The sequence below is a fragment of the Bombus flavifrons genome, chromosome 12 (genome assembly GCF_040668555.2).
Source record: "Bombus flavifrons isolate JBK064 chromosome 12, iyBomFlav1_principal, whole genome shotgun sequence".
NCBI classification, from domain to species: Eukaryota; Metazoa; Arthropoda; class Insecta; order Hymenoptera; family Apidae; genus Bombus; species Bombus flavifrons.
This window is the reverse complement of record NC_138453.1, coordinates 511142-583230: the sequence shown is the minus strand read 5'-3', so window position 1 is coordinate 583230 and position 72089 is coordinate 511142. Positions and strand designations below refer to the sequence as shown.

General features: G+C 37.2%; 5 protein-coding genes and 1 long non-coding RNA gene across 6 annotated transcripts in view; 4 read left to right on the top strand and 2 right to left on the bottom strand.

Moving 5' to 3' along the window:
- LOC138185681 (tachykinin-like peptides receptor 86C) overlaps nucleotides 1–3266 on the top strand; it is a 6082-nt gene extending 2816 nt beyond the window's left edge. Inside the window, exon 3 of the mRNA XM_069124818.1 lies at nucleotides 2996–3266. Coding sequence (XP_068980919.1) covers nucleotides 2996–3181 — 186 coding nt within the window. The 3' untranslated portion in view covers nucleotides 3182–3266. The remainder of the gene's footprint in view (nucleotides 1–2995) is intronic.
- Nucleotides 3267–16913: 13647 nt separating this feature from the next.
- On the top strand, nucleotides 16914–25126 carry LOC138185724 (alpha-aminoadipic semialdehyde synthase, mitochondrial-like). The gene is made up of 11 exons (XM_069124885.1): nucleotides 16914–17234; nucleotides 17326–17798; nucleotides 17903–17906; nucleotides 18354–18579; nucleotides 19560–19887; nucleotides 20056–20419; nucleotides 20934–21256; nucleotides 21411–21660; nucleotides 22845–23108; nucleotides 24279–24660; nucleotides 24939–25126. Exons 1-11 carry the CDS (start codon nucleotides 17211–17213, stop codon nucleotides 25052–25054), a joined length of 2754 nt encoding a protein of 917 aa, XP_068980986.1. The 5' UTR covers nucleotides 16914–17210; the 3' UTR covers nucleotides 25055–25126.
- Nucleotides 25127–25513: 387 nt separating this feature from the next.
- Nucleotides 25514–42405, bottom strand: LOC138185723 (balbiani ring protein 3-like). Its single transcript, XM_069124884.1, has 26 exons — nucleotides 42400–42405; nucleotides 41783–41986; nucleotides 41480–41683; nucleotides 40571–40774; nucleotides 40457–40492; nucleotides 40268–40375; nucleotides 40159–40189; nucleotides 39965–40092; nucleotides 39662–39886; nucleotides 39553–39583; nucleotides 39359–39480; nucleotides 39056–39280; nucleotides 38947–38977; nucleotides 38753–38874; nucleotides 38450–38674; nucleotides 36026–36133; nucleotides 35917–35947; nucleotides 35723–35850; nucleotides 35609–35644; nucleotides 35420–35527; nucleotides 35117–35341; nucleotides 26633–26857; nucleotides 26331–26534; nucleotides 26029–26232; nucleotides 25727–25930; nucleotides 25514–25648 (listed from the first exon to the last, which is right to left on the bottom strand). The coding sequence occupies exons 1-26, from the start codon at nucleotides 42403–42405 to the stop codon at nucleotides 25514–25516; spliced, it is 3510 nt and encodes a 1169-aa protein (XP_068980985.1).
- A 3028-nt stretch (nucleotides 42406–45433) lies between these two features.
- Nucleotides 45434–47175, top strand: LOC138185705 (tetratricopeptide repeat protein 37-like). Its single transcript, XM_069124866.1, has 3 exons — nucleotides 45434–46044; nucleotides 46113–46480; nucleotides 47093–47175. The coding sequence occupies exons 1-3, from the start codon at nucleotides 45719–45721 to the stop codon at nucleotides 47173–47175; spliced, it is 777 nt and encodes a 258-aa protein (XP_068980967.1). The 5' UTR covers nucleotides 45434–45718.
- A 15382-nt stretch (nucleotides 47176–62557) lies between these two features.
- Nucleotides 62558–64017, top strand: LOC138185554 (uncharacterized). Its single transcript, XR_011174651.1, has 2 exons — nucleotides 62558–63548; nucleotides 63827–64017. It is a non-coding gene; the product is annotated as an uncharacterized LOC138185554 (long non-coding RNA).
- Nucleotides 64018–64441: 424 nt separating this feature from the next.
- Nucleotides 64442–65520, bottom strand: LOC138185722 (uncharacterized). The gene is made up of 6 exons (XM_069124882.1): nucleotides 65515–65520; nucleotides 65344–65425; nucleotides 65201–65259; nucleotides 65039–65122; nucleotides 64733–64819; nucleotides 64442–64516 (listed from the first exon to the last, which is right to left on the bottom strand). The coding sequence occupies exons 1-6, from the start codon at nucleotides 65518–65520 to the stop codon at nucleotides 64442–64444; spliced, it is 393 nt and encodes a 130-aa protein (XP_068980983.1).
- Nucleotides 65521–72089: the final 6569 nt, after the last annotated feature.

Below are 72089 nucleotides of genomic sequence, written 5' to 3'. Positions count from 1 at the left end.
ATTACGGTGGGTATGGGTATTTTTAAAAAGCGTGCATATGTAATAAATAAATAAATAAATATATATGTATGTATATATATATATATATATATATACATACATAGGAGATGAAAAGACATCGGAGCCTTTCTTTTGGAATGTTTGGGAAGGTCCCTAATACTTTAGCTTAGACATTTTATTATAGCTGTACTTAAATAACGAAACTTGGAAGTAGTTGTTTATGATTTAATCCGATTATGTTTGGCCGAGATTTATGACAGTAGGCTTGGGCTCGAAGTGACACAACTGATCGCTAAACGTAGCCATGGTCACGGGATGGACGTTTTTACCTAACAGAGGTGTGGAGTAGTCGTATAGCTCTCTTTTTCTTTGACGATGTTATCTAAATCATTGACGTCGTTGAAACTTTGTAGAGTCCTCTGCACTTTTGTTGGACTCTGCTCATAAGCTTCCGAACCGCGTACCATACTTCTCAGTAGGCACTGACCTATCTACTATAATAGCACAGACTTGACATAAAATTTATCGACTATGACAATCGAGACATAAAATCTAGATATGTCAAATTCTGATAATAGAAATGCATGAGAAACTTTGTATCGTAGAGTTAGTTCTCGATATGAATGGCGATGAGTTTAACGTGCAACGATTGCTTTAACCGACTTTCTTATACACAGTCGAAATGTATGTATCGTCGTATGTGGAAATCCATTATTGCTGTAGAAAAATCACCATCTGTTTCTACAGTAACCAGTGGCATAATACCGGGCTGAATAAGAGCGAGTCCGTTGCATTCGAATAAGAAATATCCGATAGCGTGGAATCACCTCGCGAGCGACGAGAACGTGGGAATAGCACGAAGCAAACAAAAGCCAACAGTACGCGCCAGGTGTCATTGGTTTCGAGAAACCCTTTGCAAAACTGCTCTTTATGCAACTGAAAAAAGAGTTGTAAAAGAAGTTGTAGAATTATCGGGAGGTTAGTGATAAAATTATATTGGCTCGTCCCAGAAGTATCGCAGTTACTCTGAGAGTTAAGTTGAAAACAATCGGAATTGTTACAATCAGAGTTTGAAGAAATTGGAATAGAAAAGTTGGTAGAGAAAGATGCTGAATTATGGAAGATACAAAAAAGTTTATAATTGATCAATCGTCAAGATGCTATTGTTTATTTTCATCGAGTATACGAAAACCAACGATTATATTGTTTATGGCTTATAGGAAGACCTAATGCAAAAGAGCCAAGTTATACTACAAGACCTCAATAAGCCAAATTCTCGTTACGCTTTACTTGGTGGACTTCAATTCTTTAAACAACATTTGTGCGCCAGGTCACGCCATTAAATTGTAATTTCTCATTAAATAGTAAATTTGAGTAAATATTATATTTTGTGGCTGTATGGAGAAAGGATCGACGTTCACTTTTTTTTTTTATATTATACCGCGTGAGTGAGGACACGCGGGAAGTATAACAGGATTTGACTCAGCACAGTAAAATACAAGAAAAGAAATTCATATAAATATATGATACGATCTCATTTTCGAGTAACGTCGTGTTTTTGACGGTGACGTATGTTTCGTGTTAGATTTGACTAAAATGACGTAACATTTTAGCTTTGAATAACGACGGTCGTATCGTAGAGTTTTCTCAATTAATTCTTTTGAGTGAGAATTTCATTTTAATTGAGTTTCCTGAGGGCTAATCTTTTTTCAACTGACCGTTGAGTCGAAGAACCTTCAGAATGAATGGAATTTCATTCATTAAAGGTACTTGGATAATGTAGGTCAAATTATCGTCGTACTTTTGTTCTAAAAAAAGTATGACAAGAACGCCGAATCTAATTAATTAAATGTTTCTTGGGACAACCGATCAAACTCTTTCTACTTAAAAAGGTTAAAAAAGGTTAGCTCAGAGGAAATCTACTGCAAAATATTAATCGATCCTCGTGATAATTCATTGAGAATGTTAAGTTTACATTTCCTAATCTTGATTAATCTTGATTAATCTTGATTAATCTTGATCGATTAATCCAGAGGTGGTTAAAGGTTTTCATCGGATTAATATTTAATTTGTTATCAAAGAGCTACGAAATATTTGTTAACATGGAAAATGATTTTTGTGAGAGCGTTTTTTGGAAGATGTAATATAGCTATTAGAAAATTTTTCTCAACCAACAAATAATAACTGTAATATAGAACCATAATTCAGAAGTAAGTTAAGACAATTAATAATACGACAGAAAGACTAGCCGAGTTAGCGAATTGATAATTAGGCAGTGAGAACGAAAAATAATAATGTGCCGAAAATTACCTTGAGACTATCGGACATTGCAGAACGACTTATTATGTTGAAATAAAACTAGTACCATTTTTTTCGAATTTGTCTTTTAGTGCATATTATTTGCCTCATGAAACTCATCCAGACGTATTTATAATATATATAGGAATCATTTTTTTCTGAATTGAAACCAATTATATAGTTTTTTTTTTTTTTTTTTATCATATCTTCTATTATCTCCTATTATCACATGTATCTATAATATTTCATGCATATTATGCCCCGAGAATGTACTATGCATGTATGTACGAGTACAGATTTCAGACAGAGTAAGGATTTCACAAAAATTGTAATTATTACTATACTGCAGAGATTTATGTCTTTGCAGGAAATATAAAAATGCATAGTATTCACATGATATGCAAAAATACATAAAGCATCTAAAACAAATCGCTCATTATAATTATTTGGTGGGTGGGAAAAAGTTTCTATACAAAACACATCTTTTTTTCTAGCTACATCCATAAACATCTAAAATTACATAAGAATACACAAACTAGCCGATACTTACAGTTGGATAGCAATTTACACAGTTCAGGTCGATTTTTCGTAATCGAATATTTCATTGGAATATTGCTACTTATGAATAATTTCATATAGAATATTTCATTATTTTACAATGGACAAAACAATATATAGTTTTCACATTTTCTTACAGGTTGTGAAGATGTTTATCATCGTAGTTGTGATATTCGCTATCTGTTGGCTACCTTATCAAGGGTTTTTTTTCTTCCTTTATCACCACAAGCATTTGGCGGAAAATAGCAACATCCCACACGTTTATTTAAGTTTCTATTGGCTCGCCATGTCAAATGCCATGGTAAATCCTATCATATACTACTGAATGAACAATAGGTGAGTTTCATATCTTGATAATATCTTGTTCCTAAAAAAGGTACGTTCTTAAGATGGTAAAGAAGATGAAAGCGAGGAAGTAAAAATGTTTTGTTAGTATGGTATTATACAGTATCGAAAATCGATATTCCATCGAAACATTGTTGAAACCGCCAAATGCATTGTTCGAGATGATGAGAGAGAATTAGGTAATTAAAAGTCAAAAGATGAATATCACAGCAGACATTAAACGCGTCTACAGTTGATATGAAATGTATTCGTACGCCGACCAGTTTCAAACAATTCTCCATAAAAAATCGGTTTAGTAAATAATTTTTATAAAACAATAGTATTCGCGCAAAACTTTTAGAATAGACACTATGCAGGAGATCAAATGTACTTGCAAGCATAACAAAAATCGTTCATGAGTCGACTTAATTCACAGAGTTTACGAAAGAATCTATAACGCATGCACCACTCTTTAATAATAATTAATTATAACAGAGTATTTAAGAACGTTAAGGACGCTAGCAATGCATAAAATTTCATTCAGTAAAAATTACCAATAAATAAATTTACCTAGATTTGCATTATTAATGTAAAAGTTTACTTTTTTGAGAACTGTACCTAATAGATCCACCGCATGTATAATTCATAGATATGGAATAAGGAAGACCGCAAAATATGATTCTGCAAATGAACATTCACAGAATATTCATTAACTTGGACAGACTATTTATCATTCGAATGATAAAGTAAACTCTGAAGATGCCATAGAAATTAGAAATCATCTTAAAAGTAACTTGGACGTTAATCTATGTAACATCTGTGCAGCTTTTTACAAAATCAAAGATATCATAATATGATGTACATATAGAAAATATTTTGAAAATGAAGCAAACAACAACAAAAATTTGGAATTTGCGCAAATAACAAATAACCAATGGAGTGCTGGCATAGAATCATTTTTATAGTAAATACATCTTTATAGTACAAATATGTTTTTGCAAAGTATCAAGCCACTACTCCTACTACAAGGATAGTTACAGAAGCCAGAAACGCAATTTACAGTTTAAGCTCCACTCTTTTTGTTCTACTTAATTGACACTTATGACAAAAATCAAAGGTATTCTGTACAATGGCATACATGTTTGTGATCTTTTTTCAAATTTTTTGGCTACGAACTTGATCCTTAAAAAATTCGGAGAATTTTTATAACCTGATTTTATTTTGTAATTGTCCAGTGAGCATGTTTATATCTTTAGAGTATTAGTGTCTTGTTACGATTCTTAATACGTAACTTTTTAACGCGTAAAATATTCGACGGAATTCACTGATTAATTTTTTAAATACAACTACGTACGTATATATGAATCACGTAGATTGTAAATTGATGTCTTTTGATTTTCTTACAGGTTTCGGCTCTATTTCCAACTAATAATATGCAAACGTACAAACTGCGACGATTCTCCAATGCATGACTTCGTAAAGCGAACAGATGTGATATCTTATAACTCAGGTAAGCAATTATTGGATTATATTATATTTTACACATAGTTGATTGCTTAAGATATCTGAGGGATATTTTGGTTAATTTTTAAATATCGATAGTTATCTAATAAATACGATCTCAAATGCAATATTTCAAACTTTTCATTCTGGTGATGTCGGCATTCGTTAGATTATGACTTTTGTTAGGAGACTGTTGCGCACTTGTTAGAAGGTTACGATAAATTTTTTACTATCGAACTATTTATTTTATTATCGAACATGTCATTTAATGCATCATTACATTTTTATTTTGCGTATTTAGGAAGTTATTAGTTGATAATTTACAACGAATAATAAAATTTGCGTTTAATGCTACAAGTATAAATTTGATTAATTAAACATAAATTTACTAATTTATTCTCAGGTCGTCTTAAATCCACTTCGTTACGTTGGAAGCATAACATGGCAAAGACACAGATGCAAAATATACGAATGCGATCTATATGTATAAACGATCACAAACAAGACACAACTACCGTCTGATAAATAACATGTGAATAACATAATAAACAAATTTTCTTTGTAAATAGTAAACTCTTGTGATGATTGTAAGTATCATAATAAATGTTAACTTATTATAACTCTGTCCTTGTTCTTGTACCTATCTAATACTATATAACGTAATACATTATAACGTAATTCTAAATAACGTAATACTATATAACGTGATATTGGGTTGGCAACTAAGTGATTGGAGATTTTGTCATTACCACGTAATGTATATCAGGTCTGTAAGTATGAAACCGGAATTTGCCTATAGATGGCCCTAGCTGATAATGTAATTATCATTAAACTGCGTCATTGATGCCAAAAGTCTTTGTTGATATCTCACAAACATTTTCGACTCGGAACAATACAAGTTTCATACAACAGCATAGTTTGTAATAGCGTTGAACATGTCAAATTTTGTGCCTGGAAACTACGATTTGCGGACAGCATTGATTTTCTGTTACCATTTGAAGAAAACTGCTGCAGAATCGCATGGAATGCTTGTCGAAGCTTACGGTGAGCATGCTCTTGGTAAATCACAGTGCTTTGAGTGGTTTAAAAAATTCAGAAGTGGCAATTTTGACGCGAGGAACGAAGAACGTGGAAGACCACCGAAAAAGACCATCGAGCTGTTAAAACTTGGCGAAACCGTTAATACCGAACGCTACCGACAACAAATGATCGATTTGAATCAAGCTTTGCGTGAAAAACGACCAGAATATCAAAAAAGGCAACACAAAGCAATTTTGCTTCGTGATAATGCACCATCGCATACAGCAAAAATGGTCAAGGAAACGATCGAAGCGTTCAGTTGGGAAATATTTTTGCACGCGGCTTACTCACCAGACTTGGCTCCATCCGATTACTATTTATTTGCATCTATGGGACACGCACTTTCCGACCAGCACTTCACTTCTTACGAAAATGTACGAAAATGGCTCGATGACTGGTTTGCCTCAAACCGATCCGGTTTCATATTTACATACCTGGTATAATATATATTATATAGTATTATATATATAGTGTATTAAATTTATTCGAAAGTATTCGAATAGTTTATTGGACAAAGTGATCGATCCAAACTGTGCGTAGTTCATGATGGTGACTCTGCCGTCTGACGGCCACGTTCCACTGTTGCAGAGTTTTTCAGAGTTGGTCGGGGCTGTGTACGATATTTTGTGTAACTGGAAATTTAACGCAAAGGTACGTTGATCGCACATTGTGGCATCACTGTGGCGAACGGTAATTCTAATTATCTCATATCTAGTTATAGGTTATCGTATCGGTTTGTTCTTCTTTGTATAAATTGCCCTGCGAGCATGGATGGACGGTGCATCTGGAGAAATGGACTGTGACGAATAACAACGAGCTGCAAGAGGATTAACAAGAGGATTAACAAGAGGAAGAAGGAAAAGAGCGTTTAATCGTTGATAACGAGAAAATGTATTATCTGGTTGGTTGCGTGCGAGCGTGGGAGAAAAAGTGTGAAACGAGGGGAGGACAGGGAGAAGTATCTTGTAAATGTGTAAATAAGAAGTGCAAATAAAATCGTTTGGAAATGTGAAACGTTTTGCGTAAAACAAGTAACGATAAGAGCGTAAAAATACAGGGTGAAAAGACGAGGTGTATAATAAAGATGCGTAAATAAAAATAAACGCGTTCCTAACTTGGGTGTGTGAAAGGTGGAGCAGGAAAGGTAATAGCGATGTTGATACAGCATGGGAATTTGTCAAAACATGGGTTAGTTTTGCTAGAAAATTGTAAAATATGTAAAAGGATTGTAGACGTTAGATGCGTGAAAGTTGAAAGAAGTAAGAAAAGAAGGAAAAGAGAGTATAAAATGATAATAGGTAATACGCAAGGCAATATAATTTTCTGGATGGCAAAAGAATGGATTTATTTGGATTCTAGGAGACTAAAGAATAAATAAAGATACATTTAGGAGATACGTGCGCGTTGTTTATTCGACTATTGACCATAAATTGTGAAAGTAAGCTTTAAAAAAATAAATGACAGATAGAATAGCTTTTAAAGGTTAAGAATATGGTTGCGATAAGAAAGGTGTAATTGTAAAATGTATGGGTAATGGAATAAAATACCATTACGAAAGGTAGTAATTATATCTGGAAATATATTAATAAGGAAGAACACGAAAGGTATTAGAAATAAAATGGAACGGTATTATTAAATGTAGTGATTATATAGAATTATAGGAAATATGGTGGTAATTATATCCTCAGTGTAAGTTTCGGTGAGAATTATAGTGCCTTACGGAGTCGGACAGGAAATAAGAACGTTGGAAGAAGGTTTAGCGGAAGGGAATAGAGAGAAAGGAAATTGTTGAAAGGCGTAATGTTGTTCGAGAAAGGAAAGTTGGCACAGAAAGAAGAGAGAAATTTATAGGATTTGGTAAATTTAATAACTGGTAAATGGGTGGCGAATGGAAGAAAGGGTAGAGAATAATAGGATGTATGTAAAATATTTTTATGATGAAAAGATAGAAGATAAAAGAATGGTGATTGTGGAAAAAATGGATTAAACATAAATGTAGGTTTAAGCAAGCAATACGTAAAGAGCCCGGTTAGCTCCGGAGTTGACCGTAAACCTCCGAACAGGACGGACCTCACAGCCCAGAAAGGGACACCAGGCTTAGGTCCTAACAGTGCGCGCGTCAAAGCAAAAAAAAAAAAAAAAACACTCTCAAATAAGTAAAGGAAAAAGTGATAACAAGTGAAAAAGTGTCAAACAGTGAAAAACATTGCAGTGACATCATCGCCATAAAACAATAATAAAAAAAAAAACAAAATTAAGGTATATAAAAAAATAGGAGCCACCGAGAATGAAGCAAAAAGCAAGAAAACGGAATCCGCCCTAGACTTATCAAAAAAACAAACGCTAAAAAGAAAAATAAACGCACAGAAAGCAATTATAGAAATCAACAATAGCTTAGGACTTTCCGCGCAAAAGACGCGGAAACTCAATCCACAACCAAACCTGATTGCCAGGACAAAAAGACTCGTAAACGCAAACGAGGAAATTCTCCGCACACAGGAAGAAAAAGCTGCGGAATTCGCAACCATGAGGCCCATAAGAGCAACCCCACCTCTAGCAATTACAACCAGCAATAGATTCGAAATATTACAAACCGAACCAGAATCTCATCCCCAACAGGATGCAACAAACTACTCAACGCCGTGCTCAACCTTAGAGCAAATAAAAAAAAAAACGACTCATTAAGAGGCAAAATGGGTAAACACAGACCCACCACATCGCCAAGACTTCCATCACCGGAGAGGCGACAGGCCTCAGCGAACAACCCTGGAGGCCTAGCGCCAACATCATCGCCAAAGGGGAGCCGGACACCGAACGGACACCCCAGCAGACACACCGCAGATGAACGTACGAACGCCCCTATCGCTACAAGGGAAATCAAACCTCCACCCATCGTTATCACAACCCAAGACCCAAAAGACACAATAGCCCTCATGGAAAAAGTGTCAAATATTAAAAATTTCCACATTAAAAGGATACACACAGGTAAACATGCGCTATACCTACGAAACATACCCGACTTCCACAAAGCCAAAGAAACACTCAGAGCAGCAAACACAACCTACTACACCTACACACCCAAAACAGAAAAACACCACACATACTTACTAAAAGGACTAGACAACAGCTACACCGAAACAGAAATACTCGCAGACCTACAATCACTACAAATAGACGACGTACAATTTACGAAAGTCTCACGGTTCACGACAAAAAGATCAAGGGAGAACAACATACTGCTCCCAATTTATATAATTCAACTATCCCCTCACAGCAATATAAGCAATCTAATAAAAATAAACCATTTTAACTATTTTAAGATAAAATGGGAAAAAATAATAAAAAGAAAGGATGACATAATTCAATGTCATAAATGCCAGCGACTAGGGCACACTGCACAAAACTGCAACCTAAACTATCGCTGTGTAAAATGCACAGAGCCCCATGGCCCAGGCGACTGCAAAATAAAAAAAGAAGACGCAGTCACTAAGGACAAAATATTCTGCGTAATCTGCAAAAACTACGGACACCCAGCGTCATACAAGGGGTGCCCCAAACTCGTAGAAATACGCAAAAACTTATCAAAAAAGATAAAAAAAGACAAAGAAACAAAAGCAGAACGAATTGCCCAAATCAGCCGTAAATACGTCCCAGAACTAAAGTTCTCGGACATAGTGAAACGGCAAATAATAAAAAATAAAACAACCGAAGACACACCACAAAAAACAAACTTAGATCCGCGCCCAGGCCAAAGCCCATCTACAATCGACAACACCCCCCAACTAAACATAACAAACATCATTGAAGACTTCAAAAAAAGCATACTCCAAGCGCTAAAAGAACAGCAAATGCAATTAAACGACATAAAAACAACACTATCAACGCATGAAGAAAGGATCGACGCCATCTTCAACACTTTCAATAGCATATATGACAAATAACCAAAAACCTCAAAACCAACAAGTACAGCAAAAAACAAATAAATTAAACTTAAAAGATCTGAAAATAATTGCAATAAATGCCAACTCCCTAATTTCAAATCAAAAAAGATACAGTATGCTAACCCTAATAAATAAAGAAACCCCCGACATCGTACTCATCTCAGAAACAAAACTAAATAAAAGACACAAAGTACACTTCAAAAACTACTCCATGATAAGACAAGACAGACCGAACGCCAGCCAAGGAGGAGGAACAGCAATCGTCATAAAAAACCCTATAAAACACAAAACAATTCTAAATGACAAAATAACAAGTTTCAAAATCCTAGAAACAACGATCATAAAAATAAAAATAAGCGATAAGGAAAACCTATTTGTCACTGCAGCCTACGCAACCTATGGAAATCGGAAGGAATTTAGCGAAGAATTCAATAAACTCTTCGAACTCCTACAGCTCAACAAACCGGAAAACTACTATATAATAGCAGGCGACCTTAACGCAAAACACACCAGCTGGAAAAACGAAATAAACAACACGAGAGGCAACTTCATTAGAAACTGGCTAGACAATAAAAGCATTCACTTCAAAACAATCTTATACAGCTCCGAACTACCCTCTTACCCAAAAGGAGGCTCATACCTGGACATATGCTTAGCAGATGCGCGACTAACATTTCAAAACCTACGCCCAAACAACACCCTAAAAACCTTAGCCTATAACAGTGACCATAGCGCCCTAGTATTTCACATAAAAAAGAATACATCGGACCTCCTAACACTCGAAACACAGACCGAGGCACCCAGGTACAAAAAGACCGATTGGAAAAAATTCCAAAACATACTCGAACAGAACTGCGACCTAAAGATCTACAACAACGCCAATCTAACTAACAGTCAAATCGACTCATTCCTAGACGAAATAGAAAAACATACACAAATCGCTCCCCAAAAATCCGTGCCAATCATAAAACAAGAAAATTCATGCGAGCCCTATATCAACAATAAAATAAAAGAACTACAACGAGACAAAAGCTACATACTCTCCAAAGTAAACAATATAAAATTCAACTATTCTTATGACAAAAGAGAAGAATTAGAATTTCTAAAGTACCTTCTATACGAAATAAAAACACAACTGAAACAAGAATTCGCAAGCTCCATAAACCATCACTGGACAAACAAAATAAAAAACATCTCCAAAAACGACACAGCCGACATGTTCCCACAAATAAATCAAATCTTCAGGCCAAAAGGACAAAACCCCATCTCACCCCTCAAATTGCCCCCAGAAAAAGCTTCCCTCATCCAAGAAGCAGGTATAACGACACGCAACACCATCAAAGACACTGAGGGTAACTTCATAATAGCCAAATCAACAGAAAAACTAGACATTATCGGCACCCACTTTTCCAAGACACACACACAAAACGAACACATGGGCCGTGAACAACTAAACAGAATTATCACCGCCGAAACAAACAAACTCAAAAATGAAATGGAACAAGACATAACGCTAAACAAAACAGTCAGCACATTCTCAAACGAAAACACCGCAGACAATCCCAAACAACCGGAACCAGAAATAAACTACTTCACAAACTACAATCAACTGAACAAAATCTTCTCCAAACTAAACAACAAAAAATCCTCCGGCTTCGACGGCATCCCAAACATCCTACTCAAGCGCCTACAGAACAAAATAAAATGGTACTACACAGTACTCTTCAGCAATGCACTAAACAACACATATTTCCCCAAAAAATGGAAAAAAGCCAAACTGATAGCTATAACAAAAAGAGATAAAGACGGCTCATCACCCGCAAACCTACGACCCATAAGTCTCCTCCCCAACATAAGCAAAGTATTTGAAATAATCATAAACAACCTCCTCACCTCCTTCTGCTCAAAAAATGACATAATCCCAGAAAATGAATTTGGCTTGCGACACAAACACTCCACAATTCACGATATAAACAAACTTACGTCGGACATCTGCTGGGCGCTAAACGCAAAACAACGAGTAGCCGCCTGCCTAATAGACCTCGAAAAAGCTTTCGACACAGTCTGGATCCCAGGTCTCATATACAAATTAATCAAGAAAAACTTTCCCAAATACCTAATTAAAATAGTTTGGGACATGATCACAAGCAGAACATTCGTAATGACTGAAGGATCACACACATCCAGCAAAGAATTCTCCATAAAAAACGGTCTGCAACAAGGCACAGTAAACTCCCCGCTACTTTTCAATATTTACAATAGTGACTTACTAAACCTCTTTAATCTCAATACATCCACCCATAAACGCTCCATAGCCTTCGCAGATGACCTAATCATCTACGTAACAGGCCACAAAACCAAAACAATAAAAACAGAACTACAAGAACTCTTTGAAAAAATTAACGATTATTGCAACACATGGAAGCTAAAAACAAACACAAGCAAATGCGAAACCATATTGTTTAGACCCAAGTCAAGCAAAATCGGTCCAATAGAAAGGGAACACTGCAGAAAATTTCAACTAAGGGAAAAAGCAAACGAAGGGGAGCTCATACCACATAAAAACTGCGTTAAATACCTAGGTATAAACATAGACGATAAACTAAGCTACAAGCAGCACATTCAAATCCAACTCTCCAAAGCCAGTAAAGCATTCTGGAGAATAAAAAGATTATTTTACTCTAAACATCTCAACAGTCACGTAAAAATCCTGTGCTATCAAGCACTAATCAGACCAATTATAACATACGGCTGCCCAATCTGGTACAACATATCAGCCTCCCAAATGGAAAAAATTCGCAAATCCGAAAGAAAATGCACTGATTAATTTTTGGAAAACGATGCCAATTACCAGGTCTCACCACGAGGAGGTGACTACGCACGAGACCCGCCCATGGGTTATTTAACACTACACATCGATCTCGACATTCAACCTATTGGCAGAATGTCGAGTTTTGACTCTACTTGACCATGGGCCTGCGTAAAGAGATAGTCATTTCGTAGCCTAACCGCGAAACACCTATCTCCTACGCAGCAGTTACACGAATCTTTACAAACGTAGAACAAAGCATACGTAACGCAACATCTATCTCCCACACAACGCAACATTCATCTCCCATACAACGATTACATCGATTAGTACAAACATCGTACAATAATTCGCAACCCTATCGGCAACATTCCGTATCAAAGACACATTTGTCGAACTTGGAACGAAAGAAAAAAAATGAGGCTACTATGGAAAAGGAGCCCCAACAATCAGACGATGAAAGAAAAACCGCGGCGCGCCCGGAACAAAAGAAATCACGATCTCTCGAAAGAACTAGCAAACCTACGCGACGTACTCCCGTGTACCAGATAACCCTAAGGTTCGGCGGAAAGCCCAAGCATTGACCTTCGCTCGATTCCTGTCACGTCGTCTGGATCTTATCACGGTTGATGGCACCGACCGATGATACTAGTGACCTAGCAAACAGGCCTGCAATTTAACACACTCCAACTGACGAAGTGAGAACCCGGGGAGGGACCGCTGAACAGGATTACGAAGGCAAGAGGCCTCAACTTAACAGTGGGGTCCACTCACGAGGATGGACCGCTGAACAGGATTACGAAGGCATTACCCTAACTGAACAGTGGGTCCCCCCGCCCGCGAGTTTTTCACTTAAACAGGATTACGGAGGACGTGAAATGCGGGTTTCTGTCCGAGTACCGAAGTACCAATCGGACAGTATTGCGGATCGCAGGTATCACCAGTGCGATGACAACTCCCGTGATTCGAGGCAAACGACGGGCAGTTGTCGAGTAATTACTAACCACAGAGGTGCGCTTGGGGCGACTTACGAATCCAAAGAGTTGTCCAGTGCACGTTGACCCGCACGTACCCGGACGTACGCGCGAGCGAGTACGTCACGCTACGGTTTGAAAGAACTGAGCGACCGTGAACCGATATATCGTGGGAACAATTTTTCCAGTGTGGTAAGCGAGGGGATCAAGAGAGACGAGATCTTTATTTTTCGTTCCAAGATAGATAAGTGTCTTTGTACAGAATGAGCTTACAATGCACATAACATAGGTATCTACCTTATGATTAATTAAGGCTAAAACGCTCGCATCCCACGGTGTCCTGCGATGTCCCACGATGTCCCACGATGTCCCACGGTGTCCCCGCGGGGGTATTAGTCCAGTCTAGATCACCAAAACTATTTTGGATGATCAAGACCAGACTATATTCAAGTAGTTTTTAGCTTGATATCGTTTTCAAATAATAATACTAATATTCAAAATAGTACTTGATGTATTATTATTTGGAAAACGATACCAATTACCAGGACCCACCACGAGGAGGTAACTACGCTCGGGTCCCATTTACATAAAGAGTTTCTAAGCATTGGAAGCAGAGATGTAAAATTATTTTATAATAAAGAAGTGGCGTGTATTGAAATTTATTAATTAGAATAGCTGTAGTACGTGGATCCGCATAATCATACTTGAATATTGAATTTATCATCGAAGAAACGAAACTATGCGAGGTACCAATTGTAGCGCGTATGGACAAATGATAAGATGTCGTTGCCTTCGGTTAAATTGCACTTGCTTCCTTGATTCCATGAATATGGTGCTGTGTCCTTGGTTTTGAGCAGAAATGGAAAATTACATCTTAAAATTACACTCTGTGTTACCACAGGTTTTATACGAAATAATGAAATAAGAGATTAATTACTGTATTTATAATTAAAAAATAATGCTATATAGAAATAAAATAGCACTTCAAAGACTTGATGGATTCCGTTAATAAAATAAAACAAAATAAATCATTAATTCACTCACTACGAATTGATGGTATTGATTTAAATCAATGGATGTAGAGTTACAAATTAAAGGCTTAAATGTTATAAATTAATAGCTTAAATGTTATAAATTAATGGCTTAAATGTTAGAAATTAATAGTTTAAATGTTATAAATTAATGGCTTAAATGTATAAAATAATAGTTTAAATGTTCTAAATTAATGGCTTACATGTTATAAATTAATAGTTTAAATGTTAGAAATTAATAGCTTAAATGTTATTAATTAATGGCTTAAATGTTATAAATTAATGGCTCAAATGTTATAAATTAATAGCTTAAGTGTTGTAAATTAATGGTTTAGACATTATGAATTACTAGTTACAATGTTGTTATTGATTTTTTTTTTTTTATTTACCTTATATTTAATTCTTCTTCGATGTTTACTCTCCGGAATTTCAGGCACAAAAGAGCTCGCGCGCGACTTCCGTGTTCCTTATATAACTTGACAAGGCGTCAGTTTGTTAATCAAACGGTAACGATTTTTTGACATAGCAGGAAACGGTTTTTCCATTATAACAAAATCAAATCGAACGATTTCTTAATATGATATACAATAACAAGCAAAAGTATAAATACGTACCACAAGTTTGATAAAAAAAAGGACGATAATACTACCAATTCGATTCCAGTTCGATTGATCGATAAGGGTTAAGGTAATTATAAGATAAATATAGTAGTAGCGGTTTTTGGTATTTTATGACATATAGACCGAATACGACGTACAATTTTATGCACCTCTCTGTCGGAAATAATCTGCGGCTTACCATTTCTTGTAAAATTTAGCACACCACCATAGTTTCGTTTTTTTCTTTTTATTTTCGAAATTATCACTCATACTCGTACCATATTTCTCTGCGATTTACCGCAGAGATAAGCCATTATCACATAAAGGAATGATACTGTTTCATTTTGTGCATCCCAGACTGTATAGTGTGGGAAGAAGGTAAGAGAGAGAAATTGAAAACAAGATTAACATAAAGACCACTAAATTATGAGAGGAGAAAATATTAAGGGTAAGAGAGGAAGGGTTGCAGAAGTAAAGATGATGTAGTAAGATACAAAGATCCAGATTGCACACGGATTATGCCAAAGTTAAATAGGTACATATGGTCTAGTGAAAAACCTAAGCTAGAGCAAGATGCGGTAGCACGGAAAACACGAATAGATTTTGCTAAGACACGTTAAGACATTGATTGGAGAAATGTGAAGAGGTGAAGACGGCAGGGATTAGTATGAAAGAAACAGCAGAAAAAGGCAGAGAAAACAGTGAAGTGGTTAGGGAAGGTAAAAAGGGTAAAAGGATAAAAGGATAGAAGGAAAGGAAGATAGAAGATGCAGATGGGGTCAGAAATGAGCAGGGGGAAGAGAGGAGGAAAATCAAAGAAGAGAAGTACCTAATTACAGGAAACTATTGAGTTGGTAACTAAGTGATCACGGATTTTGTCATTACCACCTAATGATAAAATCCACAATCACTTAGTTGCCAACCGAATAAAAGGAAACAAGAAGTAAAGACGGATGCGGAAATTGGAAAAACTGTTGTTGATAATAACCGTAGATATTTGTAATGGTAAATTACGTGGGATATTGAAAACATTATAAAATTTGTAAATCAACTCCTATTCAAGGCTTCCAGATTGAAATTATTTATCTATTTGTTTACTGTTCCGTTTCCTACCGTTTATTCACTGTTTAGTCCGTTTCTGACGAAATGTGCAAAACTGTAAACGTGGTTTCAAGTCTTTATTCTTATAAAATATTCCGTATATTGTTGATACAAATGAAACTAAACTATTATATTTTGTTTGACAGATTCACCTCGTATTAGTTATTCCTTAGCAATTAGCTAATCCTTACCGATCAATCGAATAATTGGTAGTATTATCGCGTTTTTCATAAGACTAGCGGTCTGTTTATACACTTTTGCACACCATTGTAATTTTTCGTTTCAAGAAAAACATGTCGGGATTCAAAATTTGGAAAAATCGTTGGCTATATTTTAAAAAACCCGTACCAAACCATGATTCAAGTTCTCGGAATACTCGGGAATTACAATATTCTTGAGAATGCTAACATTCTGGGGGATTCCAATATTTTTGAGCTACGAAATACTTTCAAATGATTCAAGCCGATTCAACATTTTCGAATATATTATATTTCCTAATAATCTATCGTAGTACTTAATATAGAGAAACGATATGTCATTAGCGAATGCAAGATACATTGGACTAAAGAAAAATTTCATTTATTATTACGTCACATTGAAAGAAATAAAAAAAAGATTGCATCTTCAATATGAAGTAATTGTGAAGTGATGGAAATCATGTTGTGGAAGAAAGTCAAATCGTTTCGATAAACACGTGGCTTGGTGTTTATCAGTGATGTAGTAAGAATAACATATTCTGAGTTTGACCTCACTGACCCATGTAATATCATGGCAGTAATACAACTTTATTTCCAAATAGACGTAGTTATGCTGTATTGCGGTATGCATTCTTCTCTTGCCACTTTATTATTGTAGACTCAATGAAGTGAACACACGTTACATTGATAGGAAGTCTTTTTGTATTTTTTACGCGATTATATGGTGTCATATTAAAGGCTTTTCAATTACGCAATTGCGAACTTAATGTGAATTTATTAATAGTATACTTCATCATGTCTTCAGCACGTTGTATGAATGTAAGTAGTGCGCGCTATAAAATAAGAACAGATACGAATATATATTTTCTTGTATGTGTTAAGAATAGATATCACAAAATATTTTTCACAGAATTTAAAAGGCAAAATAATAGCAATCAGAAGAGAAGATCAATCAGTATGGGAAAGAAGAGCTCCTTTGGCACCTGCGAATGTTCGCCAATTAATTAGGGCAGGAGTGAAAGTAATTGTACAGCCTAGTAATAGAAGAGCTTATCCTGCACATGCCTACCAAGCTGCAGGCGCTATACTACAAGAGGATATTAGTCCTGCTTCCGTCATTTTTGGAGTTAAACAAGTTCCTGTGGATCAACTTATATCGAATAGAACTTACTGTTTCTTTTCTCATACTATTAAGGCGCAAGAAAGTAATATGCCTCTTCTGGATGCTATTCTGGAAAAGAATATACGTTTGTTAGATTATGAAAAGTTAACAGATGATAATGTACAAAGAGTGGTTGCCTTCGGGAAATATGCTGGTGTAGCTGGTATGGTGAATATATTACATGGACTTGGATTAAGATTACTTGCGTTAGGACATTCATGGTAAGATCACATTAAGTTAAGAAATTTACTATAACAATGATAATTATGTTGGAAAGTATTTTATGCAATTAAATTTACTATTATTTTATCATAGATACATATAGGATGGTAAAAAAGTTTCCCTTTTGAAACACATGTAAAAAATTTAATAAAACAAATAAAATTTCTCAAAGAATCTTCTATTTTTATTTAATATATAGCTGTTGGTTTAAAAATACGTTCAAATAACTCGTAAATTATTCGCCATACGAAAAAAAAGGGTTTCAGACATTAACTTTGCTTTTTTTTTTATCGGAATATCACGGATATTAGTTTTTCGATGGAATGTCTAACATTTTATCTCGAATTTGGATAAAGCATTAAATTTTACGTAAAAAAATATTGTAGGAAGTAGCGTTCAAAATTATTAATCATTTTTAGTAATTAGAAAAATGGTAGCGTGCACACATTTAAATCGGACGCGTATACTACAATTAGTAAATAAATTAATAAATATGTATTTATTTTTATATACTTATTGTTTGTCTATAAATAACGGTTATTATTGTTTACTAGCATATTGGTCCAGCACACAATTATAGAGATTCCGCTATGGCAAGGCAAGCTATACGAGATGCAGGGTACGAAATAGCATTAGGTACTATGCCTAAATCAATTGGACCATTGACTTTTATATTCACTGGCAGTGACAATGTAAGTCAAGGCGGTCAAGAAGTTTTTCAAGAGCTTCCTCACGAATACGTTCCACCCGAAATGTTGAAAAAGGTTGCCGAACATGGCGGTAAGCGTTGCATATTTATATATTTTACTATTATAATTTATTTCATAATAAATCTGTAAATATTAGAGATTTGTACTTTCCTCCGGTTCATAATTCAACAACAAAGTGGAACAATTCATTTGAATGTCAAATTAAATTAATATCTATTTCATAATTATCGATTGAAGAAAGAAATTGAATTTGGAGTACTTGGTACTATATATTGAAGTTTAATTGGATTACCATTGATTGAATATGAGATTTAAAAAGAAAGGAAAAAGAGACTTATTTAAAAATATGTTCCATTTATGTTCATCATGTTGTTTTCATTAGTGGTAAACGTTTGAATCACGAATCCAAAGCACGTTTCACTTTTAAATTTTCTATAAACGCATAAAAATCCGCAGTCTAGACATAATTATATGATTCTTAGCACGTAGGAATTATGACAATCTTGAAGAATCATACTCTTCTCGTTTATACTACAAACTTTGTATATATTGTTTAATCGAAAGATAAAAATTCAGTGAATTTTTCTGGGCCATTATACGTGGTTCATCTTGCGTATAGTTAGTGACAAAAGCCCGTAGATAAGATAGATATGTAGTAAAAGCCTGTAGAAAGATATGTAGATCTCTTAAGTATGAAATATTATAGTAAAAAACATGAACTCTATGAGTTTGTTGGAAGTCGTGATTTAAGACACATATTCATTTACTTTCGTTTCTATCAGGAAGAAAGAAGTAAAAAGGAAATAGAAAATACAGTGTTACAAAAATGACATACACCTGTTATCTCTGATTCCTTTGATTCCTTTATCCCTATATTTTTTAGAAATACACCGACAATAATTATATCGTAGGTAGAAATAATATTGTGACAAATTGCGACAGGTAAATCATATACAAAGAAAATTCCGCAGGTATATGTAGACTTTTGTGACTGGCTGTATTTTATTGTAAATATCATTGCATTTTAAACAAGAGGCAACATTGTTTTAGATACAACGAAGATATACGGATGCGAGGTAAGACGAAGACATCATCTAGAAAGAAAAGATGGAGGTGGTTTTGATTCTGATGAATGTGACAAGCATCCTGAGAGATATATTTCCACTTTCAGCAAAAAGATTGCACCATACGCATCGGTGATAATTAATGGAATATATTGGGCTGTTGACTCGCCTAAATTGTTAACAATACCAGATGCAAAATACTTGCTAAGACCAGCTTATACTCCCTGGTTACCATCAAGTGTTGGTGCTCCTTCTTTACCCCACCGAATGTTAGCTATCTGTGATATATCTGCAGACCCTGGCGGCAGTATCGAGTAAGTTTAAATTTATTCAATATTAATATAACACGCATATCGTTTACTCAAGTGATTTTTTTATACATTAACATTACAGATTTAGACATTCACACCGATCTTTTTATATACTATATATAAAAGCCAATTCTTAAGCTCTCCTTATACTTATTTTTAAAATGTTCATAGGTTCATGAACGAATGTACAACGATTGACACTCCATTTTGTTTATACGATGCTGATCGTAACAAAGATACAAAGTCTTTTAAAGGACCCGGAGTGTTAGTCTGTTCGATTGACAATATGCCAACTCAGCTGCCAAAAGAATCTACGGATTTCTTTGGAAATCTTTTATATCCTTACGCGTTGGATATTATTCAGTCGGATGCAAAAGCACCATTAGAAGAACATAACTTTAGTCCAGCAGTACATGATGCAATAATAGCATCCAACGGACGATTAACACCTAATTTTGAATATATCCAAGAATTAAGGTTACTAAATCACCGTTGTAGACATAAGGCAGACAATAGAGAAGCACAAAGCAAAAAGGTACAGAAAAATTATACTTTTCGAGTCAATTTTTACCATACTAATTTCATTCATCGAGTACCAATACATTATCTATTTTTATATCATCCAAATGTATATGTAATATCTGAATATTATTTATTATTAAAAATGTTCATCGAATTATTGAAATAACATAATCGATATTGATAAACGTATTCCGAAGTCTCACAGTCACATCTCGTTGTTACGTACTCGAACTTGAAAGTTATAGACACTATCTTTTCTCGATTAAAACAATTTTGTAGAATAAGGCGAAAGATCATTTTCATAAAAGTTTCCAATTGACTGTGACTACATATTTGTACATATATGGACATATGAATTTTTGATCATATTAATAAGACGCTTCCTTGTTACTTCACGTGACATCTAATTTCATTGTGCAAAACAGCACGATCACGAAGTAACTATAAATAATTCAAATAAGATATTATATTAGTCAAAGGTAATTAAATATCAAGTAATATATTAACAAGCATTGTTTTGTAAATAGGTGGTCGTTCTTGGCGCTGGACACGTCTCGGCCCCGTTGGTTGAATATTTACATAGAGATAATAACATACATTTAACTGTTGCATCTCAATTGAAAGAGGAGGCAGACGTATTAGCAAATAATTTCCCCGGGGTAGAACCGGTTCTGCTAAATGTAATTGAACGTCCTGATACTTTAAACGACATTGTAAAATCGGCAGATGTAGTGGTTTCATTGTTACCGTATTCTCTACATCATGTTATTGCGAATGTATGCATACATGCTAAAACTCACCTAGTGACTGCGAGTTACACGAATGAAGATGTTAAAGCTTTACATACAGAGTAAGTGGCAATTAAATAGATATTAACAAATATACAAACAAATATAACAAAATGATATTTATAAATCGTAAACAGCAATATTTATTAATATCAAAGCAATATTTAGAAATTATGACAATTTAAAATGAATATACATTAACGTGTTAATTACTAGGGCTGTTGCATCAGAAGTGACTATACTTAACGAAGTAGGGCTTGATCCTGGTATTGATCATTTATTGGCTCTAGAATGTTTTGACAATGTTAAACAAGCTGGTGGAAAAATCGAATCTTTTGTATCTTGGTGTGGCGGTTTACCCGCTCCAGAATGTTCCTCTAATCCTTTACGATATAAATTTAGTTGGTCGCCACGTGGAGTGTTGCTGAATACATTATCATCGGCTAAATTCTATTCCAATAAGCAAGTAAGTCCATCTATTATATATCTAACTATACATAAGTAGACAGTCAAATGAAACATCTGTAAAAGAACAATGCATAAGAAGCATTCATGAAAATGCTTTATTCTTTTGGAGAAATGAAATCAAAGTATTTGTAAATTGGTCGAATTTGCGTTAATGATTGATCGATGCATATTTGAAGCCATCTGCTTGGAATTAAATGTTTGAAGCATTCTAGAATCGAATTCGACTGATCGCGACTAGATTACGGGTAAATAATAAAGTCAATTCAAAAAGTCGCATCTGTATCTTAACGATGATTTTGCCTAAAATAGGCAAGTGTTCGCAGCCCATTTTTTACTGCTTTCTTCTGACACGACAAACAATTTGGGATAGTAGCTTAAAAGTGGAAATAAGGAACAACTTGCCATTAATGCCGATTATCCTGAAATGATATTAATTCGTTGATATGTCATTGGGACATTTCCTTTGGCAGAAGAAAACTTAGAAACATGTTAGCTTCAGCGTATCTACGATAAATCACGAACCTATCTTGTACAAAGATCTCAGAAAGCATTGATTGAAACGTTAATAGAATCATGGAACGAAGAATGAAGAAATGAAACATCTACCAAGCTACACAAAGTCAGATCAAGTAACACTAACTCGATTAAGAATAGCTCATACAAACTGGACACATTGCTACTTTATCACCGAAACTGAACCGAATATTTGTGACACTTGTGGCATACTAAACTCTTTTCAACATATCCTAATCACCTATTTTAAATACGTTATTAAATGGGTATAGCATGGGCTAACTAATTCGCTCAACATGCTACAAAAGGAAGACTTCGGCAAAAGAGCTCTACATTTTCTGCAAGATATTGATTTATACATTGGTTTATACATTGGTTTATACGATTTATTACAGATACGTTTTGTTCCATAAATCATTCTCACTGTGTTCAATAATGGCTTTAAGAAGTACATGTAACCTTAAACACATACTAAAAAAAGGAAATGTATATATTTCCTAGATACAGCAAGGATCAATGCTTTCTTTGTCACTGCAATAAATAAAATGTACATACATATAAAGTACATTAATTAAAATACATATTAATTTGATCTTGATCGAAGGATTGGGAAAAATATACAATTAAGTATTATGTTATGTATTAATAAATTTTATTTTTCTATTGAAGATTGTAGAAATAGAATCAGGAGGAGACCTTATGTCCGCCGTTCAAGATTTGGACTTTTTGCCCGGTTTCGCGTTGGAAGGTTTTCCCAATCGTGATAGTACAATTTACAAGGATTTATATGGACTTAATAATGTACAAACAATGCAGCGAGGTACATTAAGATATAAAGGTTTCTGTAACACAATACGAGCCTTACAGTTTCTTGGACTAACGGATCTTAACCCACACCCAAGTTTGCATCCAAATGGTCCAGATATTACATGGGTATGTAAAAGTGACATTTATATGTAAATTCAATAATGACAACTCAATAGCAAATTGCCTTTTGCTATTTAAAGTATAATTTAGGTAAAGCAAAAAACATATTCGCAATTTTAAAACATTTTAGAATAATAATGAACTAAACATTAATAAACGAAATGGACAGACTTAATTATTCCACTCGTAACTTGCAAGTAAACAGTTGCGGACTATTGAAACACAAAAATGGCTGTAACTGTGAAATAAGATCCGATAGGACACACGTGGATTTTTTCATTGCTTTTGCGCCTTCTGTCCGTTTTTTGAAGAAGAAGGTCAAAATATTTTTGTACGCTAGCAAACCTCTTCACACGAACGAAAGCTTTTATGATCGTAACGTGAATGCTCTCAGAAAACTCTGCTATTTGTATTATTATATACCCTGTATATGTATATACACGCGCTACTCGTTGTTATCGTATATCAAGTTATCACTTTTATCATCAAAATGATCTTGACCTCTCGTTGTTTAGACCGTCTAGGCTTGCTTTGTTAGATTACTATATATATATATATTCTAATCAATATCTTCATTTTGTCTTAGCTCGAAGAAGTATTCCTTAAATTTTCTGACATCTCTTGCTAAGAATCTTGCACAGAGTAGGAAACACTCTATCATTTTATCTCTGATTATTTTGGTAGAGTAATGCATAATGTAATGAATTTTTCATACCTTAATAGCTCCCTTTTCGAATATCCTATGTATATCAACGGAATGATGAAGTAGAATCATAAAATGATTCCACATGATCTTTCCTGCTTTAAACGAAATGTATCAAATTTTGTATTTAACATTTTCAATATTTCAATTACTAAACTACACATCCGAATTTAATTCAGAACGTGGGCATATGATTATGGTTAAGGTAAAGAGAACATAAAGAGAAATGGTTAAGTACGTCTGCTTTTTCTGCAAGAATAATTTGGAACATACCAGTAATATACACGTATGTATTATACGCGTTACAACCTTTTTTAAAATCTCGATGCGATACAGTAAAGTTATGATATTTGGCAGATAAAACTTTTTAAATTACTCATATTGTTCCGTGGTAGTGTTGTTTCTTTTGTATCTATTTTAATTTTCCATCGATCTTACATAGATTACCTAAGTTTAACTTTTTATTGTTCCAGAGAGTATTAATTTGCAATTTGCTTGGTTTGGCGAATGATAATATCTTCTATGAAAATTTGAAAAGGAAGTTGGCAGAAATGCTAAACTCGGAAGAGAGCGTAAAAGCAATTGAAGACTTGGGACTTCTTGAAGAAGATTTAGTATTGAAGTTGAATACGCCTCTCGATACTTTGACACATTATTTGTCAAAAAAGTTGTGCTATGATCAAAATGAACGAGATCTAGTAATTCTAAGATACGACGTTGGAATACTCTGGCCAGACAACAGAAGAGAAAACAGAGGAATTAATTTGGTGTTGTATGGCGAACCACAAGGATACTCTGCTATGGCGCGCAGTGTTGGATATCTGACGGCAATAGCAGTTAAAATGATCCTTGACGGTATAGTTCTTCTTTTTCCCGTTTATTCTAAAAGATGTTTCTTCGTTCAGTATTACATATCGAATAATAAAAATTACGATTGACATTTGTTATCCCTTTTAACATAAAGGCGTTCAAAATTATGTTTACACAGAACGTAATACATATTATTGCAATTTTATATATCAACGCATATGTATATTTCTGATACTTTCATTGCATGTCATCCTTCTAAACAAATTTTACCATATAATTTAATAATAATTTCAAAGTACATTATTTTTCTTTTTCGTTAATAGGTGAAATTCAACAACGAGGAGTAGTCTTTCCGTTTACCCCAGATATTTATAGACCAATACTCAATCGATTGAAAGCTGAAGGAATAGAATTCTTTGAGACATCCAAGTGGATTTAACATCTTTATAATATTAATAACAAGTAATTATAAATATAATGTATAAATAAATATAATTATTAACTTATATAAGCTAACTTTCCATTGCCACTCTTGTAACACAAAGCATACGAAAACAACAGCGACAGAATTGTTATTGTGTAGGCCGTGTAGAACATACTGCTTTGCATTTGTTGAGGTTATTCGATGTATAATCAGAGAAAACTAGTGGATAAATTGTAAGGCAGAAAATATATTTAAATATAAGTGTAATTATAAGTAAGAATACAATTTGAGCTGGTCCAGATCCGCACGCAAGCTGTGTTACCCAATAACTGAAAACCCCGAAGCCAACGTCGCTTGTCTACTGTTTATGGTCTGACTTCGTCGCAGTCTTTTGTCAAACGCGCTGTCGATGGCTTCAGTGCTTGAGAAACTAAAAAGACCAGATGTAGAGTTTTCTTATAAGTGGTGACCACTTCAAGAGCATTTACAATCATGCGAAGATTTCTTTGTATCTAAATCTGCCACACTCTCATCTTGTGAACGGTTTTGTGACGATTCATCCGTAGTTTTTGCCGCACTGCTCTGTTGCTGCGAATTTGTTGTTTTTACCTAAAAAGATTAATATCCAAACTTGCGTTAGGTTGGTCGTGAATTAGAAAGAGGAGTCGAAGAAGGTGATTCGTGTACCTGATTATCACATCCATAATATTTGCATTCGCACTGTTGCCCACATAGAATGTTAGATGCTACGCAGCCACATCGCCGTGTAGAACATCCTGTTTTGCATTCACAAACATGCGAAGATTTCTTTGTATCTAAATCTGCCACACTCTCATCTTGTGAACGGCTTTGTGACGATTCATCCGTAGTTTTCCCCGCACTGCTCTGTTGCTGCGAATTTGTTGTTTTTACCAAAAAAATTAATATCCAAATTTGCGTTAGGGCGGTCGTGAATTAGAAAGAGGAGTCGAAGAAGGTGATTCGTGTACCTGATTATCACATCCATAATGTTTGCATTCGCACCGTTGTCCACATAGAGTGCCAGCTGTTACGCAGCCACATCGCCGTGTAGAACATCCGTTTTTGCATTCACAAGCATGCGAAGATTTCTTTGTATCTAAATCTGCCACACTCTCATCTTGTGAACGGCTTTGTGACGATTCATCCGTAGTTTTCCCCGCACTGCTCTGTTGCTGCGAATTTGTTGTTTTTACCAAAAAAATTAATATCCAAATTTGCGTTAGGGCGGTCGTGAATTAGAAAGAGGAGTCGAAGAAGGTGATTCGTGTACCTGATTATCACATCCATAATGTTTGCACTCGCACCGTTGTCCACATAGAGTGCCAGCTGTTACGCAGCCACATCGCCGTGTAGAACATCCGTTTTTGCATTCACAAGCATGCGAAGATTTCTTTGTATCTAAATCTGCCACACTCTCATCTTGTGAACGGCTTTGTGACGATTCATCCGTAGTTTTCCCCGCACTGCTCTGTTGCTGCGAATTTGTTGTTTTTACCAAAAAAATTAATATCCAAATTTGCGTTAGGGCGGTCGTGAATTAGAAAGAGGAGTCGAAGAAGGTGATTCGTGTACCTGATTATCACATCCATAATGTTTGCATTCGCACCGTTGTCCACATAGAGTGCCAGCTGATACGCAGCCACATCGCCGTGTAGAACATCCGTTTTTGCATTCACAAGCATGCGAAGATTTCTTTGTATCTAAATCTGCCACACTCTCATCTTGTGAACGGCTTTGTGACGATTCATCCGTAGTTTCTGCCGCACTGCTCTGTTGCTGCGAATTTGTTGTTTCTACCTAAAAAGATTAATATCGAAGTTAACGTTAGGGGTGTCATGAATTACAAAGAGGAGACGAAGAAGGAGATTCGTGTACCTGATTATCACATCCATAATGTTTGCATTCGCACCGTTGTCCACATGGAATACTAGCTTTTACGCAGCCACATCGCTGTGTAGAACATCCTGCTTTGCATTTACAAGCATGCGAAGATTTCTTTGTATCTAAATCTGCCACACTCTCATCTTGTGAACGGCTTTGTGACGATTCATCCGTAGTTTCTGCCGCACTGCTCTGTTGCTGCGAATTTGTTGTTTCTACCTAAAAAGATTAATATCCAAGTTAACGTTAGGGGTGTCATGAGTTACAAAGAGGAGACGAAGAAGGAGATTCGTGTACCTGATTATCACATCCATAATGTTTGCATTCGCACCGTTGTCCACATGGAATACTAGCTTTTACACAGCCACATCGCTGTGTAGAACATCCTGCTTTGCATTTACAAGCATGCGAAGATTTCTTTGTATCTAAATCTGCCACACTCTCATCTTGTGAACGGCTTTGTAACGATTCATCCGTAGTTTCTGCCGCACTGCTCTGTTGCTGCGAATTTGTTGTTTCTACCTAAAAAGATTAATATCCAAGTTAACGTTAGGGGTGTCATGAGTTACAAAGAGGAGACGAAGAAGGAGATTCGTGTACCTGATTATCACATCCATAATGTTTGCATTCGCACCGTTGTCCACATGGAATACTAGCTTTTACGCAGCCACATCGCTGTGTAGAACATCCTGCTTTGCATTTACAAGCCTGCGAAGATTTCTTTGTATCTAAATCTGCCACACTCTCATCTTGTGAACGGCTTTGTGACGATTCATCCGTAGTTTCTGCCGCACTGCTCTGTTGCTGCGAATTTGTTGTTTCTACCTAAAAAGATTAATATCGAAGTTAACGTTAGGGGTGTCATGAGTTACAAAGAGGAGACGAAGAAGGAGATTCGTGTACCTGATTATCACATCCATAATGTTTGCATTCGCACCGTTGTCTACATGGAATACTAGCTTTTACACAGCCACATCGCTGTGTAGAACATCCTGCTTTGCATTTACAAGCATGCGAAGATTTCTTTGTATCTAAATCTGCCACACTCTCATCTTGTGAACGGCTTTGTGACGATTCATTCGTAGTTTCTGCCGCACTGCTCTGTTGCTGCGAATTTGTTGTTTCTACCTAAAAAGATTAATATCGAAGTTAACGTTAGGGGTGTCATGAGTTACAAAGAGGAGACGAAGAAGGAGATTCGTGTACCTGATTATCACATCCATAATGTTTGCATTCGCACCGTTGTCCACATGGAATACTAGCTTTTACGCAGCCACATCGCTGTGTAGAACATCCTGCTTTGCATTTACAAGCCTGCGAAGATTTCTTTGTATCTAAATCTGCCACACTCTCATCTTGTGAACGGCTTTGTGACGATTCATCCGTAGTTTCTGCCGCACTGCTCTGTTGCTGCGAATTTGTTGTTTCTACCTAAAAAGATTAATATCGAAGTTAACGTTAGTGGTGTCATGAGTTACAAAGAGGAGACGAAGAAGGAGATTCGTGTACCTGATTATCACATCCATAATGTTTGCATTCGCACCGTTGTCCACATGGAATACTAGCTTTTACGCAGCCACATCGCTGTGTAGAACATCCTGCTTTGCATTTACAAGCCTGCGAAGATTTCTTTGTATCTAAATCTGCCACACTCTCATCTTGTGAACGGCTTTGTGACGATTCATCCGTAGTTTCTGCCGCACTGCTCTGTTGCTGCGAATTTGTTGTTTCTACCTAAAAAGATTAATATCGAAGTTAACGTTAGGGGTGTCATGAGTTACAAAGAGGAGACGAAGAAGGAGATTCGTGTACCTGATTATCACATCCATAATGTTTGCATTCGCACCGTTGTCCACATGGAATACTAGCTTTTACACAGCCACATCGCTGTGTAAAACATCCTGCTTTGCATTTACAAGCATGCGAAGATTTCTTTGTATCTAAATCTGCCACACTCTCATCTTGTGAACGGCTTTGTAACGATTCATCCGTAGTTTCTGCCGCACTGCTCTGTTGCTGCGAATTTGTTGTTTCTACCTAAAAAGATTAATATCGAAGTTAACGTTAGGGGTGTCATGAGTTACAAAGAGGAGACGAAGAAGGAGATTCGTGTACCTGATTATCACATCCATAATGTTTGCATTCGCACCGTTGTCCACATGGAATACTAGCTTTTACGCAGCCACATCGCTGTGTAGAACATCCTGCTTTGCATTTACAAGCATGCGAAGATTTCTTTGTATCTAAATCTGCCACACTCTCATCTTGTGAACGGCTTTGTGACGATTCATTCGTAGTTTCTGCCGCACTGCTCTGTTGCTGCGAATTTGTTGTTTCTACCTAAAAAGATTAATATCGAAGTTAACGTTAGGGGTGTCATGAGTTACAAAGAGGAGACGAAGAAGGAGATTCGTGTACCTGATTATCACATCCATAATGTTTGCATTCGCACCGTTGTCCACATGGAATACTAGCTTTTACGCAGCCACATCGCTGTGTAGAACATCCTGCTTTGCATTTACAAGCCTGCGAAGATTTCTTTGTATCTAAATCTGCCACACTCTCATCTTGTGAACGGCTTTGTGACGATTCATCCGTAGTTTCTGCCGCACTGCTCTGTTGCTGCGAATTTGTTGTTTCTACCTAAAAAGATTAATATCGAAGTTAACGTTAGTGGTGTCATGAGTTACAAAGAGGAGACGAAGAAGGAGATTCGTGTACCTGATTATCACATCCATAATGTTTGCATTCGCACCGTTGTCCACATGGAATACTAGCTTTTACGCAGCCACATCGCTGTGTAGAACATCCTGCTTTGCATTTACAAGCCTGCGAAGATTTCTTTGTATCTAAATCTGCCACACTCTCATCTTGTGAACGGCTTTGTGACGATTCATCCGTAGTTTCTGCCGCACTGCTCTGTTGCTGCGAATTTGTTGTTTCTACCTAAAAAGATTAATATCGAAGTTAACGTTAGGGGTGTCATGAGTTACAAAGAGGAGACGAAGAAGGAGATTCGTGTACCTGATTATCACATCCATAATGTTTGCATTCGCACCGTTGTCCACATGGAATACTAGCTTTTACACAGCCACATCGCTGTGTAAAACATCCTGCTTTGCATTTACAAGCATGCGAAGATTTCTTTGTATCTAAATCTGCCACACTCTCATCTTGTGAACGGCTTTGTAACGATTCATCCGTAGTTTCTGCCGCACTGCTCTGTTGCTGCGAATTTGTTGTTTCTACCTAAAAAGATTAATATCGAAGTTAACGTTAGGGGTGTCATGAGTTACAAAGAGGAGACGAAGAAGGAGATTCGTGTACCTGATTATCACATCCATAATGTTTGCATTCGCACCGTTGTCCACATGGAATACTAGCTTTTACGCAGCCACATCGCTGTGTAGAACATCCTGCTTTGCATTTACAAGCCTGCGAAGATTTCTTTGTATCTAAATCTGCCACACTCTCATCTTGTGAACGGCTTTGTGACGATTCATCCGTAGTTTCTGCCGCACTGCTCTGTTGCTGCGAATTTGTAGTTTCTACCTAAAAAGATTAATATCGAAGTTAACGTTAGGGGTGTCATGAGTTACAAAGAGGAGACGAAGAAGGAGATTCGTGTACCTGATTATCACATCCATAATGTTTGCATTCGCACCGTTGTCCACATGGAATACTAGCTTTTACGCAGCCACATCGCAGTGTAGAACATCCTGCTTTGCATTTACAAGCCTGCGAAGATTTCTTTGTATCTAAATCTGCCACACTCTCATCTTGTGAACGGCTTTGTGACGATTCATCCGTAGTTTCTGCCGCACTGCTCTGTTGCTGCGAATTTGTTGTTTCTACCTAAAAAGATTAATATCGAAGTTAACGTTAGGGGTGTCATGAGTTACAAAGAGGAGACGAAGAAGGAGATTCGTGTACCTGATTATCACATCCATAATGTTTGCATTCGCACCGTTGTCCACATGGAATACTAGCTTTTACACAGCCACATCGCTGTGTAGAACATCCTGCTTTGCATTTACAAGCATGCGAAGATTTCTTTGTATCTAAATCTGCCACACTCTCATCTTGTGAACGGCTTTGTGACGATTCATCCGTAGTTTCTGCCGCACTGCTCTGTTGCTGCGAATTTGTTGTTTCTACCTAAAAAGATTAATATCCAAGTTAACGTTAGGGGTGTCATGAGTTACAAAGAGGAGACGAAGAAGGAGATTCGTGTACCTGATTATCACATCCATAATGTTTGCATTCGCACCGTTGTCCACATGGAATACTAGCTTTTACGCAGCCACATCGCTGTGTAGAACATCCTGCTTTGCATTTACAAGCCTGCGAAGATTTCTTTGTATCTAAATCTGCCACACTCTCATCTTGTGAACGGCTTTGTGACGATTCATCCGTAGTTTCTGCCGCACTGCTCTGTTGCTGCGAATTTGTTGTTTCTACCTAAAAAGATTAATATCGAAGTTAACGTTAGGGGTGTCATGAGTTACAAAGAGGAGACGAAGAAGGAGATTCGTGTACCTGATTATCACATCCATAATGTTTGCATTCGCACCGTTGTCTACATGGAATACTAGCTTTTACACAGCCACATCGCTGTGTAGAACATCCTGCTTTGCATTTACAAGCATGCGAAGATTTCTTTGTATCTAAATCTGCCACACTCTCATCTTGTGAACGGCTTTGTGACGATTCATTCGTAGTTTCTGCCGCACTGCTCTGTTGCTGCGAATTTGTTGTTTCTACCTAAAAAGATTAATATCGAAGTTAACGTTAGGGGTGTCATGAGTTACAAAGAGGAGACGAAGAAGGAGATTCGTGTACCTGATTATCACATCCATAATGTTTGCATTCGCACCGTTGTCCACATGGAATACTAGCTTTTACGCAGCCACATCGCTGTGTAGAACATCCTGCTTTGCATTTACAAGCATGCGAAGATTTCTTTGTATCTAAATCTGCCACACTCTCATCTTGTGAACGGCTTTGTGACGATTCATCCGTAGTTTCTGCCGCACTGCTCTGTCGCTGCGAATTTGTTGTTTCTACCTAAAAAGATTAATATCGAAGTTAACGTTAGTGGTGTCATGAGTTACAAAGAGGAGACGAAGAAGGAGATTCGTGTACCTGATTATCACATCCATAATGTTTGCATTCGCACCGTTGTCCACATGGAATACTAGCTTTTACGCAGCCACATCGCTGTGTAGAACATCCTGCTTTGCATTTACAAGCCTGCGAAGATTTCTTTGTATCTAAATCTGCCACACTCTCATCTTGTGAACGGCTTTGTGACGATTCATCCGTAGTTTCTGCCGCACTGCTCTGTTGCTGCGAATTTGTTGTTTCTACCTAAAAAGATTAATATCGAAGTTAACGTTAGGGGTGTCATGAGTTACAAAGAGGAGACGAAGAAGGAGATTCGTGTACCTGATTATCACATCCATAATGTTTGCATTCGCACCGTTGTCCACATGGAATACTAGCTTTTACACAGCCACATCGCTGTGTAAAACATCCTGCTTTGCATTTACAAGCATGCGAAGATTTCTTTGTATCTAAATCTGCCACACTCTCATCTTGTGAACGGCTTTGTAACGATTCATCCGTAGTTTCAGCCGCACTGCTCTGCTGCTGCGAATTTGTTGTTTCTACCTAAAAAGATTAATATCGAAGTTAACGTTAGGGGTGTCATGAGTTACAAAGAGGAGACGAAGAAGGAGATTCGTGTACCTGATTATCACATCCATAATGTTTGCATTCGCACCGTTGTCCACATGGAATACTAGCTTTTACGCAGCCACATCGCTGTGTAGAACATCCTGCTTTGCATTTACAAGCCTGCGAAGATTTCTTTGTATCTAAATCTGCCACACTCTCATCTTGTGAACGGCTTTGTGACGATTCATCCGTAGTTTCTGCCGCACTGCTCTGTTGCTGCGAATTTGTTGTTTCTACCTAAAAAGATTAATATCGAAGTTAACGTTAGTGGTGTCATGTGTTACAAAGAGGAGACGAAGAAGGAGATTCGTGTACCTGATTATCACATCCATAATGTTTGCATTCGCACCGTTGTCCACATGGAATACTAGCTTTTACGCAGCCACATCGCTGTGTAGAACATCCTGCTTTGCATTTACAAGCCTGCGAAGATTTCTTTGTATCTAAATCTGCCACACTCTCATCTTGTGAACGGCTTTGTGACGATTCATCCGTAGTTTCTGCCGCACTGCTCTGTTGCTGCGAATTTGTTGTTTCTACCTAAAAAGATTAATATCGAAGTTAACGTTAGGGGTGTCATGAGTTACAAAGAGGAGACGAAGAAGGAGATTCGTGTACCTGATTATCACATCCATAATGTTTGCATTCGCACCGTTGTCCACATGGAATACTAGCTTTTACGCAGCCACATCGCTGTGTAGAACATCCTGCTTTGCATTTACAAGCCTGCGAAGATTTCTTTGTATCTAAATCTGCCACACTCTCATCTTGTGAACGGCTTTGTGACGATTCATCCGTAGTTTCTGCCGCACTGCTCTGTTGCTGCGAATTTGTAGTTTCTACCTAAAAAGATTAATATCGAAGTTAACGTTAGGGGTGTCATGAGTTACAAAGAGGAGACGAAGAAGGAGATTCGTGTACCTGATTATCACATCCATAATGTTTGCATTCGCACCGTTGTCCACATGGAATACTAGCTTTCACGCAGCCACATCGCAGTGTAGAACATCCTGCTTTGCATTTACAAGCCTGCGAAGATTTCTTTGTATCTAAATCTGCCACACTCTCATCTTGTGAACGGCTTTGTGACGATTCATCCGTAGTTTCTGCCGCACTGCTCTGTTGCTGCGAATTTGTTGTTTCTACCTAAAAAGATTAATATCGAAGTTAACGTTAGGGGTGTCATGAGTTACAAAGAGGAGACGAAGAAGGAGATTCGTGTACCTGATTATCACATCCATAATGTTTGCATTCGCACCGTTGTCCACATGGAATACTAGCTTTTACACAGCCACATCGCTGTGTAGAACATCCTGCTTTGCATTTACAAGCATGCGAAGATTTCTTTGTATCTAAATCTGCCACACTCTCATCTTGTGAACGGCTTTGTGACGATTCATCCGTAGTTTCTGCCGCACTGCTCTGTTGCTGCGAATTTGTTGTTTCTACCTAAAAAGATTAATATCGAAGTTAACGTTAGGGGTGTCATGAGTTACAAAGAGGAGACGAAGAAGGAGATTCGTGTACCTGATTATCACATCCATAATGTTTGCATTCGCACCGTTGTCCACATGGAATACTAGCTTTTACGCAGCCACATCGCTGTGTAGAACATCCTGCTTTGCATTTACAAGCCTGCGAAGATTTCTTTGTATCTAAATCTGCCACACTCTCATCTTGTGAACGGCTTTGTGACGATTCATCCGTAGTTTCTGCCGCACTGCTCTGTTGCTGCGAATTTGTTGTTTCTACCTAAAAAGATTAATATCGAAGTTAACGTTAGGGGTGTCATGAGTTACAAAGAGGAGACGAAGAAGGAGATTCGTGTACCTGATTATCACATCCATAATGTTTGCATTCGCACCGTTGTCCACATGGAATACTAGCTTTTACGCAGCCACATCGCTGTGTAGAACATCCTGCTTTGCATTTACAAGCCTGCGAAGATTTCTTTGTATCTAAATCTGCCACACTCTCATCTTGTGAACGGCTTTGTGACGATTCATCCGTAGTTTCTGCCGCACTGCTCTGTTGCTGCGAATTTGTTGTTTCTACCTAAAAAGATTAATATCGAAGTTAACGTTAGGGGTGTCATGAGTTACAAAGAGGAGACGAAGAAGGAGATTCGTGTACCTGATTATCACATCCATAATGTTTGCATTCGCACCGTTGTCCACATGGAATACTAGCTTTTACACAGCCACATCGCTGTGTAGAACATCCTGCTTTGCATTTACAAGCATGCGAAGATTTCTTTGTATCTAAATCTGCCACACTCTCATCTTGTGAACGGCTTTGTGACGATTCATTCGTAGTTTCTGCCGCACTGCTCTGTTGCTGCGAATTTGTTGTTTCTACCTAAAAAGATTAATATCGAAGTTAACGTTAGGGGTGTCATGAGTTACAAAGAGGAGACGAAGAAGGAGATTCGTGTACCTGAATATCACATCCATAATGTTTGCATTCGCACCGTTGTCCACATGGAATACTAGCTTTTACGCAGCCACATCGCTGTGTAGAACATCCTGCTTTGCATTTGCAAGCCTGCGAAGATTTCTTTGTATCTAAATCTGCCACACTCTCATCTTGTGAACGGCTTTGTGACGATTCATCCGTAGTTTCTGCCGCACTGCTCTGTTGCTGCGAATTTGTTGTTTCTACCTAAAAAGATTAATATCGAAGTTAACGTTAGGGGTGTCATGAGTTACAAAGAGGAGACGAAGAAGGAGATTCGTGTACCTGATTATCACATCCATAATGTTTGCATTCGCACCGTTGCCCACATGGAATGCTAGCTTTTACACAGCCACATCGCTGTGTAGAACATCCTGCTTTGCATTTACAAGCCTGCGAAGATTTCTTTGTATCTAAATCTGCCACACTCTCATCTTGTGAACGGCTTTGTGACGATTCATCCGTAGTTTCTGCCGCACTGCTCTGTTGCTGCGAATTTGTTGTTTCTACCTAAAAAGATTAATATCGAAGTTAACGTTAGGGGTGTCATGAGTTACAAAGAGGAGACGAAGAAGGAGATTCGTGTACCTGATTATCACATCCATAATGTTTGCATTCGCACCGTTGTCCACATGGAATACTAGCTTTTACGCAGCCACATCGCTGTGTAGAACATCCTGCTTTGCATTTACAAGCCTGCGAAGATTTCTCTGTATCTAAATCTGCCACACTCTCATATTGTGAACGGCTTTGTGACGATTCATCCGTAGTTTCTGCCGCACTGCGTTGTTGCTGCGAATTTGTTGTTTCTACCTAAAAAGATTAATATCGAAATTAACGTTAGGGGTGTCATGAGTTACAAAGAGGAGACGAAGAAGGAGATTCGTGTACCTGATTATCACATCCATAATGTTTGCATTCGCACCGTTGTCCACATGGAATACTAGCTTTTACGCAGCCACATCGCTGTGTAGAACATCCTGCTTTGCATTTACAAGCCTGCGAAGATTTCTTTGTATCTAAATCTGCCACACTCTCATCTTGTGAACGGCTTTGTGACGATTCATCCGTAGTTTCTGCCGCACTGCTCTGTTGCTGCGAATTTGTTGTTTCTACCTAAAAAGATTAATATCGAAGTTAACGTTAGGGGTGTCATGAGTTACAAAGAGGAGACGAAGAAGGAGATTCGTGTACCTGATTATCACATCCATAATGTTTGCATTCGCACCGTTGTCCACATGGAATACTAGCTTTTACACAGCCACATCGCTGTGTAGAACATCCTGCTTTGCATTTACAAGCCTGCGAAGATTTCTTTGTATCTAAATCTGCCACACTCTCATCTTGTGAACGGCTTTGTGACGATTCATCCGTAGTTTCTGCCGCACTGCTCTGTTGCTGCGAATTTGTTGTTTCTACCTAAAAAGATTAATATCCAAGTTAACGTTAGGGGTGTCATGAGTTACAAAGAGGAGACGAAGATGGAGATTCGTGTACCTGATTATCACATCCATAATGTTTGCATTCGCACCGTTGTCTACATGGAATACTAGCTTTTACGCAGCCACATCGCTGTGTAGAACATCCTGCTTTGCATTTACAAGCATGCGAAGATTTCTTTGTATCTAAATCTGCCACACTCTCATCTTGTGAACGGCTTTGTGACGATTCATTCGTAGTTTCTGCCGCACTGCTCTGTTGCTGCGAATTTGTTGTATCTACCTAAAAAGATTAATATCGAAGTTAACGTTAGGGGTGTCATGAGTTACAAAGAGGAGACGAAGAAGGAGATTCGTGTACCTGATTATCACATCCATAATGTTTGCATTCGCACCCTTGTCCACATGGAATACTAGCTTTTACGCAGCCACATCGCTGTGTAGAACATCCTGCTTTGCATTTACAAGCCTGCGAAGATTTCTTTGTATCTAAATCTGCCACACTCTCATCTTGTGAACGGCTTTGTGACGATTCATCCGTAGTTTCTGCCGCACTGCTCTGTTGCTGCGAATTTGTTGTTTCTACCTAAAAAGATTAATATCGAAGTTAACGTTAGGGGTGTCATGAGTTACAAAGAGGAGACGAAGAAGGAGATTCGTGTACCTGATTATCACATCCATAATGTTTGCATTCGCACCGTTGTCCACATGGAATACTAGCTTTTACACAGCCACATCGCTGTGTAGAACATCCTGCTTTGCATTTACAAGCCTGCGAAGATTTCTTTGTATCTAAATCTGCCACACTCTCATCTTGTGAACGGCTTTGTGACGATTCATCCGTAGTTTCTGCCGCACTGCTCTGTTGCTGCGAATTTGTTGTTCCTACCTAAAAAGATTAATATCGAAGTTAGCGTTAGGGGTGTCATGAATTACAAAGAGGAGACGAAGAAGGAGATTCGTGTACCTGATTATCACATCCATAATGTTTGCATTCGCACCGTTGTCCACATGGAATACTAGCTTTTACGCAGGCACATCGCTGTGTAGAACATCTTTTTTTGCATTTACAAGCCTGCGAAGATTTCTTTGTATCTAAATCTGCCACACCCTCATCTTGTGAACGGCTTTGTGACGATTCATCCGTAGTTTCTGCCGCATTGCTCTGTTGCTGCGATTTTGTTGTTTCTACCTAAAAAGATTAATATCGAAGTTAACGTTAGGGGTGTCATGAGTTACAAAGAGGAGACGAAGAAGGAGATTCGTGTACCTGATTATCACATCCATAATGTTTGCATTCGCACCGTTGTCCACATGGAATACTAGCTTTTACACAGCCACATCGCTGTGTAGAACATCCTGCTTTGCATTTACAAGCCTGCGAAGATTTCTTTGTATCTAAATCTGCCACACTCTCATCTTGTGAACGGCTTTGTGACGATTCATCCGTAGTTTCTGCCGCACTGCTCTGTTGCTGCGAATTTGTTGTTCCTACCTAAAAAGATTAATATCGAAGTTAGCGTTAGGGGTGTCATGAATTACAGAGAGGAGACGAAGAAGGAGATTCGTGTACCTGATTATCACATCCATAATGTTTGCATTCGCACCGTTGTCCACATGGAATACTAGCTTTTACGCAGCCACATCGCTGTGTAGAACATCTTTTTTTGCATTTACAAGCCTGCGAAGATTTCTTTGTATCTAAATCTGCCACACCCTCATCTTGTGAACGGCTTTGTGACGATTCATCCGTAGTTTCTGCCGCACTGCTCTGTTGCTGCGATTTTGTTGTTTCTACCTAAAAATATTAATATCCAAGTTAACGTTAGGGGTGTCATGAATTACAAAGAGAAGACGAAGAAGGAGATTCGTGTACCTGATTATCACATCCATAATGTCTGCATTCGCACCGTTGTCCACATGGAATACCAGCTTCTACGCAGCTACATCGCCGTGTAGTACAATCTTTTTTGCATTTACAAGCATGCGATGATTTCTTTGTATCCAGATCTGCCACACTCCCATCTTGTGAACGGCTTTGTGGCGATTCATTCGTAGTTTCTGCCGCACTGCTCTGTTGCTGCGAATTTGTTGTTTCTACCTAAAAAGATTAATATCGAAGTTAACGTTAGGGGTGTCATGAGTTACAAAGAGGAGACGAAGAAGGAGATTCGTGTACCTGATTATCACATCCATAATGTTTGCATTCGCACCGTTGTCCACATGGAATACTAGCTTTTACGCAGCCACATCGCTGTGTAGAACATCCTGCTTTGCATTTACAAGCCTGCGAAGATTTCTCTGTATCTAAATCTGCCACACTCTCATCTTGTGAACGGCTTTGTGACGATTCATCCGTAGTTTCTGCCGCACTGCGTTGTTGCTGCGAATTTGTTGTTTCTACCTAAAAAGATTAATATCGAAGTTAACGTTAGGGGTGTCATGAGTTACAAAGAGGAGACGAAGAAGGAGATTCGTGTACCTGATTATCACATCCATAATGTTTGCATTCGCACCGTTGTCCACATGGAATACTAGCTTTTACGCAGCAACATCGCTGTGTAGAACATCCTGCTTTGCATTTACAATCCTTCGAAGATTTCTTTGTATCTAAATCTGCCACACTCTCATCTTGTGAACGGCTTTGTGACGATTCATCCGTAGTTTCTGCCGCACTGCTCTGTTGCTGCGAATTTGTTGTTTCTACCTAAAAAGATTAATATCGAAGTTAACGTTAGGGGTGTCATGAGTTACAAAGAGGAGACGAAGAAGGAGATTCGTGTACCTGATTATCACATCCATAATGTTTGCATTCGCACCGTTGTCCACATGGAATACTAGCTTTTACGCAGCCACATCGCTGTGTAGAACATCCTGCTTTGCATTTACAAGCCTGCGAAGATTTCTCTGTATCTAAATCTGCCACACTCTCATCTTGTGAACGGCTTTGTGACGATTCATCCGTAGTTTCTGCCGCACTGCGTTGTTGCTGCGAATTTGTTGTTTCTACCTAAAAAGATTAATATCGAAGTTAACGTTAGGGGTGTCATGAGTTACAAAGAGGAGACGAAGAAGGAGATTCGTGTACCTGATTATCACATCCATAATGTTTGCATTCGCACCGTTGTCCACATGGAATACTAGCTTTTACGCAGCCACATCGCCGTGTAGAACATCCGTCTTTGCATTCACAAGCATGCGAAGATTTTTTTGTATCTAAATCTGCCACACTCTCATCTTGTGAACGGCTTTGTGACGATTCATCCGTAGTTTTTGCCGCACTGCTCTGTTGCTGCGAATTTGTTTTTTGTACCTAAAAAGATTAATATCGAAGTTAACGTTAGGGGTGTCATGAGTTACAAAGAGGAGACGAAGAAGGAGATTCGTGTACCTGATTATCACATCCATAATGTTTGCATTCGCACCGTTGTCCACATGGAATACTAGCTTTTACGCAGCCACATCGCTGTGTAGAACATCCTGCTTTGCATTTACAAGCATGCGAAGATTTCTTTGTATCTAAATATGCCACACTCTCATCTTGTGAACGGCTTTGTGACGATTCATTCGTAGTTTCTGCCGCACTGCTCTGTTGCTGCGAATTTGTTGTTTCTACCTAAAAAGATTAATATCGAAGTTAACGTTAGGGGTGTCATGAGTTACAAAGAGGAGACGAAGAAGGAGATTCGTGTACCTGATTATCACATCCATAATGTTTGCATTCGCACCGTTGTCCACATGGAATACTGGCTTTTACACAGCCACATCGCTGTGTAGAACATCCTGCTTTGCATTTACAAGCCTGCGAAGATTTCTTTGTATCTAAATCTGCCACACTCTCATCTTGTGAACGGCTTTGTGACGATTCATCCGTAGTTTCTGCCGCACTGCTCTGTTGCTGCAAATTTGTTGTTTCTACCTAAAAAGATTAATATCGAAGTTAACGTTAGGGGTGTCATGAGTTACAAAGAGGAGACGAAGAAGGATATTCGTGTACCTGATTATCACATCCATAATGTTTGCATTCGCACCGTTGTCCACATGGAATACTAGCTTTTGCGCAGCCACATCGCTGTGTAGAACATCCGTCTTTGCATTCACAAGCATGCGAAGATTTTTTTGTATCTAAATCTGCCACACTCTCATCTTGTGAACGGCTTTGTGACGATTCATCCGTAGTTTTTGCCGCACTGCTCTGTTGCTGCGAATTTGTTATTTTTACCAAAAAAGATTAATATCCAAATTTGTGTTAGGTTGTTCGTGAATTAGAAAGAGGAGTCGAAGAAGGTGATTCGTGTACCTGATCATGACATCCATAATGTTTGCATTCGCACCGTTGTCCACATGGAATGCCAGCTGCTACGCAGCCACATCGCCGTGTAGAACATCCGTCTTTGCATTCACAAGCATGCGAAGATTTTTTTGTATCTAAATCTGCCACACTCTCATCTTGTGAACGGCTTTGTGACGATTCATCCGTAGTTTCTGCCGCACTGCTCTGTTGCTGCGATTTTGTTGTCTCTACCTAAAAAGATTAATATCCAAATTAGCGTTAGGGGTGTCATGAATTACAAAGAGGAGACGAAGAAGGAGATTCGTGTACCTGATTATCACATCCATACTGTCTGCATTTGCACCGTTGTCCACATGGAATGCCAACTGCTACGCAGCCACATCGCCGTGTAGTACAATGTTTTTTGCATTTACAAGCATGCGAAGATTTCTTTGTATCTAAATCTGCCACACTCTCATCTTGTGAACGGCTTTGTGACGATTCATCCGTAGTTTTTGCCGCACTGCTCTGTTGCTGCGAAATTGTTATTTTTACCAAAAAAGATTAATATCCAAATTTGTGTTAGGTTGTTCGTGAATTAGAAAGAGGAGTCGAAGAAGGTGATTCGTGTACCTGATTATGACGTCCATAATGTTTGCATTCGCACCGTTGTCCACATAGAATGCCAGCTGCTACGCAGCCACATCGCCGTGTAGAACATCCGTCTTTGCATTCACAAGCATGCGAAGATTTTTTTGTATCTAAATCTGCCACACTCTCATCTTGTGAACGGCTTTGTGACGATTCATCCGTAGTTTTTGCCGCACTGCTCTGTTGCTGCGAATTTGTTATTTTTACCAAAAAAGATTTATATCCAAATTTGTGTCAGGTTGTTCGTGAATTAGAAAGAGGAGTCGAAGAAGGTGATTCGTGTACCTGATTATGACATCCATAATGTTTGCATTCGCACCGTTGTCCACATGGAATGCCAGCTGCTACGCAGCCACATCGCCGTGTAGAACATCCGTCTTTGCATTCACAAGCATGCGAAGATTTTTTTGTATCTAAATCTGCCACACTCTCATCTTGTGAATGGCTTTGTGACGATTCATCCGTAGTTTTTGCCGCACTGCTCTGTTGCTGCGAATTTGTTATTTTTACCAAAAAAGATTTATATCCAAATGTGTGTTAGGTTGTTCGTGAATTAGAAAGAGGAGTCGAAGAAGGTGATTCGTGTACCTGATTATGACATCCATAATGTTTGCATTCGCACCGTTGTCCACATGGAATGCCAGCTGCTACGCAGCCACATCGCTGTGTAGTACAATCTTTTTTGCATTTACAAGCATGCGAAGATTTCTTTGTATCTAAATCTGCCACACTCTCATCTTGTGAACGGCTTTGTGACGATTCATCCGTAGTTTCTGCCGCACTGCTCTGTTGCTGCGATTTTGTTGTCTCTACCTAAAAAGATTAATATCCAAATTAGCGTTAGGGGTGTCATGAATTACAAAGAGGAGACGAAGAAGGAGATTCGTGTACCTGATTATCACATCCATAATGTCTGCATTCGCACCGTTGTCCACATGGAATGCCAGCTGCTACGCAGCCACATCGCCGTGTAGTACAATCTTTTTTGCATTTACAAGCATGCGAAGATTTCTTTGTATCTAAATCTGCCACACTCTCATCTTGTGAACGGCTTTGTGACGATTCATCCGTAGTTTCTGCCGCACTGCTCTGTTGCTGCGATTTTGTTGTCTCTACCTAAAAAGATTAATATGAAAATTAGCGTTAGGGGTGTCATGAATTACAAAGAGGAGACGAAGAAGGAGATTCGTGTACCTGATTATCACATCCATAATGTCTGCATTTGCACCGTTGTCCACATGGAATGCCAACTGCTACGCAGCCACATCGCCGTGTAGTACAATGTTTTTTGCATTTACAAGCATGCGAAGATTTCTTTGTATCTAAATCTGCCACACTCTCATCTTGTGAACGGCTTTGTGACGATTCATCCGTAGTTTCTGCCGCACTGCTCTGTTGCTGCGATTTTGTTGTCTCTACCTAAAAAGATTAATATGAAAATTAGCGTTAGGGGTGTCATGAATTACAAAGAGGAGACGAAGAAGGAGATTCGTGTACCTGATTATCACATCCATAATGTCTGCATTTGCACCGTTGTCCACATGGAATGCCAACTGCTACGCAGCCACATCGCCGTGTAGTACAATGTTTTTTGCATTTACAAGCATGCGAAGATTTCTTTGTATCTAAATCTGCCACACTCTCATCTTGTGAACGGCTTTGTGACGATTCATCCGTAGTTTTTGCCGCACTGCTCTGTTGCTGCGAATTTGTTGTTTCTACCTAAAAAGATTAATATCTAAGTTAACGTTGGGGGTGTCATGAATTACAAAGAGGAGACGAAGAAGGAGATTCGTGTACCTGATTATCACATCCATAATGTCTGCATTGACACCGTTGTCCACATGGAATGCCAGCTGCTACGCAGCCACATCGCCGTGTAGTACAATGTTTTTTGCATTTACAAGCATGCGAAGATATGTCTGTATCCATATCCGGTACACTCTGATTTTGTAAGAGGCTTTGTGGTGATTCGTCCGTAGTTTTGCCGCACTGCTTTGTTGCTGCGAATTTGTTGTTTCTGCCGTAACAATTGTTTTTGTGTTTTGTATTCTAGCGTTCTGCGTTTCTGTATGAGGAACCAATGCTCCTTCACCTAAGTTCTATATAAGACAGGGAAAATGATAAGGACTCTTTGACTTGCTTGGACATTCTATAATATTTTGAACATTTTCTTTACGTATAGGTAAAGAGATTGTTAAGGTTTTGATATCTGTTCGAATGTACGATTTAGGAATGTCCATGTCAGTAACACGTGGGGGGACTCTACTGCAAGGTGCCTCGAGAAGTGATCAAACATGGTCATCCCTATTTGTCGATAAAATGAATTAATTAATTACTTAATAATTAATAACGAGTCGATAAAATTCCTATAAATCGCCATTATAATAAGTTTCAGTACAAACTCATCGGTGTGACCATCTGAATGCACGAGTCATATAAGATATCTCTCTCTCTTCTCATTCAATAGTGTTCTAGCGCTTCCGAACACACCTTTCTCCTCGATTCCTCGTTGGATTCTAACGGGTATCAGGATTACATCTATGTAAATATTTCAGTTTCGATAAAAAAAATAACGAAATATTGTTAATGCGCGATTGTTAAATTCACCCCAAATTTATATTTCAAATATTCATATAATAGAGGTAGAAATAACGAAATTGCTTACCGTTTGACTTTTGTTGTTGGTGATTTTGTATGAACTAAAGGATTTACAGATGAAACTTTATACCGATCAGTTATTACTGATATGTAATCATTTATTACTCATGTTATGATAATTTATCTTATGATGAGTCTCTACTGAGATTAGAATGTACCTCTTTTAGTTGGACAAAAGAAAAACCTTTTTTTAGTTGCGTTTTTTGTCAACAGTTGTTACATTATGTAAAAAAATAGAAAAAAGTTTGGGGTCCTCAAATACATAATCTTAGTTCAGCTATTTATTAGTTTCCAAGATATTAATAAAAAAATTTTCGGTAATATATATTGCATTCAGTCATTACTGTTGAGGTTGACTGATAGAAGAACGAGTGGACGAATTTGCAATATTAGGTTGTCCGAAAAGGTTCTTTCGTTTCATAAGGTGATAATATATGAACAATAATTTAATAAAGACTAAAGTATATCGACTAAAATGAATTTTCAACATTCGGTAATGTTTGATAATTTGAGAAGCATCATGGAAAATAAGAAATTCAAAATATTTGTCTCTAGCCACTAGCCAGCGACCCTGACTCAAGTGATTCTTTAGGAACTGACGAATTTATAACATCTTACAACAGATGTCGATCATCTTAAATAACTTAAATGACCTCATATGCAAAGTTGTTAAATTCGTCTCAACAAACGCCATCGTACGTACTACAGAAGAAAGTGCAGGTCCATGCGAAATGAAAAAATGTTCATGCTAGTACAAATGACATGCCGAATGCTAAAAGTTAATGTTAAATCTAAATGATGTATGGAAAATTTATTAGAATTATTGCATCGTTCCATTAATCCATAATCGTTTGAAAGGGAATATTCCCTTTTCTCCCCTAAAAAGAATATATAATAAACGATTAATTTCTGTTTCTTAGGCAACTTGTAATCAGTTTCAGTATTGCACGATTCTGTCATTCTTATATTTGTCTATCTCGGATAGAATAGTAGATATGAACTTTTTCATAGAACCGTACACTTAAATAGGTTCTTGTAGCTTGAAACTCAATAGGTTCTCGCCTATGCTATTGTGTTACCAAGCGGGGCAGATTCCTAACTTTAAGCTTAAATACATAGGTTCTTGTATATGCTAAGTTCCAACCAAACAGGACAGATCCCTAATTTTATAGGTTCTTGAAATGCTATTTTCAATTAAACTCAGTATTTGGCCGCACGGAGCAGCACCAGTCCGGACATAACTAGATCCATAAGCGGGAGCGTTCTCATATATATATATATATATATATCAAAGTTATAATATCTGAGTATATGTAAAGTAAATATTTTGAAGATATAAAAGAAAACGTTTATGATTTAAAGATAGAGGATTTTTGAATAATGTGTATTACAAGTTATAGTATTGTATTTGATCACGAATAAACCTAACGACATACATATTAATATACTTAAGAAAATATTTAATTGAATGTATCGATATAAAGCCTGTATTATAGTCGAATTGTATATATTCGATTTAAGTTCTGGGCGTATTTTATTTTGTCAAAGTTTTATGTGAAAATGTCAAATGAAATAAAAGTAGCTCTTAAAGCGGCTCGTGATACATTTAGAGAAAAGAAGTATATAGATGTGATTAAGAAATGTAACAAGATATTAATGAGAGTTCAAAATAATTATAACGCACTTATGTTATTGGCGGCTGCAATGAAAGAAATTGATGAGTATAAACCACAAGTACCATTAATTCTCCAAAAAGGTACAAAAATCCAAGCAGACAATCCATTAGCTTGGTACGGTTTAGTATCTTACTATGAAAGAAACTTGGACAATAATGAACGTTATAACCAACTATTATTAGCTTACTGTAAGCTTTTGGAAATAGAAAGGTATACAATTGCTATATACTTCATAAATGTTATATGTTTGTAAAACTTATTCAGTAATTTATTTTCAGTGACTCTAAGTTTACAAATATTATGAGTAGAATCTCAAAACTTTTTACACAACTTAAGGATGTTACGACTATAACTCAATGTATTGAACATTTAATTGAATTACGGAAGAATTTGGATGATAACAAAATTAAGGTCATTGATAAAACGCTTGGATGGCTGCTATTAGATAATTTTTACAATCTAGATAAATATCAAAATTTATTAGAAAGTGTTTTTAAATCTACAATTAATGATCTTGATGCAACTGACCAACAAAAATTTTATACAGAATACTTAAAAATTTTATATGACAAAGATGAATTAATCGATTTGGTAAAAGAAGCTATCAATATGCATCAGCGATTCCCTCAAGATACATTACCGTTAGGTAAGTATTAAAAATAATATATTAGCTATTTTAACATTCTGTTTATGAAAGTAACAAAGGAATCTTATAATATCGCTTATTAATTTTAATGGGATTTTTTATCAAGCAAACAGAAGAATTTAAAGATTTATTTTTAATATTTATGAGGTAACAGAATTTAATAATAATGCAATCTATATCTATCTATATCATGAAACATGTGGAGTGCAATTGTTTAGTAAACAGTAAATGGTAAATATAATTAATAAATGGCAATGATGTAAATAGTATTAATAGAAATGAGTTCAGTTAGATGTAAATATTAGCATATACGTACTATAAAGAAACAAAAAGAATTCAAAAGTACTGTACGACAAAATTTAAACTTTTTTACATATACATATATTATTATATATATATATATATATATATATATATATATATATATATATATATATATATATATCGTCTATGTATGTATTTTTTAGTTACAATAATAGGCTTTTCCCACAATAGCAACAATTGTTGTGATAAATGCTTCAATTTTGTATAGTTTCTCCATAATTGTTTTATCAGTATTGTTTTATCAGTAGATACATTTCCTGGTATTGGATGCATCTTTATCATTTCCAGATACTATTGAGGAAGCAAGCGTTTATGTTATCTCTTATTCACCATTGCCGATATTCTGGTTAGTAATGAATTATCAAATTTAGCGAAACAAAATTTTTATATTTTTTATTTTATAATTATGGGATTATTATAAACAAATTTCTAACGGTTTGCCAATGAAAATAATGCCAAATACGATTATATTTCAATGAATTTGATCTATGTGGAAAATGTACAATTGCATGATACATTAACTCTGCTATGTTTCTTTGTCATTATCGACCCAATTTTTCAACATTTCAAAAATAAAATAGGGTAAAATAATATTGAACAAGATATGGAAATTCTTATTAATATACATAATTTCTTGTTTCAGTTGCATATTAAACAGCTTCTTAAGACATTACAAATTTTTATTTGTTTACTAAAATGAGAGCAGGATTGAAATATACAAAATTCCATAATGATAGTAGGATTAAGATAATAGCTAGCATTTTCCAGAAACTTTTATATTCTTTGTTAGTAGATATGGCATGATCTCGAACATGCCTGTCAGAGATTTAAAATATATAGTATACAAAGTATAAAAGTATACAAGAACAGTACACATAAAGTATACATAACTTTAGTTGTAATTTATACTTTTAATGATATGACAAAGAGAATAGAGGAGTGCCAGGGTAAATAAATCAAGAAAGAAATTAATGACTAAGTGGTACAAAGAAGCAAAATTGTATAATAAGGTTGCACAATTTAAAGGAATTAAATATTAAAACTAACATTATATACACTGCTACTGGCTGCAGTCTATACCATAGGTATAATATAAATGATATCTACCGTTTCACTTCTGAATTAAAATCGCCACTAACAATAAGTGTTTAAAGCAGATTGAAAAATAACTTTCCTGAATTGTACCGAAGAATATTAGAGAATAGCAGTCTTAACTCAAGAGTTTCCATAAGTATGTTTTGTAGTAGTATATTTTAATAGATTAAACAGCTTCTATTAAACAAGTATTAATTTCCGAAAAAATTGCCACTATTAATATATAAAGCTTACATCTCACTACTGCATTGTATAGTAATTGCAAGCAATAAGTGCTTGAAATTTGCATATTAATTAAAATTAGAAACTATGTACACTTATAATCATTCAATTGTTATTTTCAGCATTTAAAATATTATTTATCAAGATATGAATATATTATTTGAGAAATTTTTCTTATGTTATGCATACATATATATATATATTCTAAACTACCGAGCATATTTCAAGTTGTTTTCATATATTGTTAGTTAAGGGATGAAATTTAGCAAAAATAGCATTTAATCACTATTTGTCGATTTTCCATATTTATGTTTTAATCACTCAGTTATGAAAATTATTTTAAAAGATCGTAATAGATCGATATTTGTTAAAAACGAAAAATAATAAAAATAATTAGTAATAAAGATTTAAATGTCGTGAAAGTCATTGGAAGAAACATAATACAACACGTTATAACGCAGTACTTGTCTTAAATTATTTATTAACTATTATCGAACTGATACTGATCAAAAACCATTATTTAAAGAGATAGTAAATTAGCGACAGCCATTGAAATATTCGTGATTCGAACTTACCTGGCTCTTATTTTTCAACTCTCGTCGCTGTCCGTGAAACAATTATTCAAAAAGTTGTTAATAAATGAAAATAAAATTTAAAATAAAATTTACTGCTATTGCTTTCATGTGATTACATATTTAGACAATAGTAGAAAATGATTTGGAGATTTATGTAAATCGAAAACTTGTTGCACAGAATACAGTAAGGTTTTATAGAAAATCTAGCTTGAAATTCTTCGTATAATGCAATTTCCTATTTCAAATACTGCAAAAACGAAGTCTCGAAGATATCACACAGAAGTAGATTACGCACGTATGGTATACGGAAAACTGAATTCCCCGCAATTCTACACATACTTTTATACCAAGATTTTTTATCTTGCAGCGCTCTGCAGAGTGACATAAGTTCAAATCCGTTTGAAATCATAAAATTGCGGATTTTTATTAGAAGTGCGCGATCCCCGCACTTCTGGATTCTTGGGATCCCCGTTAGTTTCGGTATTCGTAATCGAGTATTGAAATATAGTACCAACGAAAATTATGTAATGCCGCGAAGTGCAACGACAGAGGCACAAGTCGCCCCAAATTGTTATCTTACACCAAGAAAATAACAATTAACGTGTGTCACGTTTTAAGGTGTGTACATGCGACGTACGTACGATGATGTACGTAGACGTTGTAGCGAGTCTGTTGTGAGCCGATCATAAAAACTCTCGATATCAAGATATGCAAAGTTTCTGAATACAGCAAGAGCAGGGTCGTAGAAGAGAGACACCGTGACGACAGAAGTGACAAAACAGAACCGTAGTACGAAACGTATCGCGTAACCCGATAGTACTAGCACGTCAAGTCTACGATGAACTTCCGCCGAAGATTTCGGCAATTCAATTGATATTCAAGAAATCGTGCGAGAGTGCCAGCATTGAATCATCGCTCACAGCGTTGGATCACGTACGAATATGAAATTATATTATATATTATATAATTATATGCGGAAGAGTGGAGTCGCATGTTAGTCACTGATGAATCACGATACTGTCTATACGATCAACAGGTCATCAACAGGTTTGTTATCAATACGGTCCCCATTTTGGAATATGGACAATGGAAATGTGTGTCTCAAGTAAGAGTTTTCAACGCCGGTGGTTATTGGTGATGACGTGAATCGGAGTTTAGTTTTTCTATTGCACAGACTGGACGGTAGTGTCATTACCAGCACTAAATGTAACTTGTCATGTAGACGAAGTGGGAAATATTTAAGGAAAGAATTCAGTACCTAACACCGGTAAAAGAAGTTCTTATCAACATATGTCCTGTTTGACTTTCTTCAGGAGATACAGCGTCTTGTGTTCTGCGATTTCATATTTCATAGAATATACTTAAAATGACTTGCATTTGAATGCATGCACGAAGATCTTTTGTTATCGATCTAATGACTCTGTCAATACTGTCCAATAATAATAAATAATAAATAATAATAATAATAAATAATAATACTGCGTCCGATAATTTGAGCAGTGTGTGCGGGTGCCTGTTATCTGCAAATAGCGCGCCTCTACATCAGATTCAACTGGTGAGAGAGAGAGAGAAAGAGAGAGAGAGAGGGTGAGAGAGAGAGGGAGAGAGAGAGAGGATACAAGTCAATCTCATAACACTACAACGCTACAATCCAGACCTATCATTGGATTAATGCATCCAGCAATAAATACGAACCTGTTCAATGAGAGAAACGACAGCTACACCCAATATTAATATCCGGAAAGGAAAAGATGCAGACCAATCTGATACAAGTAGATACACTTACATTCGCCATACGCAAATAGTACAGATATCCTTCTTGCGTCAGTGGGGAAACACGCAATCGCAACTTCCCAACTTTTTAATTTACAGAAGGTTAACGCAACACACACCTATAATAACTAATATAACTGGCTCACAGAAACCGATAATGTAGACAACACGTCAGAATCTGACATGAGAACTGAATTGCAAATTCAACGACAAAAAGACAATCCAACGAAGTTCATTGAAGGGCAGAAGCCAACAGAAATAAAAGCGTAACCAACACAGCAGAAAGAAGATCACCTATCAATGCGATGAATATTTATCGACAATAGTATCACTTTCTCAATCAACTCACCCCAACAGTTGTTTGTCATAAATACCTGTTGGATAAACGTATCATGCAGAACAACCTAAGGAAATATTTCATTGTAAAAAGTGTCAGAGGATTGGCCATTTCAGTAGTAGTTGTACACTCGAATACAGATGCGATGTGTGCTAATAATCATAATCATTCAGGAAATTGCACAATCAAACATAAAAGTGATAAAACCAATGTCGAGTGCAGTCGGCACTAACTGCGGACAAACAAGGCATCCAGCATTGTTCAAGAAGTGCTCAACGAGGTAGCCCTTATTTTTTGACCTCCGATTTGCTTTCGATCTTACCGTTCCAAACTGCGATACTTGAGGACAAAATAATAAAATTTATTACGCGAAATTGCAGAGTGATTGGACAACTGGAATCCGTGCCACATTTAAGTTATTATGACTCCTGCAGTTACATACAGTGGTTTAAAGTCTTAAACGCTGCTTCATATACTAATTTCAGAAATAAAACTCAAATATTTTATATATATTTGTAGTTGCATCATATAAATATTATCATTACACGTCTAAGACATTGTATTTTTATGTAAAAATATTCACTAATATTTTTCAAATAGCGGATTATGCTCGAAATTGACGCGAAATCATTAAAATTTGAAAACTAACTTAAACACGGCACAGGTTCTCGTTGAGGAATCACTTTGAAATTTTTGCACATTTTCTCCCCAAATGTCAGAGTTTCGGACGGTGAGATAATGGTAATAGATTTTCTCCAAGAAATTACAAATAATTCAAATAATTGCAACAAAAGTTACAAAATTATTTTTGTGGATGAATTTGAAAATTGGTTTATGGGATCCTTAGAATGACTTTATGGAAGTTGAGATAGGAAACTGCCTATGACGAATGTAATCTTTTTACCACCTAGATTGAGTTTCATCTCACTGTGCGTTCGAATGCCACGTATGTGATGTTAATGTCTTTAAGTCACATGTAACACATGTAAATCCTCAGGTGGTAGGCTCACGTTCTCCGCTTTGGTATAGGATCTCCAATAACCATAGTACAAACATGCGCCACTGACGGCAATAATAACATCTTAATCTCATATAATATTAAATTCCCGATCACTTTTTATTCGGAATTGTTACTAGTTGCTTGCTTATACTGCCTACTCGGTACCAAGGTTGGACGCACACGAGGTTGGAACATGGGCTGCTTCGCTCTACTTGTTCATCGCTTGTCTCTCTACACATGAGCGTTACTACGCTTGCTGTATGCATGTATAGATATGTATTATTATTAGGTATATAGCTTATGCATTATTATTAAGTATTGTATTTATTTGTGTATTGTCGTATGTTATTTTGTATACATATTATTATATGTATTATGTAGCAAATGTTTTTATCATATATCTTTAAAATGAAGCTTTCAAACTATTTGAATATTATTCATTACGTCTAATGATACTGCTTCAAAAATATGTAATAAGAGAATTTGCTCCGTTTAGTTCATTTTAATTCATTATATTACATACACACACATACATATATGTATCTTAATGTATTTATCAATTATTTCTCTGAAGTAATCGGTCTTCTCCAATTTATGTTTCTATCCATAATCGCAGATACTGAAAAAACTTGTCTGGAAAATTTCCTAATTGGTGGTGCGAAAATGTTGACATTCGCCTTAGAACGAACGCATCTCATTAATTGGATAAACATTATACTTACCAATTTTCAGATAAAAGCGTATATCGTAGCGAACGTAGCAACGACGTGTTACGTACTCAAAAATAACAACTGCTGCATAATTTTACCGTTCTTCTGTATGTTCATATCCCACGGCGCTTAATGTTGGCGTCCCAAATATCGATGCTCTGGCTTACCGCTCTCTGTATGGTCAGGCCCGCTGCAGACGAACTTTTGTCGTTGCGATCCCGTTGCGATCACATATCTATCTTCGTTGTTTTTAATTAAGAAAACAAAGGAAGACACAAGATCGCAACGATGAAAGTCGCTCGCCTGCACCGGTCGTTAATTAGGTCGTAAATATACGGCGTAGTGAGCGATAGGTGGCAAGTGGCAAAACAAGTGATTTCACAGACAATGCCAAATGCCAATGTCCTAAATATCAATTTTGTCGCTTACTGTTTGCCACTTCTCTGTATGTACACGGCTTTAGGATTACAAGTGGAGAAGCGTCCGGAGAAATGTGAACTATAGAATTACTTCATACCTTTGTTAGGCAAAGCGTTCATCCCTTGACCGCGGCTACGTTCGGCGACTGGCTATCGCCTCGAGCCCAAGCTCATTATCACAAATCTTGAACAAATACAATCGGATCGAAAGACGACAATTGTTTAATTACGCCTATGATAGAATCTAGATTACGGTGTTAAGGGATTTTCCCGGGGTTCCAAAGGGAAGGCTCCGATGTCCTTTCATCTCCGACATATATATATAGTGTTAGGGACAGTAGAACAAGAATTTTCGCGTTAATGGATTGGTTAGGATTTTGAATTTTCTTTGTTTAATACAAATTTTATCCCTACGTTTCCTTCTTCTTCTCTCTTAATTTCGCCAGTGCATAACGAAATTATTAGAGAAGAAGAAATTTTTATAAAGTCAAATTTCTTACCTTGAGGAGTAAGTGCCGTCGGGGGCCATCACCTCGCCTGCGGTAATGATCATCGGTGTGTTTATTATTGGATTTTATTATTCAACTCGGGTATAATTATTATTAAAACCGTTAGTTTTATTTATTTATTTTGATTAAAAAAAAATACACACTGAATAAAGCTTGCAGTTTATTATTCGGACTAATGTCGCGGATACAAATATATTTATTTATAAAGATATTTTGATCTCGCCAACGAAATGAACACTTAGAAGATTTCTAATTTAATTGTGACTTAGACTGAGCAATTAATGAGAGACCGTCGAAACGCAATGCACGATAGACGACAAAATAATCACGTAACGTACAATTGACGACAAAATAATCACGTAACGTACAATTGACGACAAAATAATCACGTAACGTACAATTGACGACAAAATAATGGGCCATAGGTTTTCAAATCGCGAGTCGGCTATTGGTAGTAGCGCGTGTTCATTTGTGTATTCGAAACCTTACTCGCGCGATTTGCATATAGTAGTTTTCGTTTCCTCGTTACGGCACGCGCTGAGCGCGGGACGTGACACCCCCGCCCTTGGAGTTCAAATTTCCAAAGGAAATTTGACTGATAATGTCCCTGAGTTCGCTCAGGGCGGATGTAGGTGCTGTTGGTTGTTGAGCAACTGTTGATGTTATTAATATTCCTTGAGGTTGTGCCGTTTGATTGTCGACATTTCGTCCTCTTTAGAAGTATAATAGCAGGTGGGTGACTGTGCCGCATATTGCTCCTAGTAGGGCGATTCCACATCCGTAAGTCTCGCGTAACTGTTATCCGTGTATTGCTATATCTACTATCGTCTTCATTAGTTTAAATATTACAAGTATTCCAAATATTGCTGCTCTGACCGTTCCAAATTCCATAGGACCAGTCCATAATTTCGATGTGGTGCGATTTCCTTGCCAAACCGGTAGTTCCGAATAACTGTTAGAATTTAATCTTGAAATTAAGATTAATAAACTGTGTGGAAGACACAATGTGTGTATTGAAACAATACTTTATGATTTTTATTAAACAAAGTTACAAGTAAAATACAAGTAAGCGTTATGAATGTTGACAGTTGGCTAGTTGTTCACAGACTGACTTGCTTAGTGACCCATGGCCCTTAAAAAGGTTTAGAACTCCACTCTGTATGCAGCAATGAGTGTGACCTGTGTGAGTGTCTGTGTGGCGTCACATGTGCTACAGAACCTTCTAGTAGCTTCTCGACGTGCCCATCGAGAATGTTCCATCCGTATCCTTAAGCTTCTTCCGCCAAATTCTCGAAAGAGCATGCACGTGCTAGCCGCCATGGTACATCTCACGAACGCGCACTAGTGGGGATAGCGTTGGACAACGAAAGGAAGAATCCATACGATCAACCACCTTATCTGCATGCGATTGATATCGTTGTATTCCAACACCCTTCCTCAACGATATTAATCGCTGATTATTGATTCTGTAAATTGCACTTCTGTAATAGAAAAAACAATTTAGTTGCACATAAAGGTTTAGCTAGTGAGTCAGCTATCATTTGATCAGTAAGACAATATTTTAACTCAATACTTTTCTTCCGTCGTAATTGTCTTACAAAATGATATCTGGTTTCTATATGCCATGTTCTGTTGCTAAACTTATTATTTGTGGCTATTTGGATGCAGCTTTGATTATCATCGTAGAGAATTAATTTTCTTCTATCTTCTCATTTGTTTTCGCCGCAATGAGGATGTCGTCTACGTACACAATGAGGTAAATTGTGTCTTCGCCTACCATTAAAATGTACAGACACGGATCCACCTCGCTTTGATTAAAACCACGTTCGACTAATGTCTCGTGTAGCTGCTCATTCCACACTCGAGCAGCTTGTTTGAGGCCATATATACTTTTGTTCAGTTTACATGCATACCTGCGGTCTTCGATCTCGTATCCTTCAGGTTGACCCATGTAAACTGTTTCCACTGGCGCGAACACCTCGTCGTAATCTTTACCGAATTTTTGTGAAAAACCCTTTGCGACGAGTCTTGCCTTATATTTCACAATTTTGCCCTCGGTGTTTCTCTTTATCCTGTAGACCCATTTACATCCGATAACTTTTCGCTCTTTAGGCGGAATCACAAGATCCCAAGTCTTGTTATTTTTAAGTGAATCCATTTCCTCGTCCATTGCCTTTATCCACAGTTCTGCATCTGGTCTTGATAATGCATCCTTTCGATCCTTTGGCTCTTCTAGGCTAACTGCCATGTTTAGTGCTCCCATGTACCTGTCGGGAGGAATTCCTTTATTTAATCTTTTTGATCGCCTCGGCTCTGAACCTTGAATATCTTCACTCGTTGTTTTGTTTTCCTTGTCTTTGCCTTCAGATTCATCTTTAGGTCCTTTTTCTTCAACAATTTCCTTATTGTTACTTCCTGTTTTATCCACTGTACCTTCAGTAACAGTCTGTTCTTCAATGATAATTTCTTCAGTCCCGGGTTCCTTATGAGTCTCAAGAAAGATCACATTACGACTTATCTTCACTTTATCTGTGGCTGTATCAAGTAGTCTATATGCCTTTGACTCTTCCGAATATCCGACAAACCTTAACTTTTCTGCTTTTTCGTCTGATTTTCTTCGACACTCTTGAGGTATATGTGCATATGCCATAGTACCAAACGAACGAAGATTTTTGACGTCAGGTAGTTTAGAATACCATAATTCGTACGGCGTCTTACCTGTGTGTTTTGTGGGTAGGACATTTTGCAGGTAGTTGGCTGTGTGTATTGCTTCACCCCAATACTTCTTGTCCATGTCGGCGTCGATAAGCATACATTTAGCCATTTCTATTAGTGAGCGATTCTTTCTTTCAGCGACTCCATTTTGCTGCGGTGAGTATCCTGCTGTATATTGAATCCTTATACCTTCACTTTGCAAATAATTCCTCAGGTCGTTGTTGACGTATTCCCTTCCTCGATCCGATCTTATTGCTTTAGGTGTCTTATTTAATTGATTTTTCATCGATTGCACAAATTCTTTAATATATCTCGTGGTTTCGTGTTTTGTTTCCATCAGATATATTTTTGTGAATCTACTGAAATCATCGATTACAGTTAAAGCATATCTTTTCTTACCTGGAGTTGCAGTCTGCATTGGGCCACAAACATCTGTATGTATGAGATCCAGTATACTACTCGTCCTTGTCGTTGATTCTTTAGGGAAAGGTTTTTTCGTCATTTTTCCTTTTATACAGCACTCGCAAATTTCTCTTATTCCCCAGTCCTTTATCTTTATCCCGGTTGCAAGGCCGTTTTCTAATTGCTTTATCGCATCTATGCTTCTATGCCCAAAACGCTTATGCCAGGTATGTTGACAGTTTGCATTGTGTTCTTTTTCTTTAATTGCACATGCGCTTTCGATGGTCGGCAGTAGGTATAAGTTGCTTGAGGCTTTGGCGAATACTTCTACTACTCCATCTTTTACAATACGACAACCGTCATTCTCGAAACTTACTTTATAGCCGTCACTCGTTAGTTTTTTCACCGAGAGTAAGTTCGAGCTTAGTCCAGGTATGTACAACACATTGTCAACATGCATGTCTATTACCTTACCGTTACTTGGGTGCCTTATGATACCTGATCCTTTGCCTTTTATTTGAACTGCCTTATCTTCGTCTGCTAGAAGTACAAGACCCTTTTCATCTGGATTGAAACTGCTGAAAAAATTTCTATCTGCCGTCATGTGGCTCGTAGCCCCTGAGTCAATAATCCATACATCTGTACGCTTTCTATCTTTATTACTCATTCCGAGGCAAAGTTCCTGGGAAATTTTCTCAGATGCCTTATGTTCTGTACTCACGAAAGCTTGCTGGTCTTCATCAGATGTATATTCCATCACCTTATTCGCTTTATTTTTCTTTGCTTTCCATGCGGCGTATTTACGACAATCCTTCTTCATGTGCCCGGGTTTCTTGCAAAAGAAACATTTCGTCTTACTGTTACTACCATCACTTACTTTCATTACCGTTTCGTTCCGGTCTGTTGTCCATCCTGAACCTCTGCGCCGTTTATATTCGTCGATGAGCTTTCCTTTGACGAATTCCATGGTGAGATCTGATTCCGGTCTACTTTCCAGACTGCTAATTAGAGGATTGTATGACTCTGGTAGACTACGTAGAATCATTGCTACCGATATGTCCTCATCCAAAGGTTTTCCTAATGTTGTTAGCCGATCGAACATGTTCAACATTTCCGTTAAGTGTTCTTCCAAATTTCCGCCTTCAGCTAAGTTCATTCGACATATATCCTTGAGCAGAAATACTTTATTTGATAATGATGCTTTCTGATGATAGTTCTTTAGGGCCTCCCATGCTTGTTTCGCCGATTTTGCTCCCCGAATGTGAATAAGCTGACTATCCTCGACAAGTAACCCTATTGTCGCGCGAGCCTGATCGTCCTTATCTAGCCAATTTTGATCCATCTTTTCGGGCGCTGGAGTTGGATCTCTGATCACTGTCCAAACTTTATCTTTAATTAATAACAATTCGAGTTTATCTCTCCACGTCTCGTAATTGCTGCCGTTAAGTCTTTGTATTTCGAAACGTGCACTACCCGTCATTGTTAATTTGCTATAGCCCGCACTTATACGCTTATACTTTACACTTATACTTTACTTTAAGACTGTATGTTAATTGTTTAATATTTACTTTAATCAGGAACTTATTTCAACACTAGCACATTGGGTCTGGGCCCATAACCTGTTAGAATTTAATCTTGAAATTAAGATTAATAAACTGTGTGGAAGACACAATGTGTGTATTGAAACAATACTTTATGATTTTTATTAAACAAAGTTACAAGTAAAATACAAGTAAGCGTTATGAATGTTGACAGTTGGCTAGTTGTTCACAGACTGACTTGCTTAGTGACCCATGGCCCTTAAAAAGGTTTAGAACTCCACTCTGTATGCAGCAATGAGTGTGACCTGTGTGAGTGTCTGTGTGGCGTCACATGTGCTACAGAACCTTCTAGTAGCTTCTCGACGTGCCCATCGAGAATGTTCCATCCGTATCCTTAAGCTTCTTCCGCCAAATTCTCGAAAGAGCATGCACGTGCTAGCCGCCATGGTACATCTCACGAACGCGCACTAGTGGGGATAGCGTTGGACAACGAAAGGAAGAATCCATACGATCAACCACCTTATCTGCATGCGATTGATATCGTTGTATTCCAACAATAACATTCCGTTGTATGTCGTACTTTTATTTGTACTGGAATGCATTTGACTATATGGACTACTTCTCCTGCGATCAAAGCCATGTGTCCTGGGGTTTTGGTTATTGTATATATGTGAATTCGTCGGGCAGTAGGGTTGCTAAACTTAAAGCGTTTTCTATTAATTTCTTTTCGGTGGTGCATCTTCGTGTCAGTACATCGTGGTATAGTGCCGTTTGTTTCATAAAATTTTATGTGTATATGTTATCAGTGGAAATAAGTATTACAAATGCTGCTTGGTTTACAAATATATACGTATATGTGTATGTATCGGTAGGTATTATAAATGAGATTTGTTTTATAATTATATATGTCGGGTTATGGTTGGAATTTTGGGCGCGTAACAACTCTTCACGTGAATTAACCGTTGTTTTACACAACCGAGATTATATTTACACGTATACACAAGTCTACTACAAAGATTAACAAATAATAAGTCTAGTGAATAATAAGCTTAACAAATAATAAGTTAGTGGATAATAAGTTGAACGAATAATAAGTCTAACAAATAATAAGTCTAATGAATAATAAGTTTAACGAATAGTAAGTTCAATGAATAGTATGATTTACGAACAATAAGTTTAATGAACGCTATTAACAATATTTTTGAGTTCAAACGAATCCACGGCCAACGGGATAACTCTTTACTAAGCGTAGACTGATCTTAAGCACAGAAATACGATGGTTGGAAACTCGACGTGTCACTCTCCAAAGCAGTCGCAAGAATGCCAGCCTCGTCGAGATTTTTCTCGCTGTACGATTGCATTTGTTTTTCTATGCCCGTTTGGAAGCATCGAGAAGGTTTCAAACGCCGTTGCTAGGCAGACTCGTTGGAAGTGTGACACCAATTACCTCTCAGGTACAAGACATCGACTCCCGACTGTCGGACGCCAACGCCGCGACGCATCTTAGTCCCCATCAGAGACAAGGCCCCAACCCCGACTTTCGGACTCCTTAGAATCCACACCAAACCCCCCAACATCCCCAAGCCAGGGTGTATATAAGCCGAGACTTCACCCAGCCCGGGCAGTTCTCGTTCTAGTTGCTGTTCTTGTACAACATCCCTTTCTCTGTTCAACGTTATTGTAAGTGCCAAAGTCATAATAAAGTTCGATAAAAGAGAATTAATAGTTGGGCTACGACTCAGGTTTCTTTTCTCTCGCAACCCAAATATCCGTTTTACGTGACAGAAGCAGCGAGAAAGTTCCAAACGCCGTTGTTAGGCAGTTTCTGCCTGGAGTTTGATTAGTAATACAATGTATGACCCATTGTATCACACGTGGCTAGACCCGCTCCCGAGGCCGCATGCCGCCACAACCACATTTCTCGGAAAACCCATACAACCACTCCAGACCTCCGTTAGGCAAAACGTACATCCCGTGACCGTGGCTACGTTCGGCGACCAATTGTCACCTCGAACCCAATCTCGCTATTACAAATCTCGAACAATTACAGCTATGATAAAATCCAGGCTAGAGTACTAGAGGATGTTCCCAAAATTTCCAAGGAACGGCTTCGGCTTTCCTCTCATCTCCGACGTATATATGTATATATATTGATAGAAATAGATGTTATAAATGTTGCTCATTTTACGAATATATATATATGTGCATGTGTCGATAAATATAAACGGACTTTATTTTATAAGCCTTATGCATTATCGATGAGAGTGGGTGTTATAAATGTTAACTGCCTTACAAACATGCATGTGTATGTATCGGTAAATATAAATGAAAATTATATGCATTGCTATAAATGTTGGTCGTTTTACAAGCGGATAGCATAAATATTTATTTTGTGCGTATACTCAGTTAATAGTAAATACCGTATCCATATTATATATTTATTATAAAGTTATAATAACTAATTATTGTTTATTAGTTTTCTCTAGTTCCATAATAATGAAAGTTAGAATAATATACGATAATAATAATTATTATTTATTAGTTTCTTTAGTTCGATAAATGTATTGCATTGTATTAATTATTATTTATTATTTTTCCTTAGTTTATTGAAATAGTTAGTAGTTTAATAGTCGTAGCGTTGTTCCTTATGGCTGATTTCCATAAATTCCTAATATTCCTGTTATAATGCTGTATTATATTGCATTAGCTATTATTCATTTCTTGTTATAATGTTCCCTTTGTTTTATTACCATCTTATTAATTATTTATTTCTTCGTTGAAAATACAATTTATTTTGTAACGCATGCACGTGTTGATTATCCAAAATGGCCGCTTACCTATATCTTCAGTAGGAATATGGTGTTAATATAATGTCAACAGTAACGTGTCGTCGAAATAACTAATTGTTCGTTAATCATTGTGATTTTATTTACTGGATGCCGAATTGAAGGGAAATAATATTGTTTTGTGTTTATAATAAAGTGCGCCTCATAGCACATGCGCGAACGATGCTTTGTGTTCGGGGGGAATTTTCAAATGGCTGTTCGTGTGTATCTTTAGTGAAGATAACGTGTTATGCAGCGTTTTACCAAAATAATTATTTACTTGTGTTAGATTTTATTTAATGAGGTGTGAATAATATTGTTTTATGTTCGTTGTAATGTTGTAATTATAACGTAATACGTTATATGGTATAACGTTATAACGTATTACGTTATATGGTATAACGTTATAACGTATTACGTTATATGGTATAACGTTATATCGTATTACGTTATATAGTATAACGTTATATGGTAAAACGTTATAACGTATTACGTCATATAATATAACGTTGTATGGTATAACGTTATAACGTATTACGTCATATGGTATAACGTTATATCGTATTACGTTATATAGTATAATGTCATATGGTACAACGTCATAACGTATTACGTTAAATGGTATAACGATATAACGTAATACGTTACATAGTATAATGTCATATGGTACAACGTCATAACGTATTACGTTATATGCTATAACGTTATATAGTATAACGTAATATGGTAAAACGTTATAACGTACTACGACATATAGTATAACGTTGTATGGTATAACGTTATAACGTATTACGTTATATAGTATAACGTTATATGGTATAACGTTATAACGTAGTACGTTATATAGTATATCATTATGTGGTAAAACGGTATAACGTAATACATTATATGGTATAACGTCATAACGGATTACGGTATATAATATAACGTTATATGGTAAAACGTCATAACGTATTACGTTATATAGCATAGCGTTATATGGTACAACGTTATAGCGTATTACGTTATACGGTATAACGTTATAACGTAATACGTTATATGGTATAACGTTATAACGTATTACGTTATATGGTATAACGTTATATCGTATTACGTTATATAGTATAACGTAATATGGTAAAACGTTATAACGTATTACGTCATATAATATAACGTTGTATGGTGTAACGTTATAACGTATTACGTTATATGGTATAACGTTATAACGTATTACGTTATATAGTATAACGTTGTATGGTATAACGTTCTAACGTATTACGTTATATAGTATAACGTTATATGGTATAACGTTGTAACGTAATACGATATATGGTATAACGTTATAACGTAATACGTGATATGGTGTAACGTTAATAGCCCAATTCCGGTTTCATATTTACAGAACTGATATGACGTATTACGTTATATGGTATAACGTTATAATGTATTACGTTATGTAGATTAACGTTATATGGTGAAACGTTATCACTTATTACGTTACATAGTATAGTGTTATATGGTATAACGTTATAACTTATTACGTTATATAGTATAACGTTATATGGTATAACGTTATAACGTATTACGTTACATAGTATAACATTATATGGTATAACGTTATAACGTATTACATTATATATATTCTAATCAATATCTTCATTTTGTCTTAGCTCGAAGAAGTATTCCTTAAATTTTCTGACATCTCTTGCTGAGAATCTTGCACAGAGTAGGAAACACTCTATCATTTTATCTCTGATTATTTTAGTAGAGTAATGCATAATGTAATGAATTTTTCATACCTTAATAGCTCCCTTTTCGAATATCCTATGTATATCAACGGAATGATGAAGTAGAATCATAAAATGATTCCACATGATCTTTCCTGCTTTAAACGAAATGTATCAAATTTTGTATTTAACATTTTCAATATTTCAATTACTAAACTACACATCCGAATTTAATTCAGAATGTGGGCATATGATTATGGTTAAGGTAAACAGAACATAAAGAGAAATGGTTAAGTACGTCTGCTTTTTCTGCAAGAATAATTTGGAACATACCAGTAATATACACGTATGTATTATACGCGTTACAACCTTTTTTAAAATCTCGATGCGATATAGTAAAGTTATGATATTTGGCAGATAAAACTTTTTAAATTACTCATATTGTTCCGTGGTAGTGTTGTTTCTTTTGTATCTATCTTAATTTTCCATCGATCTTACATAGATTACCTAAGTTTAACTTTTTATTGTTCCAGAGAGTATTAATTTGCAATTTGCTTGGTTTGGCGAATGATAATATCTTCTATGAAAATTTGAAAAGGAAGTTGGCAGAAATGTTAAACTCGGAAGAGAGCGTAAAAGCAATTGAAGACTTGGGACTTCTTGAAGAAGATTTAGTATTGAAGTTGAATACGCCTCTCGATACTTTGACACATTATTTGTCAAAAAAGTTGTGCTATGATCAAAATGAACGAGATCTAGTAATTCTAAGACACGACGTTGGAATACTCTGGCCAGACAACAGAAGAGAAAACAGAGGAATTAATTTGGTGTTGTATGGCGAACCACAAGGATACTCTGCTATGGCGCGCAGTGTTGGATATCCGACGGCAATAGCAGTTAAAATGATCCTTGACGGTATAGTTCTTCTTTTTCCCGTTTATTCTAAAAAATGTTTCTTCGTTCAGTATTACATATCGAATAATAAAAATTACGATTGACATTTGTTATCCCTTTTAACATAAAGGCGTTCAAAATTATGTTTACACAGAACGTAATACATATTATTGCAATTTTATATATCCACGCATATGTATATTTCTGATACTTTCATTGCATGTCATCCTTCTAAACAAATTTTACCATATAATTTAATAATAATTTCAAAGTACATTATTTTTCTTTTTCGTTAATAGGTGAAATTCAACAACGAGGAGTAGTCTTTCCGTTTACCCCAGATATTTATCGACCAATACTCAATCGATTGAAAGCAGAAGGAATAGAATTCTTTGAGACATCCAAGTGGATTTAACATCTTTATAATATTAATAACAAGTAATTATAAATATAATGTATAAATAAATATAATTATTAACTTATATAAGTTAACTTTCCATTGCCACTCTTGTAACACAAAGCATACGAAAACAACAGCGACAGAATTATTATTGTGTAGGTATTGTTTTTTAGTAGAACTTCTTATTGCTATTCATTATGATAGCATTATTTACATAGTTCTTTATGAAGTGAAATATACAAAAGAGTGGGATAATATCCGAATGTCCAGGATTAGGATCTTTCCACTTCAAATGAGCATAACATTCTAATGAGTCCAAGAATTACAAAACTTGAAACGTTATTTCGTAAGGAGGAGGGACAGGGAAGCCAATATTTATTATCTGCCGCCAATTTCATCTCAATATCAGTTACCACAACTTCATGTCACATTTGCCATGGGTAATAATATTTTTCATATCTTAAGACTGATACAATGAAAATTTCTTTGTATCTAAATCTGCAATACTCACATTCTATGAAAGGCTTTCTGACGATTCATCTGCAATTTTTGCTGCACTGCTTTGTTGCTGCGAATTTGCTGTTTCTACCTAAAAAGATTAATATTCAAATTAGCGTTAGGGGAGTCATGAATTAGAAAGAGGAGACGAAGAAGGAGATTCGTGTACCTGATTATCACATCCGTAATGTCTGCATTCGCAGTGTTGTCCACATGGAATGCCTGCTGCTACGCAGCCACATCGCCGTGTAGTACAATCTTTTTTGCAGTTACAAGCATGCGAAGATTTCTTTGTATCTAAACCTGCCACACTCTCATCTTGTGAACGGCTTTGTGACGATTCATCCGTAGTTTCTGCCGCACTGCTTTGTTGCTGCGATTCTGTTGTCTCTACCTAAAAAGATTAATATCCAAATTAGCGTTAGGGGTGTCATGAATTACAAAGAGGAGACGAAGAAGGAGATTCGTGTACCTGATCATGACATCCATAATGTCTGCATTCGCACAGTTGTCCACATGGAATGCCAGCTGCTACGCAGCCACATCGCCGTGTAGTACAATCTTTTTTGCATTTACAAGCATGCGAAGATTTCTTTGTATCTAAATCTGCCACACTCTCATCTTGTGAACGGCTTTGTGACGATTCATCCGTAGTTTCTGCCGCACTGCTTTGTTGCTGCGATTCTGTTGTCTCTACCTAAAAAGATTAATATCCAAATTAGCGTTAGGGGTGTCATGAATTACAAAGAGGAGACGAAGAAGGAGATTCGTGTACCTGATCATGACATCCATAATGCCTGCATTCGCACCGTTGTCCACATGGAATGCCAGCTGCTACGCAGCCACATCGCCGTGTAGTACAATCTTTTTTGCATTTACAAGCATGCGAAGATTTCTTTGTATCTAAATCTGCCACACTCTCATCTTGTGAACGGCTTTGTGACGATTCATCCGTAGTTTCTGCCGCACTGCTTTGTTGCTGCGATTCTGTTGTCTCTACCTAAAAAGATTAATACCCAAATTAGCGTTAGGGGTGTCATGAATTACAAAGAGGAGACGAAGAAGGAGATTCGTGTACCTGATCATGACATCCATAATGTCTGCATTCGCACCGTTGTCCACATGGAATGCCAGCTGCTACGCAGCCACATCGCTGTGTAGTACAATCTTTTTTGCATTTACAAGCATGCGAAGATTTCTTTGTATCTAAATCTGCCACACTCTCATCTTGTGAACGACTTTGTGACGATTCATCCGTAGTTTCTGCCGCACTGCTCTGTTGCTGCGATTTTGTTGTTTCTACCTAAAAAGATTAATATCCAAATTAGTGTTAGGGGAGTCATGAATTAGAAAGAGGAGACGAAGAAGGAGATTCGTGTACCTGATTATCACATCCATAATGTCTGCATTCGCACCGTTGTCCACATGGAATGCCAGCTGCTACGCAGCCACATCGCCGTGTAGTACAATCTTTTTTGCATTTACAAGCATGCGAAGATTTCTTTGTATCTAAATCTGCCACACTCTCATCTTGTGAACGGCTTTGTGACGATTCATCCGTAGTTTCTGCCGCACTGCTCTGTTGCTGCGATTTTGTTGTTTCCACCTAAAAAGATTAATATCCAAATTAGCGTTAGGGGAGTCATGAATTAGAAAGAGGAGACGAAGAAGGAGATTCGTGTACCTGATTATCACATCCATAATGTCTGCATTCGCACCGTTGTCCACATGGAATGCCAGCTGCTACGCAGCCACATCGCCGTGTAGTACAATCTTTTTTGCATTTACAGGCATGCGAAGATTTCTTTGTATCTAAATCTGCCACACTCTCATCTTGTGAACGACTTTGTGACGATTCATCCGTAGTTTCTGCCGCACTGCTCTGTTGCTGCGATTTTGTTGTTTCTACCTAAAAAGATTAATATCCAAATTAGCGTTAGGGGAGTCATGAATTAGAAAGAGGAGACGAAGAAGGAGATTCGTGTACCTGATTATCACATCCATAATGTCTGCATTCGCACCGTTGTCCACATGGAATGCCAGCTGCTACGCAGCCACATCGCCGTGTAGTACAATCTTTTTTGCATTTACAAGCATGCGAAGATTTCTTTGTATCTAAATCTGCCACACTCTCATCTTGTGAACGGCTTTGTGACGATTCATCCGTAGTTTCTGCCGCACTGCTCTGTTGCTGCGATTTTGTTGTTTCCACCTAAAAAGATTAATATCCAAATTAGCGTTAGGGGAGTCATGAATTAGAAAGAGGAGACGAAGAAGGAGATTCGTGTACCTGATTATCACATCCATAATGTCTGCATTCGCACCGTTGTCCACATGGAATGCCAGCTGCTACGCAGCCACATCGCCGTGTAGTACAATCTTTTTTGCATTTACAAGCATGCGAAGATTTCTTTGTATCTAAATCTGCCACACTCTCATCTTGTGAACGGCTTTGTGACGATTCATCCGTAGTTTCTGCCGCACTGCTCTGTTGCTGCGATTTTGTTGTTTCCACCTAAAAAGATTAATATCCAAATTAGCGTTAGGGGAGTCATGAATTAGAAAGAGGAGACGAAGAAGGAGATTCGTGTACCTGATTATCACATCCATAATGTCTGCATTCGCACCGTTGTCCACATGGAATGCCAGCTGCTACGCAGCCACATCGCTGTGTAGTACAATCTTTTTTGCATTTACAAGCATGCGAAGATTTCTTTGTATCTAAATCTGCCACACTCTCATCTTGTGAACGGCTTTGTGACGATTCATCCGTAGTTTCTGCCGCACTGCTCTGTTGCTGCGATTTTGTTGTTTCTACCTAAAAAGATTAATATCCAAATTAGTGTTAGGGGAGTCATGAATTAGAAAGAGGAGACGAAGAAGGAGATTCGTGTACCTGATTATCACATCCATAATGTCTGCATTCGCACCGTTGTCCACATGGAATGCCAGCTGCTACGCAGCCACATCGCCGTGTAGTACAATCTTTTTTGCATTTACAGGCATGCGAAGATTTCTTTGTATCTAAATCTGCCACACTCTCATCTTGTGAACGGCTTTGTGACGATTCATCCGTAGTTTCTGCCGCACTGCTCTGTTGCTGCGATTTTGTTGTTTCCACCTAAAAAGATTAATATCCAAATTAGCGTTAGGGGAGTCATGAATTAGAAAGAGGAGACGAAGAAGGAGATTCGTGTACCTGATTATCACATCCATAATGTCTGCATTCGCACCGTTGTCCACATGGAATGCCAGCTGCTACGCAGCCACATCGCCGTGTAGTACAATCTTTTTTGCATTTACAAGCATGCGAAGATTTCTTTGTATCTAAATCTGCCACACTCTCATCTTGTGAACGGCTTTGTGACGATTCATCCGTAGTTTCTGCCGCACTGCTCTGTTGCTGCGATTTTGTTGTTTCCACCTAAAAAGATTAATATCCAAATTAGCGTTAGGGGAGTCATGAATTAGAAAGAGGAGACGAAGAAGGAGATTCGTGTACCTGATTATCACATCCATAATGTCTGCATTCGCACCGTTGTCCACATGGAATGCCAGCTGCTACGCAGCCACATCGCTGTGTAGTACAATCTTTTTTGCATTTACAAGCATGCGAAGATTTCTTTGTATCTAAATCTGCCACACTCTCATCTTGTGAACGGCTTTGTGACGATTCATCCGTAGTTTCTGCCGCACTGCTCTGTTGCTGCGATTTTGTTGTTTCTACCTAAAAAGATTAATATCCAAATTAGTGTTAGGGGAGTCATGAATTAGAAAGAGGAGACGAAGAAGGAGATTCGTGTACCTGATTATCACATCCATAATGTCTGCATTCGCACCGTTGTCCACATGGAATGCCAGCTGCTACGCAGCCACATCGCCGTGTAGTACAATCTTTTTTGCATTTACAGGCATGCGAAGATTTCTTTGTATCTAAATCTGCCACACTCTCATCTTGTGAACGGCTTTGTGACGATTCATCCGTAGTTTCTGCCGCACTGCTCTGTTGCTGCGATTTTGTTGTTTCTACCTAAAAAGATTAATATCCAAATTAGTGTTAGGGGAGTCATGAATTAGAAAGAGGAGACGAAGAAGGAGATTCGTGTACCTGATTATCACATCCACAATGTCTGCATTCGCACCGTTGTCCACATGGAATGCCAGCTGCTACGCAGCCACATCGCCGTGTAGTACAATCTTTTTTGCATTTACAGGCATGCGAAGATTTCTTTGTATCTAAATCTGCCACACTCTCATCTTGTGAACGACTTTGTGACGATTCATCCGTAGTTTCTGCCGCACTGCTCTGTTGCTGCGATTTTGTTGTTTCTACCTAAAAAGATTAATATCCAAATTAGCGTTAGGGGAGTCATGAATTAGAAAGAGGAGACGAAGAAGGAGATTCGTGTACCTGATTATCACATCCATAATGTCTGCATTCGCACCGTTGTCCACATGGAATGCCAGCTGCTACGCAGCCACATCGCCGTGTAGTACAATCTTTTTTGCATTTACAAGCATGCGAAGATTTCTTTGTATCTAAATCTGCCACACTCTCATCTTGTGAACGGCTTTGTGACGATTCATCCGTAGTTTCTGCCGCACTGCTCTGTTGCTGCGATTTTGTTGTTTCCACCTAAAAAGATTAATATCCAAATTAGCGTTAGGGGAGTCATGAATTAGAAAGAGGAGACGAAGAAGGAGATTCGTGTACCTGATTATCACATCCATAATGTCTGCATTCGCACCGTTGTCCACATGGAATGCCAGCTGCTACGCAGCCACATCGCCGTGTAGTACAATCTTTTTTGCATTTACAGGCATGCGAAGATTTCATTGTATCTAAATCTGCCACACTCTCATCTTGTGAACGACTTTGTGACGATTCATCCGTAGTTTCTGCCGCACTGCTCTGTTGCTGCGATTTTGTTGTTTCTACCTAAAAAGATTAATATCCAAATTAGCGTTAGGGGAGACATGAATTAGAAAGAGGAGACGAAGAAGGAGATTCGTGTACCTGATTATCACATCCATAATGTCTGCATTCGCACCGTTGTCCACATGGAATGCCAGCTGCTACGCAGCCACATCGCTGTGTAGTACAATCTTTTTTGCATTTACAAGCATGCGAAGATTTCTTTGTATCTAAATCTGCCACACTCTCATCTTGTGAACGACTTTGTGACGATTCATCCGTAGTTTCTGCCGCACTGCTCTGTTGCTGCGATTTTGTTGTTTCTACCTAAAAAGATTAATATCCAAATTAGTGTTAGGGGAGTCATGAATTAGAAAGAGGAGACGAAGAAGGAGATTCGTGTACCTGATTATCACATCCATAATGTCTGCATTCGCACCGTTGTCCACATGGAATGCCAGCTGCTACGCAGCCACATCGCCGTGTAGTACAATCTTTTTTGCATTTACAGGCATGCGAAGATTTCTTTGTATCTAAATCTGCCACACTCTCATCTTGTGAACGACTTTGTGACGATTCATCCGTAGTTTCTGCCGCACTGCTCTGTTGCTGCGATTTTGTTGTTTCTACCTAAAAAGATTAATATCCAAATTAGCGTTAGGGGAGTCATGAATTAGAAAGAGGAGACGAAGAAGGAGATTCGTGTACCTGATTATCACATCCATAATGTCTGCATTCGCACCGTTGTCCACATGGAATGCCAGCTGCTACGCAGCCACATCGCCGTGTAGTACAATCTTTTTTGCATTTACAAGCATGCGAAGATTTCTTTGTATCTAAATCTGCCACACTCTCATCTTGTGAACGGCTTTGTGACGATTCATCCGTAGTTTCTGCCGCACTGCTCTGTTGCTGCGATTTTGTTGTTTCCACCTAAAAAGATTAATATCCAAATTAGCGTTAGGGGAGTCATGAATTAGAAAGAGGAGACGAAGAAGGAGATTCGTGTACCTGATTATCACATCCATAATGTCTGCATTCGCACCGTTGTCCACATGGAATGCCAGCTGCTACGCAGCCACATCGCCGTGTAGTACAATCTTTTTTGCATTTACAGGCATGCGAAGATTTCATTGTATCTAAATCTGCCACACTCTCATCTTGTGAACGACTTTGTGACGATTCATCCGTAGTTTCTGCCGCACTGCTCTGTTGCTGCGATTTTGTTGTTTCTACCTAAAAAGATTAATATCCAAATTAGCGTTAGGGGAGACATGAATTAGAAAGAGGAGACGAAGAAGGAGATTCGTGTACCTGATTATCACATCCATAATGTCTGCATTCGCACCGTTGTCCACATGGAATGCCAGCTGCTACGCAGCCACATCGCTGTGTAGTACAATCTTTTTTGCATTTACAAGCATGCGAAGATTTCTTTGTATCTAAATCTGCCACACTCTCATCTTGTGAACGACTTTGTGACGATTCATCCGTAGTTTCTGCCGCACTGCTCTGTTGCTGCGATTTTGTTGTTTCTACCTAAAAAGATTAATATCCAAATTAGTGTTAGGGGAGTCATGAATTAGAAAGAGGAGACGAAGAAGGAGATTCGTGTACCTGATTATCACATCCATAATGTCTGCATTCGCACCGTTGTCCACATGGAATGCCAGCTGCTACGCAGCCACATCGCCGTGTAGTACAATCTTTTTTGCATTTACAGGCATGCGAAGATTTCTTTGTATCTAAATCTGCCACACTCTCATCTTGTGAACGACTTTGTGACGATTCATCCGTAGTTTCTGCCGCACTGCTCTGTTGCTGCGATTTTGTTGTTTCTACCTAAAAAGATTAATATCCAAATTAGCGTTAGGGGAGTCATGAATTAGAAAGAGGAGACGAAGAAGGAGATTCGTGTACCTGATTATCACATCCATAATGTCTGCATTCGCACCGTTGTCCACATGGAATGCCAGCTGCTACGCAGCCACATCGCCGTGTAGTACAATCTTTTTTGCATTTACAAGCATGCGAAGATTTCTTTGTATCTAAATCTGCCACACTCTCATCTTGTGAACGGCTTTGTGACGATTCATCCGTAGTTTCTGCCGCACTGCTCTGTTGCTGCGATTTTGTTGTTTCTACCTAAAAAGATTAATATCCAAATTAGCGTTAGGGGAGACATGAATTAGAAAGAGGAGACGAAGAAGGAGATTCGTGTACCTGATTATCACATCCATAATGTCTGCATTCGCACCGTTGTCCACATGGAATGCCAGCTGCTACGCAGCCACATCGCCGTGTAGTACAATCTTTTTTGCATTTACAAGCATGCGAAGATTTCTTTGTATCTAAATCTGCCACACTCTCATCTTGTGAACGGCTTTGTGACGATTCATCCGTAGTTTCTGCCGCACTGCTCTGTTGCTGCGATTTTGTTGTTTCCACCTAAAAAGATTAATATCCAAATTAGCGTTAGGGGAGTCATGAATTAGAAAGAGGAGACGAAGAAGGAGATTCGTGTACCTGATTATCACATCCATAATGTCTGCATTCGCACCGTTGTCCACATGGAATGCCAGCTGCTACGCAGCCACATCGCCGTGTAGTACAATCTTTTTTGCATTTACAGGCATGCGAAGATATGTCTGTATCCATATCCGGTACACTCTGATTTTGTAAGAGGCTTTGTGGTGATTCGTCCGTAGTTTTGCCGCACTGCTTTGTTGCTGCGAATTTGTTGTTTCTG

Excerpts from the sequence above, each read along its gene's own strand:
- LOC138185724 (XM_069124885.1), top strand. The coding sequence starts at position 17,211 with ATGTCTTCAGCACGTTGTATGAAT. Across the intron at positions 17,235-17,325 it reads CTTCAGCACGTTGTATGAAT|AATTTAAAAGGCAAAATAAT; the intron begins GTAAGTAGTGCG and ends TATTTTTCACAG. Across the intron at positions 21,661-22,844 it reads AATTCTATTCCAATAAGCAA|ATTGTAGAAATAGAATCAGG; the intron begins GTAAGTCCATCT and ends TTTCTATTGAAG.
- LOC138185723 (XM_069124884.1), bottom strand. Across the intron at positions 40,190-40,267 it reads ATTATGGATGTGATAATCAG|GTAGAAACAACAAATTCGCA; the intron begins GTACACGAATCT and ends TAATCTTTTTAG. Across the intron at positions 26,233-26,330 it reads ATTATGGATGTGATAATCAG|CAACAGAGCAGTGCGGGGAA; the intron begins GTACACGAATCA and ends ACAAATTCGCAG.
- LOC138185705 (XM_069124866.1), top strand. The coding sequence starts at position 45,719 with ATGTCAAATGAAATAAAAGTAGCTCTTAAAGCGGCTCGTGATACATTT. Across the intron at positions 46,045-46,112 it reads AAGCTTTTGGAAATAGAAAG|TGACTCTAAGTTTACAAATA; the intron begins GTATACAATTGC and ends ATTTATTTTCAG. Across the intron at positions 46,481-47,092 it reads TCAAGATACATTACCGTTAG|ATACTATTGAGGAAGCAAGC; the intron begins GTAAGTATTAAA and ends TATCATTTCCAG.
- LOC138185722 (XM_069124882.1), bottom strand. Across the intron at positions 65,260-65,343 it reads AAGCCGTTCACAAGATGAGA|CAGCTGGCATTCCATGTGGA; the intron begins GTGTGGCAGATT and ends GTGGCTGCGTAG. Across the intron at positions 65,123-65,200 it reads ATTATGGATGTCATGATCAG|GTAGAGACAACAGAATCGCA; the intron begins GTACACGAATCT and ends TAATCTTTTTAG.